Consider the following 72,089-nt stretch of genomic DNA (forward strand, 5'->3'; position numbering starts at 1 on the left):
ATTTGATATTTGGGAGTTCCTGTCATGGCGCAGTGGTTAACGAATCTGACTAGGAACCATGAGGTTGCAGGTTCGATCCCTGCCCTTGCTCAGTGGGTTAAGGACCTGGCGTTGCCGTGAGCTGTGGTGTAGGTCGCAGACGCGGCTCGGATCCCATGTTGCTGTGGCTGTGGTGTAGGCTGGCAGCTACAGCTCCGATTCAACCCCTAGCCTGGGAGCCTCCATATGCCGAGGAAGTGGCCCTAGAAAAGGCAAAAAGACCAAAAAAAAAAAAAAATTGATATTTAATGCCAAACATTGTAGCAATTATATCATATATTATCATTTTAGTGCTTCGTTTTATTTGAGACAGGTACTATGATATTCTAGAATAGCACTTCACTTTTCCCAATACGCCATGTCTACATTCTGGCTACTGGGTGCTCATTTTCCCATTTCGCTGACACTCCTTAAGTGTAAGAGACCCCTACAGCAAATTGTCACTAATTGGGAATTCATTGGTGAAGTCAATCTGAGTGAATGAGACATCTAAATTACACAATTAAAAAATATGTAGTTACTTCTCTTGATAAACAGTCTAGATCAGTTGCAGTTCTGACTCGGAGAGTAAAGGAAATCTGGAATGCATGGCAAAAGAATGAGATGATGAAGGTCAATTACAGCCTGGGGTCTAGTGGCCCCATCAAGGACCATAGCTCATTCCGATAACCCAGCTGTCTTAAGTTGTTTATCAGACACTGCAAATGGCGCCATCTTGAATATTTGATGACACCTTGTTTTGGGCAGAAGCACATCTAGGTGGTATAAAGGGAGTACTGTAATACCTGCTGTGTGGTGCCCTGGGTCACATCTCCTTGGCTCATCTGACTCTGGCTGTGGTGTACAGTTCCCATGAATGCTGCCAACTTCCCATCTCAACCGCCCCAGAGACTTTCAGTTGTTCTGCTTTCAGGCTTTCTCTGAAACCGCAGGAGGTTGCTTATTCCATCCAGAGGTTCAATGGAGTTAACCTCCCTGGTAGAGTTAACCATTGCGCATGGGAGTTGGTAGATAAATACTTCAGCCTCTGTCCTTCACAAGGATAATTCTCATATACTATCCTATTTGGTTTCAGAGAGAATCCCCAATAGTATCGAGCTTCAGTTGCCGAAAGAGATAACCAGCTCAATGATATACCCTCTTTTTTTTTTTTTTTTTTTTTTTTTTTTTCTTTTTAGGGCTGCACCCGAAGCATATGGAAGTTCCCAGGCTAGGGGTCGAATCGGAGCTATCGCCTACGGCCTATACCACAGCTACAGTAATGCAGGATCCGAGCCGCATCTGCGACCTACACCACAGCTCACAGCAATGCCAGATCCTTAACCCGCTGAACCAGGCCAGAGATTGAACCTGCATCCTCATGGATACTGCTGAGCCGCAAAGGGAACTCTGGCTTTTCTTCTTTCTTCATCTTATTCTTCCTACTCCCACATTCTTATTTCTAGGAATCACTTCTCAATAAACGCCTTCTAATCCTTGTTTTAGGCTCTACTTATTTAAATTTTTATTTTATTTTATTATTTATTTTATTATAGTTGATTTACAGCGTTGTGTCAATTTCTGCTGTACGGCATAGTGACCAGTCATACATACACATGTACATTCTTTTTCTCACATCATCTTCCATCCTGGTCTATCCCAAGAGATTGGATATAGTTCCCTGTGCTGTACAGTAGGAGCTCATTGCTTATCCATCCTAAATGGAAGAGTTTGCATCTACCAACCCCAAACTCACACTTGCTTAAATTTACCAATAAATAATTCCCATGAAATATCAGGATATTTTCAGTTAAATAGGCTGAAACATTTTTAAAAAGTCTATTGACTGATTAGTTTACTGACTTAACGAATGGCCCATGTCATGAAAAATGCTTAACTTACTTTTCAGAGAATTTCTTAATAATAGTGAAAATACAAAATGTCAGCCAACTTTAAGCGGCATTATTAAAAATCACACATTATTGGGGCCCAAATGAATGAAAATTAAAAAAAAAAAAACCCAGACATTTCATTGCCACAATGGCAAATAAACTGATTTTTCTACATTCGAGTGCTTGAATTTTTTCTGTTATTTAATTTATTATCCCTCTGTAACTTTTGGGGCTTTCAAAGTTCAGTTGATTATCAGGCTCTATTTTCTTCTAGGCTCTTATGAATGGTTTCCCCACTGTTTTCAGGGGCAGATTCTTAGTCCTATATCATCTCTGTGGGAACAGAGCTTCCTGCAGTCTGTCGAGAATTGCTGTTTAGTTGATGGTAGTTTCGAGTCGGCTTGGGTCTTGCTTCATAGTGCCAGGCTGAAAATTACCCCTCAGCTTGAAGTCATTTAAGAATTTGATATTTCCAGCAAAATTATTCCCAATACCCATCTCTCTCTCCTCCTTTCACCCTAGGTTTGCCTTTCCACTTTATACATGAGAGCCTGTCAGTTACAATAAACCTCGGTGTTCAAACTTTGCATCGCACAGCAGTCACGTGATGCCTTGGGATGTAAGGCAGTCACGTGTTCGAGGTCCTTCCTTCCACCTCTCCATGAATCTATGATTTCACACTGAAACCAAGCCGGGCCCTGTGGGCTCCTGGGCACACACGCCCTTCAGTGCCCTATTTCTTATTTTTAGGGAATAAACTGCAGCCTCCCTGACCTTCCCTGAATTCCAAAGGGCAGGTTCAAACAGTTGCTAATCAGGGAGGAGCAGTCAAGAGACCACAGTGCAAGCTTGCGGCAGGGTCCTGGTTCCTCCTCAAGGAATACGGGTAACCATATCTTTGCGTTCTTCAGATCTTTGCGTTCTTCTGCAGACCTAAAACCCCACTAAGTGGAAGATGTTAATGAAGCATCCTTTCTTCCAGAAAAAAAAAGACCCCCAGGCCCCTGAACACCAGCTTTGAAAACAATGCAAGCTTGCCTCTATCCTGATCCTTATCTGCGGCCCTATTTTTCACTTACCCAAACTATAAAACGACCTCCTAATCTCCCCTAAGGGGGAGCACACTTTAGCCTGCTGTGACCCTCCTTTGCTGGGCAAAGCAATAAAGCTCGTTTTTCTCCTTCGCCCAAAACTCTTGTCTCCAAGTTTCTATTTGGTACCAGTGAGCAGAGGCTGAGTTCCTCTCCAGCTCGCCCTCTGACCTAGATTTCAGCCTGTGGTCGGTGAGATTCATCCCAAATTTGGGTGCTTGATAGAGATGTTCTTCAATACATATGAAGGTCAGGTAGACTTCTAAAGGTAAGAAAATGGCTTTGGGAACGAGTTAGAGACTAGTCAGGAAACCAGGAATTATGGTGGATCGTTTAATGAAAGGAATCGAAGAGTAGGGATGAAATTACAAAGGTGTTAAATGAGCCCAAAGAGCAAATTGGGGACACATCTCAGCACTGAAGGGACCATGGAAAAGATGGTGTCAGAAAAGTTCAGGGGCCAGGGTCACCTGACGGGGCTGGCATCATGGGCAGGGGCTGCCCAGCATCAGCTGGGGCCAGGAAGAGACACAGCCACTCAAAGGAGAGAGAGAGTGACAGAGAGAGAGGGCGGGGGAGAGAACATTTGAAAATGAATGAGCAAGGGAGAAATGCATTGCTTTCCTTCTTCTCTATCTTCGCCAGGGCTTCCCAATGGTGGAAGCTAACCAGAAACCTGGAAAATGTAATTTGCACGGTCCAAACCGCCATGATACAGAGCAGAACAAGAGAAAAGTGGGGAGTGAATGGAAAAAAAACCAAAAATACAGTAACGGTAATGACTTTGTTGAAGCTACCCCAGCCTAAGATTTTTTTTTTAGGCTTTATTGAAGTAGCGTTGATTTACAAGGGTGTAATCATTTTTGCTGTATAACAAAGGGACTCAGTTGCATATATACACACATCTATTCTCTTTCAGATTCTTCTGCCAGAGAGACGATCATGGAATATTGAGTAGAGCGCCCTGTGCTAAACAGCAGATCCTCATTGGCCAATCATTCAAATCCCCAGTCCATGCCCCCCTTAACCTGTCTCTTCTGGTCACCGTAGTAAGTTTTGTGCGCAAAGTCTGTGTGTCTGTTTCTGTTCTGTGAACACCTTCACGTGTACCCTTTTTTTTAGATTCCACATAGAAGTGATGCCACAGGAAGAGGAGGAAGCGGGTGTCAGACAGTTGGGCGAGAGGCTGGAGAGGAAAGCGAGCTCCAGTCTCTGTGGAATCGAGTACTTGTCATGTGATGTTCGCTGTGGATGGGACAGGAAATAAAATGAACACCCTCTGCCCTTACAAAGCATGTAGCCTAACAGGAGAGTCAGGCCACTAGTATGTGTAATAGATCGCATTTTTTATAAATATATAATTTATATTATACATGACATATTTAGTATATATGATTTATCCTGTTGTATAAATATAATAATATAAAATATGCATTACTGTATATTTATCATAGATAATATATACAGTGTGAGAAGGTATAGCAGGGATGCCTAATCTGTGGCAATTAGGGAAGGCCCAGGAGCCCCACAGGGCCCTGCTTGGTTACAGTAGGACAAGGGATTTGTTAGTGCGTTTGGGAGCCTGGCGGGGGTGGGGTGGGGGGTGGGGGGTGCAATAGGGCATGATGGGGGAGTGCAGTCATGAAGTCTGCCCACCTATATCTGGGAGGCTGAATCATAGCCTGTATTTCTGGTTCATCTCTTGGAAATAAGATCCTATAAAGGGTCTTAGAGTTTTGGTTTTTTTGTTTGTTTGTTTGTTTTTTTCTCTTCTGGGGCATATGGAAGTTCCCAGGCTAGGGGTTGAATCGGATTACTAAGCCAGAGCCACAGCAACGTGGGATCCGAGCCACTGCAACCTACACCGCAGCTCACGGCAATGCTAGATCCTTAACCCACTAAGCAAAGCCAGGGATCGAACCCTCATCCTCATGGACACTAGTCAGGCTCCTTACGGCTGAGCCACAACTTTGGTCTGAGAGCATTTTGAATGGGGGCTCAGCCCGCAGGACTGTTTGTCGATTTCATCTCTGCTTTCCCGTGGAGTCCAGCTATTCTAATAAGTGTGGCTTCTTACAAACTATTCCCAACAACTGGAGAAAACAGCTTATTGTAAAGACGAATTTTGAACAAGGACCTTCCGCTTGTGATTGGTTAGGACAGCGGAGTCAAGGAGACGGAGGCTGGAGCGGTGTGAGATCGCAAGCAGGGTTATTGACCAACAGCGTGTCCGGCAGCACGGAGCAGAGGTAACTCAACCCACCCCCCACCCCGCCCCTGGCCCAGTAGGACAAGGGCATTTTTTTATAGGCAGGGGTCTGTGTGCTGGGTCACGTAGTCCTAAGGCAAAAAGGGGAAGGGGCTTGGGAACCAGGGAAGGAGGATTTAGGTCATCCTGTAAAATTTTCACAGTTCCTTTGACTCTGTTTATCTTGAGGTTTGACATTTCCTTAAGTTATCTTTGTCTGGGGGCCTCCGTCTGTGCCGGGGTCGGTTTCCTGTTGCTTTGGTCAGTTGAAACTGCATCGGGAGCCTAGGTGGAGTTTTGACGATAGGGCTGATTTCATATTTTCCATTTGGGACTTTCTCTCCATATGACCACCTAACAGTTAAAAGATAAATATATTTATTTGTAGGAGGAGCTCTCATTTGTAAAACGAAGTTCACCATTGTCTGCTCAAAACTGTCATTGTCTTATAGCCTGAAGTTTTGCTGCGAAGACAGAAGAAAACATTCAGCAAACAGAAGTCACCCGGCGATGCAGCAAAATTCCTCATCGTGCTTTGCGTCTCTTCCCCAACCCAGAGGCACTGAGAAAGACAGAACATGCCTCAAGATGGAGCCCTTGAACCACAAAGTTTTGAAGGAAAATCAGTGAATTTGTAACCGTGCCGGTACAAGCCAACTGGGAGGCGCAGGTCAAGGCTGGCGGCAATTCAGGTGCTGAAAACAGAAGGTGGGGGCACAGCTCCGGTTCCCAAAGCTTTCGCGGGGCCAGGCAAGCCTTAGGGGCAGGATTGTGTGGAGATTCTCAGGCGTGGGCTCCAGAGTTGAAGGGTGAAATCAACAGGATAAATCCTTTTATTTGGAGCAATCAACAATAACTTGTGGGAGTTCCCGTCTCGTGGCTCAGTGGTTAACGAATCCGACTAGGAACCATGAGGTTGCAGGTTTGATCCCCGGCCTCGCTCAGTGGGTGAAGGATCCGGTGTTGCTGTGGCTGTGGTGTAGGCCAGCAGCTACAGCTCCGATTAGACCCCTAGCCTGGGAACCTTCATATGCTGTGGGTGCGGCCCTAGAAAAGACACACACACACAAAAATAACTTGTGTATTCTGCTAACAAAGTATATATACATTCCTCTCTTGTTAAGCCCACCTTAAATGGTAGCAACCCAACTTGGAAACGTTCTCATCTTCTTTGAGCCCTAATAAGCTCTCGCTCTGAAACACAAAAATGGGGCCTCTACTGCAGTACTCCAATAAATGGGAAGCCCCTCTCAGTGGGGCGGTCTCCCCTAAAGAGAGACAGGGGAAGGAGGAGGAATAGGACCTCAGCATCTGCCCCATTGAGGCTTGAATCCCGTCTTGGCCCTTTCCTAGCCACGTGCCCTTTGGCCAGCTTCTTAACCTCGTAAAGCTGTTCCAGGCTCTTGCGGGATAGAGATCCGTGTCTTTTTGAAAAAAAAAAAAAAAATGGAAGTAGAGTTGACTTACAAGGTTGGGTTAGTTTCAGGTGCACAGCAAAGTGAATCAGTTATACATATACACATTTCCATTCTTTTTCAGATTCTTTTCCCACATAGCTTATTACAGAATATTGAGTAGAGTTCCCTGTGCTATACAGCAGGTTCTTGTTGGTTATCTATTTTCTTTTCTTTTTTCTTTTTACGGCTGGACCTGCGGCACATGGAAGTTCCCAGGTTAGGGGTCGAATAAGAGCTGCACCTGCCGGCCTACACCACAGCCACAACAACACCGGATCCTACACCGCTGCTTCCAGCCACGCTGTAAGCCTTAACTCACTGAGTGAGGCCAGAGATGGGACGTGTACCCTCAAGGACACTATGTCAGGTTCTTAACCCACTGAGCCACAACGGGAACTCCCATTATCTATATTATATACAGTGGTGTGTATATGTTAATCCTAACCTCCTAATTTATCCCCCCCCCACCACCACGTTTCCCCTTTGGTAACAGCAAGATTGATTTTGAAATCTTTGGGTCGGTTTCTGTCTTGTATGTATGTATTAAAGTGCCTTCTGCTTGCGCCTACGAATAAAGCATCTACTACTTCGTACTATCGGAGCATCTGCATATGGCTCTGCACTGAACAAGGTATCAGGTTTGTATAGAGATGCTGGTGACGCTGTAAACATGCTGCCTATGGAGGCAAGTGAACCTTAGAACAGCAGGATAACGCCCTACATCAACCCACACTGACCCACCCAGCCATGTGGTTACTGGGGCTGACGCGTGGGCAGGAACCATCGACGGCACATCTTTGCAAGGCTGTTCCCTGCCTTGACTGTACTTATGCGCCCCCCCCCCCCCCCGCCTCCACCGCAACCCAGAGGAACCTGAAGGTGCAGGGCACAGACTGCGGTTATCAGGGTCCACATGGCCCAGGTGATCAGCGAAGCGTCGAGGTTCCTGCACAGCAGCTCGGGCTGGGTGGCATCTTCGCCTGATTCCCCAAAGGCCTCTTGTGCTCCAGCCAATGGCTTCAAAAACGTCCATGGAACTGCCGTGGGACAACTTTCAGCTGGATGACAGTGCATGCACCTCCCAGCTTCAAGTCCTTACTCGCTGTCCCTCTCCCTCTCCTAGAAGTGGATCATGGGCCACACTTTCTCTGGCCCAACTGTGTCAGCTTGGTCACCTTGGTTATTACCGAGAGACATGGCGTCCATCATATTACCTATAACTTGGACTCTTGTCTGGTGATATCCATACATGTTAATTACACTTAGTAGTGCTTTATACAAGTTGGGGTTTTGTTTGTTTGTTTGTTTGTTTTTGGCAGTGCATGCGGCATGCAGAAGGTCCCGGGCCAGGGATCGAACACACACCACAGCAGTGACCTGAGTCACAACAGTAATAAGGCCAGATCCTTAACCACTAGACCACTAGGAAACTCCCATGCTTTGTACAAGTTTGGAAATCTTGCCATCCTTCTATTTTTTTCTACTTCTCTCATATCCTTCATTTTTTTCCCTCCTCTCTCCCAAATAGCCCTCTTCAACTTTTCTTTTCTTGTTGAGAATTCTCATTCTCTTTCTTGCAATCTTTTGTCTCCTTTCCTTCTATCTTCTTTCCATATCTCATGTCAGTTTCTACCCCCCCCCCCGGCTCATATCACTTTTCTTTTCCACATCTCCTTTCTCCTTTCTTTTCTTGTCCATTTTCTCCCTGCCTTCCTTCCCTCCCAGTTTTTTTTTCTCTTTTCCGCTATATTCCCTCCTCCAAACCCTCCCTTTTCCCTTCATTCAGTCATCCCATTTTTCCTAGTGACACTGGAGTCAGAGTGTTCTGGGAAATGGAAAGTCACAGTGGTGGCACTGCTGGGAGTGCGTTTGATATAAGCCAGGCCCTGTGAATGTCCATTTCACTTTGTATCATTAGAATAAAGAATAACAGAGTTCAGAGAAGTCACCGTCATGGATCTAGATGCATAAGTGCACCGTAAATTCCCCTGGAGTTGAAGGTGAATTTAGATCACCTTCAACCTAGGTTTAAATTCAAGTTGATGGTTTATTTCTCTTTGAAATTATAACAGTCGAGTCGTGGAGTCTCTTTAGGACTGGTCTAACGATCTTGACTTTTTTGAGGCTCAGGGGTCGCCTTTGAGAATCTGCTGGAACGTCTGAACCCTCTTCTCAGGACAACGCACATGAACTCGAAGCCTCACAATGTTAAGAAATCCTTTAAAGGGAGTTCCCATCATGGCTCAGTGGAAACGAATCTGACTAGCATCCATGAGGATGCAGGTTCCATCCCTGGCCTCGCTCACTGGGTTAAGGTTCCGGCATGGCTGTGAGCTGTGGTGTAGGTTGCAGACATGGCTCGGATCTGGCGTTGCTGTGGCTAATAGCGTAGGCCAGAAGCTACAGCTTCGATTCGACCCCTAGCCCGGGAACCTCCATATGCCGCGGGTGTAGCCCCCCCCAAAAAAAAGACAAAAAAAAAAAAAAGATAGGAAGTCCCTTAAAGCCCATTCATGGGCTCTCCAGGAACCTTGAGGCTGCAGGTTGTACATATAAATTCAGACTCCCAAGGAAACCTTGCCTGCTTTGCCAGGCAACTGGTGTGGTAAGTTATTCGGTTGCAAACTGAGGCGGAACCTCATGTTTTGATAACAAAGCTAAAGACTATGGTGGGAATTTTCTAGATTGAGGATATATTGACCAGGTTCTGTCCGCCCTAGGAGTCTCCTGCTCTCAATAAAGACAAGGAGCCTTCACCTTTCAGAGCCTGTCCTTTCCTGGCCATTTGGAAGCGTGGATGTTTTAACTGCATAACCTTCCATCTGGGGCTTGAGCCGAGAGCACAATGGACTACTCATCACGACAGCTGTTCCTTTCCACGCCTTCCTGCTTTAGTCAGCTACAGATTAATATCCATTTTAGGGAAGGAGTAGAGTAAGGAGGTCACTTTCCCTGTCCAAACTTTCTGACTCAAGGTGATTTTTTTCCACATGAAAAATAAATGTGGGAGGGAAGAGTCCCATTTATCTACTTGGGCAAATAATTTCTTCCAGGAGTGTGAACTCTGGGGTACATTTCATCTAATCCGTATGGCCCTATGGGTGATGATCTTGTGGTTTTATTTTAGTGCTGGTACTTATGTTTTGCTTGTATCCTTATTGTAAATTTCGTGTTTTCCAATGAATTTTTTTTTTCTCTCAGCCCATTAGGTCTATCAAGTTTGTAAGCAGAATTAGATTTGCTACAGCAACTTACTGCTTTCTCTGTTCCACTAGGGTTTTGGTTTTTGTTTCTTGTTTTGTTTTGTTTTGAATGGCTTTTCTTCAATGAATTTCTTTTAATTGAAAAAATATTTAAATAAGTTTTGTAATATATTGCTTGTGGTTCAAACATTAAAATATATATAAATGAAAAGTCCCTTTCTACCTCTGTTGTCTCATCTATGTAGTTTTCATCCACCCCCAGAAGTAACTACTGCTATTAGTTTCTTCTTTTTTTTCCAGATTTTTTTGGGGGGGTGGCTGCACCTGAGGCAGATGGAAGTTCCTGGGCCAGGGATAGAACCCGTGCTACCGCAGCGACCCAAGCCACTGTGGTGACAATGCCGGATCCTTAACGTGCTATACCAGAAGGGAATTCCTCAGATTTTTTTTTTTAATTAAATTTTATTGGGGTATAGTTGAAACATGGTGGGGGAAGAGATAAATTAGGAGGCTGGGATTAACATATACACACTATTACATATAAAATAGATAAGTAACAAGGACCTACTGTATAGCAATTTTCTTCAGTGAACTTAATTAACAGGCATTAAGAGCAATTTTTTTTTTTTTTTGTCTTTTTGCCTTTTCTGGGGCCGCTCCCTCGGCATGTGGAGGTTCCCAGGCTAGGGGTTAAATCGGAACTGTAGTCGCTGGTCTACGCCAGAGCCACAGCAACGCGGAATCCGAGCCACGTCTGCGACCCACACCACAGCTCACGGCAATGCCAGATCCTTAACCCACTGAGCAAGGCCAGGGTTCGAACCCGCAACCTCATGGTTCCTAGTCGGATTCGTGAACCACTGCGCCACGAGGGGAACTCCAAGAGCAATTTTTTTGTATGAAATGCTGGTTCAAGAGAGGAGTTAAAGAGAACAGCACAAGGGCCTTGCTATACTCTGTGTGTGTGTGTGTGTGTGTGTGTGTGTGTGTGTGTGTGTGATGTGTGCATGTTGGGGGGGCTTCCTGGGAAGAGGAGAAAGACACCAAGTCTAGAGACTGGCCTTCATGCTGGTGGATCCATCTGATGTGCCCAGTCCAAAGGGATTGGATGAAACCAAAAGTTCTGGGAAAGCTCAGTTTGACAGCTGGAAACATCCAGAATATTAGACTGATGGTTGCACAGTTAACCCCCAACTCACCTGCTGGTGGCAGAGATTTCCATGGCTCTCCAACTGGGAATGTAACAGGACTGGGTGAAGGTCTCCCAGACTCCCACTGAGCAGTGCTGAGATAGGCGGAAGCTGAAAGTGGCTAATGCCATTAGGGACCTGGGGGATAGTGGAGGAGGAGGAGCAGGGGTGAGGGAAGATTGTAGGTTGCACAGAGCACTTTTTCTTAAAATTGGCCAGCGATGGGTTCTTCATGCTTCACCAAGAGCAATGCGATATTCTAGAGCTTTTCACAATTGTCATCAAAAGAATTATAGTTTTCTCCTTGTAACTGTCTATTAGCATGGCATGTTGTCTGAGTGGATCAGGTGCTCAAATCCTAATTGCAAATGCCAGTGTCATGCGAATCTTTCTTTTTTATTATTATTTTTTTTTTTTGTCTTTTTAGGGTCGTACCCACGGCATATGGAGGTTCTCAGGCTAGGGGCCGAATTGGAGCTGCAGCCGCTGGCCTACACCACAGCCACGGCAATGCGGGATCCAGACCACTTACCACAGCTCATGACAACACCGGATCTTTAACCCACTGTGCGAGGCCAGGAATCGAACCTGGGTCCTCATGGATACTAGTCAGATTCGTTTCCGCTGAGCCATGACGGCAACTCCGAATCTTTCTGAATATAGACAGCAGCATAGAAAGACCTTCTCAGTTAACAATAGAACTTTGGGGTCTAAGACTTTTGAGAAAGTGATTTTTCAAAAGATTTAAGGCTAACAAATATGCTCTCGTGTCTTTGGGAGGTTGTTGGTTCTGATGGAACATTTCTATTGAGAAATCATCCCAGGAATGGGTTCCTGCATTTGGGGCAGGAGAAAGGAATAAGGATAGACCTTCTCATCATAATAATAATTTTAAAAAGTTACAACATAAACTTGGTCCCAAGTTTATAGCATTTGAAGAAGAGATGGTCTTGTTTGAACTGAAGAAATGGGAATGAAAGTGTATGGACAAGGAAGGAGAAAAGCATGATTCAAAATCATTTGGGTCTTGGAGTCCCGTGGTGGCTCAGTGGTTCACGAATCCAACTAGGAACCATGAGGTTGCGGGTTCGATCCCTGGCCTTGCTCAGTGGATGAAGGATCCGGCGTTGCCGTGAGCTGTGGTGTAGGTCGCAGACGCGGCTCGGATCCTGCGTTGCTGTGGCTCTGGTGCAGGCCCGTGGCTGCAGCTCCGATTGGACCCCTAGCCTGGGAACCTTCATATGCCGTGGGTGCAACCCTAAAAAAACAAAAGACAAAAAAAAAAAAATTGGTATTTACTTTCAGAATCCTGCCCCCCACTAGCCCCCCCCACTTCTTCCTGTCAGCAATAATGTATGGACCTAACACCAGCAGTTTCCACAACTTTTTTGTATTAGAGGTGATAACTAGAGTGATTCAACATTTTTATCCAAACTGGAACATGTGTGTTTTGTTTAACCTCGACATTAGGAGAATTAAAAAGTTTTTTTTTGAGATAACTATATATTCACATGCAGTTGCAAGAAATAATACAAAGAGATCCTTAATACCCTTCGCCCAGTTTCTCCCGGAGGTAACATCTTGGATAGGTGACACAACCAGGAAATTGCCATCAATACCATCTGCCTGTCTTATTCAGATTTCACCAGTTTTACGTGCATTTCTGTGTTTGTGTGTGTGTGTGTGTGTGTTGTTCTACACAGTTTTATCGCCTGTGTGGAGTTCTGTGACCACAGTCAAGATACAGAAAAGTTCCATCACAAGGATCCCTCATTTTGCCCTTTTATAATCACATGCACTTTCTTCTTATACCCGCCTCCCCACAAGCCCTGGCAGCTACTAATCTGTTCTCCATCTTTGTAATTGTGTCATTGAAAAACTGTCATATCCAGAGAAAGATGAATATCATATGAGATCCCTAATATGCGGAATCAAATACAGAATGATACAAAAGAACTTCCAACACAGAAACAGACTCAAAGATTTTGAAGCCAAACTTATTTTTACCAAAGGGGAAACATGGGGGGTAAATTAGGGGGTTGGGACAGATATATACACACTACCATATATAAAATAGATAGGTTACAAGGACCTACTGCACTGCAGGGAAACGACTCAATACTCTGTCATAACCTACATGGGAAAAGAATCTGAAAAGGAATCAGGGGCTTGTTAATCCACTCTGCCAGTCTCCGGGTTTTTGTTTTGTTGTCTTTTGATGGCTGCACTCCCAGCATGTGTAAGTTCCCAGGCTAGAGGTTGAACTGGAGTGGTAGCCGCCAACCTATGCCACAGCCACAGCAATGGGGGATCTGAGCCACTTCTGTGACCTACACCATAGCTCACGGCAATGCCGGATCCTTAACCCACTGAGCAAGGCCAGGGATCGAACCTGCATCCTCATGGATACTAGTCAGTTTCATCGCCCCTGCACCACCACGGGAACTCCAGCCAGTCTCTGTTTTTTAATATCCAATCTGTATGCTTCGTATTCCGTTTTCTTGCCTTATTGTGTTAGCTAAAACTTCCAGCAGCATATTGCTTAAGAGTGGTTAAGTATGGACATCCTTGCCTTGTTCCTAAACTATACAAAGTGAAATATTCAAACAGACGATAAACAAGTCAAGCCAAAAACCTTAAAAATATTCAAGTAACTGTCTTGAAAGCTGGAAATGAGAAACAGAGGAACGAGAAACACAGAAAGTAAACAAAACCAAAGAATAAAACGTTAGTATAAGCCCTAACATATATAAAATTAACTTAAATGTAAATAGTCTAAATACATCAATTAAAAACCAGAACCTGGGAGTTCCCGTTATGGCTCAGTCATTAATAAACCCGAATAGAATTCATGAGGATGCAAGTTCTATCCCAGGCCTCACTCAGTGGGTTAAGGATCCGGCATTGCCGTGAGCTATGGTGTAGGTCACAGATGCAGCTTGGATCTGGTATTGCTATGGCTGTGGTGTAGGCCAGCAACTGTAGCTCCAATTGGACCCTTAGCCTGGGAACTTCCATATGCCGTGGGTGTGGCCCTGAAAAAGCAAAAAACAAACAGAACAACCCAGAAACTGGCAGAGTGGACTAACAAGCTATACTGTCTACAAGAAACTCACTTCAAATACAGTGATACAGGTGGGTTGAAAGTAAAAGGACCAAAGAAGTGTGCCATGCAAATACTAACAACAGCAAAAAGGCAGGAGTAGAAAAATTCAGTGCCAGGTAAAATAGATTCCAAAGCAAGGAACTGTCTCATGCAGTAACATGTGAGATGCAGGGACAGCCTACGGAGTTCTCACCTTACTGTGTGGTTAAAAGTGAAAGATGACAACTCTTTCCAGATAGAGTGTAACAGACACCTGCAGCTTGCTTGTAAAACAAAGTTCTCTTAAAGTCCATCAGGACCAAAAGGTCCTGAGATCATTGCTAACCCTTGGTCTCAGGTGGTGTATTTGATCCCGTTACAGCTGCAGGTGAGCAGTGTATCAGCCACTTGTGCCGTTAAAGTGGCCAGGTCGCCTGCTTAAAGGGTCAGTAGGAGGTGTGAGAAACTATGCCTTCACTCGAAGGGGGAAATGGAGACTGAACAGTTTTTCTGTAGAGCATAGAGAAAACAGCCAGAAAGCTCCTGCTACAGTAGTTTTGTTATTTATGCTAAGGGGGAAATCTACAACTATTTGCTCATTCTTTTGTCAATGCCTTTTTATTTTGCAAAGAGACCCTCTCGACAGCAATGACTTTTCAATGGCAATGAGAAAAATAAGATGTTTTGTGAATAATTTCTTATAAACTCTATTTCTCAAAAACAAAACAAAACAAAACAAAAACCTCTCAAAAAGCTGGTGAAGGTGTAACCTGCACAAAAATGTTTGTCGGCATTTACCTTCCAACCAGAAGTCATACTGCTATTACCATCATGTGAAAACCAGAAGACCCAAATCTGTTTAAAGAACATCAGCATCTATTTCAAAAGTTAGCTGCAGAAGGTGAATTATATAGCTTTCTGTGAAGCATGGCTTTTCAATTAGATCCAAGGATGATTTCTCTAAATTAATTTCATTCATTTTCAATTCCGTGTTTTCCCGTCCATGGACAAAGAGCAAAGTGATAGCTGTTAATGGGTTGGCTTCATTAGCAGAAAAAGATCTTTGCAAACAGTTAAATGACGCCAGTTTTATATCAGGGACATTAGATGTGTCAGATAGAAAATTGGTTAATTTCCGTAAGGACTTAATTTTTTTCATCAAATTTATGCACTCAAAGTATAACTTGTGGAAGGTCATTTGTTAAAGGTAACACATCTGCTTTTATCATGCTCATTTATAAATTCAGCTTAAAACTCCAATATTGAAGAAAAAATTATTTTGTTATGATGATGATACAAATACAGATTTAGATGGAATATAATTATCTTGGCAAAAACAATGTTCTTGTTAAATTAAGAAGCCTATGGAGAAGAAATGCACTTGGAATTGGTCGCGAAGCATGTATAATTCATCATTACATCTACACTGTGATGCTCTACCAACTGAAATAGAAAATATAGTTGTCAACATTTATAAATGTACTTATCTATACATATACACATTGGGAATAATTCGTTTGTAACCTTTTGTGACCAATCCATTGCAGAATACGAAAAAAAAGTGTAGGAGTTCCCGTCGTGGCGCAGGGGTTAACAAATTCGACTAGGAACCGTGAGGTTGAGGGTTCGGTCCCTGCCCTTGCTCAGTGGATTAAGGATCCGGCGTTGCCGTCAGCTGTGGTGTAGGTTGCAGACGCGGCTCGGATCCTGCGTTGCTGTGGCTCTGGTGTAGACCAGTGGCTACAGCTCCGATTCGACCCCTAGCCTGGGAACCTCCATATGCCGCGGGAGCGGCCCAAAGAAATAGCAAAAAGACAAAAAAAAAAAGAAAAGAAAAGAAAAAAAAGTGTAGAGTCATGACTCAGATTTTTTTAAAATGTTTGAGCCTGCATAGGAGTACTTTGTTAATTAACTCAAGTGTCCTACAGAGCATTGACTCTTCTTGTAAACAAGTCCTTTAAATTTAGCTTGCATTTTGTTCAAAATCATTTGGAAATCTTTAATCAAAGTACTCAAGAAACGGAGTACCAAAAATTCAGCTTTTGAAGCTCTTAGCAAATTGCAATTATGAAAACAAAGCTTGTGTATAGAAAGAAATTGAAATTTGTCATTTAACAGATTATAGGATGAGAGGCCAAACTGCTGTGTACAAGGTTTAATTTTGACATTCTACAACAACACTCTGTAACACCTTGATCTGACGCTTCTCTTATTTATTTATTTATTTACTTACTTACTTACTTATTTAGTTATTTTGTCTTTTTGCCTTTTCTGGGGCGCACCCTCGGCATATGGAGGCTCCCAGGCTAGGGGTGGAATCGGAGCTGAAGCCACCCGCCTACGCCAGAGCCACAGCCACGTGGGATCCGAGCCGCGTCTGAAACCTACACCACAGCTCAGTGCAACGCCAGATCCTTCACCCACTGAGCGAGGCCAGGGATCGAACCCGCAACCCCATGGTTCCTAGTCAGATTCGTTAACCACTGAGCCACGATGGGAACTCCCGACGCGTCTCTTATTTTCAACTAGAGCTTATAATCTGTACAGCAATAGAATAAACTTGAGAAGGCCCTGACTTTGCAGTGTTTAAATTTGGTGAACCTTTCAAAAGAATCATAAATACAGAGACCTTATTTAATGAGTTTTATCTCGCGAAAATATTTGGCGAAGGATCCTAAATGGAAGCAAAAAGACGTTGCCCTTCAAAATGTTTATACATTTTCTAATAAAAGAATTAGAACTGAAAATCCTCTCTAATTAACAGAATTGGTTCTGCACTTGCAGATACCTTAACACTGTATGGAGAATATTTTCTCAAATAAAAATACAGTCTTCAGAAAAGAATAAATTGAAGTTATTCCAAGATTTCAAATATATTGGCTCTAAACTACGACTTTGAAGAATATCATAGGCAATTTTAGTAAGTTCTGCTGACAAAATGCATTTTCAGAAAAACATTTCAGTAACATAGAGACATCACTAATAATAAACTGACTAAAGTGCACGAGTATGTTCCAAGAATAATTATATATTTTTTAATTGTGGAAAATTATTTTGAAAAGTCTTTTTTTTTTAGGGCTGTACCCATGGCATATGGAGGTTCCCAGGCTAGGAGTCAAATTGGAGCTATAGCCGCTGGGGTATACTAAGGGGTTGTACTAAGTAATATAATTCTCAGATATTTTCTCTAAGAAATTCAAAGCCCTTGACAACTGATGCTGGTACCATCTTTGCAATTGGCATTACGACCATTTTGACATCGTTTCTGAAAATGAGGAAGAAAGCTCTACTCTGGCTTTCCGCCGTAGAAAATGTTCAGAATCCAGAATTACCGAGACAAGATTTACTGACTAAAAGCTAAAATAGAATCATTCCCCAGGTACTTCATCTTTCATAATCTGTTACTGAAGAGATTTTAAGAGATTCAGAGTCTGTTCAGTATAGAAATAGGGCCAAATGGCTTCTATAAAAGAGTCATTAAAAGTACAAAGAAGAAATCTATCATTCATATCATAAAGAGAAATCGCACTCAACTCAGTCCAGAGCGATGCTAATTTTCCTGGGTCTTACTACTGGCAGAAGCTGGCTCTCTTAGGAGGCAAGTGACGTAATTACTCTCACTATATCGCCCAGGTGCCCAGAATCCACCCTGAACGACTGGCTGATTCCACCAGTTCCTGGAAGGCTATCTTGACATGCCCCCCATTTCCATTTAGGTTTTTTTTTTTTTTCTTTTTCTTTTTTTGTCTTTTCTAGGGCCATTTCCCGTGGCATATGGAAGTTCCCAGGATAGGGGTCCAATCGGAGCCATAGCCACCGGCCTACACCAGAGCCACAGCAATGCCAGATCCGAGCCACATCTGTGACCTACACCACAGTTCATGGCAACCTCGGATCCTTAACCCACTGAGCAAGGCCAGGGATCGAACCTGCAACCTCATGGTTCCTAGTCGGATTCGTTAACCACTGTGCTGCGACAGGAACTCCCATTTCCATTTAGTTTTGTTTCCCACTTCTTCCCAGTCATGTCTACCAGAATTAAATCTCATAAAACCCAGGATAGCAAGACATAGATAAAATCTCCTTGCATTAAAACAAAGGATTTGTATTTTTCTTTCCATATTGGACATTTTCTCTATCCTCAGAGACTACAAGCTGAGGAAGTGCTGTTTCAAGATCTAGAATCAGGAGTTCCCGTCATGGCGCAGCGGAAAAGAATCTGACTAGGAACCACGAGGTTGCAGTTTCCATCCCCGGCTTTGCTCAGTGGGTTAAGGATCCAGCGTTGCTGTGGCTGTGGTGTAGGCCGGCAGCTGTAGTTCCAATTAGCCCCCTAGCCTGGGAACCTCCATATGCTGTGGGAACAGCCTTAGAAATGCAAAAAGACAAAAAAAAAAAATTTAGAATCACATCTACTTATAATGGCTTGATAATTGTGCCCAAGCCAGAATATTGGGGAGAAAACTGAATTTGTAATCCTTTAATTAAAATGAAGAGTTCAGGTATTTTAGGTTTTGATACATGTAGCGGGATACTCTTTAAAAATAAACACATGTGGTGTTTTATTGTTGTTGTTGTTCTGTTTTGTTATTTATTTATTTTTTTGGCAGCACCCACAGCATGCAGAAGTTCCCGGGCCAGGGATGGAACCCTTGCCACAGCTGTAACCAGAGCCACAGCAGTGACAATGCAGGTCCTTAACTTACTGAGCCACCAGGGAACTCCAGGATACTCTTAATACGTGTTAGTAATTCCAGTTCTGACTTGCAAAGACTTGCCCTCTATTTTCCTTAGTAGATGTTTTAATGTGGAAACATGATCTGAAATGGTCTGGGGTTTTCAGTTAGAGTGGTTAAAATGTCCTTCCCTTCATTTGGATCTGCCTAGCCTCTTGCTCATTCTGTAGAAATGATTTAAATTACTCAAATTCAGAATTTATTTCTTCTCTCCTACACTCCACATCCTTTCTCAGTTCCCCTGATTTGCTGGTTTGCAGAGTTACCACTTCGTAAATTCATTCTACATTACTCTTCAAGGGCTCGATGGTACAAGGGAATGAAGTTCTGTACACAGTACAACAAAGATGAAGCTGGAAACATTATGCTAAGAGAAGCAAGCCAGATCCAAAACGATAAATATTGCATGGTTCCCTTATATGAAATACTTAGAAGAGGCAAATTCATGGAGACAGAAAGTAGATTAAAAGTTACCTGGGGTGGGAGTTCCCGCCATGGCTCAGTGGTTAACAAGGAACCATGAGGTTGTGGGTTTGATCCCTGGCCTCACTCATTGGGTTAAGGATCCAGCATTGCCATGAGCTGTGGTATAGGTTGCAGATGTGGCTTCGATCTGGTGTTGCTGTGGCTGTGGCGTGGGCCAGCGGCTACAGCTCCGATTGGACCCCTAGCCTGGGAGCCTCCATAGGCCACGGGTATGACCCTAAAAAGACAAAAAAATTAAAAAATAAAAGTTACCAGGAGGTGGTTCCCATCATGGCACATCGGAAGTGAATCTGACTAGGAATCATGAGATTTCGGGTTTGATCCCCGGCCTTGCTCCGTGGGTCAAGGATCCGGTGTTGCTGTGGCTGTGGTGTAAGCAGGCAGCTGTAGCTCCGATTCCACCCCTAGCCTGGGAACCTCCATATGCTGCAGGTGCAGCCCTAAAACGACAAAAAACCAAATAAAATAAAATAAAGTTACCGGGAGTAAAAGAAACAGACTCACAGACATAGAGAAGAGACTTGTTGCCACGTGGGAGGTGGGGAGGGAGTGGGATGGACTGGGAGTTTAGGGCTAATAGATGCAAACTATTCCATGTAGAATGGATAAACAGTGGGGTCCTACTGTACAGCACAGGGAACTCATCCAGTCTCTTGGGATAGACCAGGGCGGAAGATAATATAAGAAAGAGTATGTATATATATGTATGCCTGGGTCACTTTACTGGCACAGCAGAAATTGGCACAACATTGTAAATCAACTATTCTTTAATTAAAAAAAAAAAAAGGAACAAGGTTACCGGGGGCTGAGGGGAAGAGGGAGTGAGGAGCTATTGTTAAATGGCTGTAAAGTTTCTGTTTGGGATAATGAAAAAGTCATGGAAACAGGTAGTGTTGATGGTTGCATGACACTGTGTGAGGCGAATGTGATAACACTACACTACGGAAACTTGATGATGGCATGACATTGTGAATGTAATTAATGCCACTAAATTGTATATTTAAAGATGGTTATGAGTTCCCGTCGTGGTGCAGTGGAAACGATTCCGACTAGGAACCATGGGGTTGCGGGTTCAAATCCCTGGCCTCACTCAGTGGGTTAAGGATCTGGCATTGCCGTGAGTTGTGGTATAGGTTGCCAGTGGCTACAGCTCCGATTGGATCCCTAGCCTGGAAATCTCCATATGCCGAGGGAGCGGCCCTAGAAAAGGCAAAAAGACAAAAAGCCAAAAAAAAAAAAAAAAAAAAAAAAACAAAGAATGCCCTTCAAAGCAAGGAACAAGTAGCAACATGAACTGTACTTATATTTAAGGTTTTCTTCCCAGGCGTTTTATTTTTCTAGAGTCATTCGCCTTTGGCTTCCCTTAATGATATCTTGGGTGGATTCCAAGGCTTTCTTCTTCCTTCGGGTTACAGTTCAATCTAGTTCATGCTATGCAGGCTGAAGTGCTCAGGAATAATGCATACTGATGTGTGCTGCTTACTTTGAAATATATCCAAAAAATAAGATGAATTGATAAATGGCAGAGAGATAAATAGAAGGATAGATAAGATAAAGCAAACATAGCAACAAGGTGGTGAGTACATAGCTGTTTAATGGATTATTCTTTCAATTTTTCTATTTAAAAATATTCATAATAAAAAGTCGGAGGAGTTCCTGCTGTGGCTCAGTGGCTTAAGAACCCAACAAGTATCCATGAGGATATGGGTTCGATCTCTGGCCTCATTCAGTGGGTTAAGGATCAGGCATTGCCACTAAAAAAAAGATAGCCTTAAATTTCCAGGGACAAAGAAAATGTGGCACATATATACAATGGAATATTACTCAGCCATAAAAAGAATGGAATAATGCCATTTGAAGCAACATGGGTGGACCTAGAGATTATTTTACTAAGTGAAGTTTGTGATAGACAACCCTCATATGATATCACGTATATGTGGAACCTAAGAAAAGGATACAAATGAACTTATTTGCAGAGCAGAAACAGACTTACAGACTTTGAAAACAAACTTATGGTTACCAAAGGGGACAGGTGGTCCGGAGGGATGGATTGGGGGTTTGGGACTGGCATCTGCACACTGAGGCATATGGAATGATTGGCCAGTGGGGACCTGCTGTAGAGCACAGGGAAATCTACGCAATATTCTGTGATCCTCTATATGGGAAAAGAATCTGAAAGAGAATGAATGTGTGTATATGTGTAACCGAATCATTTTGTTGTACAGCAGAAATTATCGCAAACCGGTAAATCAGCTATACTTCAGTAAAACTTTAAAAAATGAAAAAAAATTTTCCAGGAACATAACCCTTGGGCTAGTTTCTCTTCTGACAAACATGATTTTCTTCTTTTTTATTAGATATGAAAAACAGGGAGTTCCTGTCGTGGCGCAGTGGTTAACGAACCCGACTAGGGACCATGAGGTTGTGGGTTTGATCCCTGGCCTCGCTCAGTGGGTGAAGGATCCAGCATTGCCGTGAGCTATGGTGTAGGTCACAGCCGTGGCTTGGATTCCACATTCCTGTGACTGTGGTGTAGGCCGGCGGCTACAGCTCCGATTAGACCCCCAGCTTGGGGACCTCCATATGCCACAGGAAGTGGCCCTAGAAAAGCCAAAAAAAAAAAAAAAAAAAAAAGAAAGAAAAACAGAGTTCTACAAATCAAAATGTGTACTGATTGACTAACCTATTTCAGTTTACTTTCTAAGACTGGGCTTTTCAATGTGAAGGACCAGCTCACAGCAACACCGGATCCCCAACCCACTGAGGGAGGCCAAGGATCAAACCTGCATCCTCATGGATACTAGTTGGGCAATTCTTCCCTGTCTGGAGTTTCTTGACTTTTGCCTAGAGTCAATCCGCCCCTCTGCCCCTTTCTACAAACCTACCTCACAGCCTCTGCCTATAAACTGGGGTGTACTGTGCCCCCTCTCCTCGGTTGACCTTCCCCAAACTCTGGCGCTCTGTGGCCCCTCCTCCTCCCATACCCAGCATCCTCAACCTTGCCTTTCCTTTCTGGCACTGTCCCTTAGAGGACCAACCAGCTGGTCAAAGTCTTCATGGTGTGGCGCTAGTGACGGGGCTTTTGCTCTGCTGCTTTGTCACTTCACAGGGGCCTTCTGTGCAGGGCGGTGCTGACAGCGACGGCCACGGTTCTTCCCGCAGACCCTAGCCGTCTGTAAAACAGTCGATAAAATGTAGCGAATATGTCCCTATGAAGGTTCACTTTGTGTCAAGTGGGCTAGACTATGGTGCCTCGTTGTTTGGTCAAATGCTGGTCTGGATGCTGCTGCAAAGATGTTTTGTAGATGAGATTCACATTTCCAATCAGTTTGACCTTAAGTAAAAAGAAGTTCCAGGACTTCCTGTCATGGCTCAATGGTTAACGAATCTGACTAGGAATCATGAGGTTGCGGGTTCGGTCCCTGGCCTTGCTCAGTGGGTTAAGGATCCGGCATTGCCGTGAGCTGTGGTGTAGGTCACAGACATGGCTCGGATCCTGCGTGGCTGTGGCTGTGGTGTAGGCCGGCGGCTACAACTCTGATTCGACCCCTAGCCTGGGACCCTCCATATGCCGTGGGAGTGGCCCAAGAAATGGCAAAAAAAAAAAAAAAATTAAATTAAAAAAAATTTTAAAAAAAGAAGTTCCACTTGAGAAAGTAGGTGGGCCTCATATAATCAGTTGACGGTCCTAAAAGGCACACCGAGGTTTCTTAGAGAAGAAGGGACTCTGCCTCGGGACTGTAGCAAGGACATCCTGCCAATGTTTCCAGCTGGCTAGCCTGCCCTACAAATTTCCGACCTGCCGGCTTCCACGAATACGCGAGCCAATTCCTTAAAATTAATATTTCCTTCTCTTTCTATCCTTTTCCCTGTCTCTCCCGGCTCTTGTCTATCATTGCCTCATATATTTGGCTGGTTGGCATCTGTATCCTTTCCTACATCTGAGGGAGCCCAGCTTTGAGAGGCTCCTGAGAGAGGCAGACGTCAACTCCAGCACAGACACACAGACATAGAAAACAGCAAGTTTTTGAACTCCATGCTGGCAGCCACCCAAGACTCAGGTGCTGGAACATCACCTCTGAAGTCAGTAGCCAATGACAGCCGTGACCGTTTATTATTTATTTATTTTGTCTTTTCTTGCCTTTTCTAGGGCCGCTCCCGCAGCATGTGGAGGTTCCCATGCTTGGGGTCTAATTGGAGCTACAGCTGCTGGCCTACACAAAAAGAAAAAAAAAAAAAAAAAAGAATCAGCTGAGTAGGGTTTGTTATACTAGCAGGTTTTCCAAAACACCATCCAGTATGTCCACAGCGGAGGCCAGAGCTATGCACTTCTAACTTCAGGATTTTGTTTTTTTTTTTTTGTCTTTTTGCCATTTCTCGGGCCGCTCCCACCGCATATGGAGGTTCCCAGGCTAGGGGTTGAATTGGAGCTGTAGCTGCCAGCCTACACCAGAGTCACATCAACGCAGGATCCGAGCCGCGTCTGCGACCTACACCACAGATCACGGCAACGCCGGATCCTTAACCCATGGAGCGAGGCCAGGGATCGAACCCGCAACCTCATGGTTCCTAGTCGGACTCGTTAACCACTGCGCCATGACGGGAACTCCCAGGATATTTTTAATATCAGTGGTTCATGGAAACAATTTGAGAAACATTGGCTTGGAGCAGTGGTTCGCACCCTAGGCTGCACATTATAATGCCCCAAAGAACATTAAAATGTACTGATACCTTGGTTCCATTCTCTAAGATTCTGATTTGTTGGGTGAGCCACATCCACCAGAACTCCCAAGATAGAAAGTTACTCGCCTAGAAGAATCTGTTGACTAAGATGGGTTACCTGAAGTTGGCAGATTAGACTTGGTTCTTGGTTCTCCAACTAGTCATGTTGGAGGTAAATTGAGAGGCTTAGACAGTCTGAAGTAATTTGCCTGCATGGATGTCACTGCACAAAGAAGCATCAGGGGGAGTTCCCATTGTGGCGCAGCGGAAACGAATCCAACTAGGAACCATGGGGTTTCGGGTTCGAGTCCTGGCCTCAATCGGTGGGTTAAGGATCTGGCGTTGCTGTGGCTGTGGTGTAGGCTGGCAGCTGTAGCTCTGATTAGACCCCTAGCCTGGGAATCTCCATATGCCACGGGTGAGGCCCTAAAAAGACAAAAGACAAAAAAAAAAAAAAAAGAAAGAAACATTGGGGAGAGAGAGAGGCATTCTTTGCCTTGACAAATTTTTAGTAATGGAAATATTTTTGGTTTCTTGGAAAATCATTTGAATCAGAGTCTTTAGACGTCTGTTGGTTTCATTTAATCATTTAAAATCTTTCAATGTGTGTTTGCTAAGCACAGAAAACTTCCTTCAAGGAGCCTATAACTTGAAATAAATCAGCATGTAATTAAAAGAACTTGTGAGTCTATATTATAAATCATGAATGAAAAGATAAAAGGCAAATCGAGGGAGGGGGCAAGGATAGATCTATCTCCATGTAAATCTTGAATTCGTTTTCAACTCACAATTAGAGCTGTATCCGTGGTCTTCTAGAAAGACTGCATGAAAAATTGGCCCTCCCTTAAATTGATCTTTTCTTGCTTGTATTCCAACCATAAATGCTTCTAGAGTAGGGGCTGAATTTACCTTTTCCGTTGTATCTCTCTATTACTCAATAGGAAGCTGAATGTCTTAATGGAAGAAAAGGAGGGGCCAACCTTTATCTCCTTATGAAAAGATGAAAGAGATGCTGGTATTGAATTGGGCCAGGTATGCTATTGCCATTCAGGGGTATAAAGGGTGAGAATTTTCTACTTCAATTATAGCTTCTTGATTCACTCTCTCTCTCTCTCTTTTTTTTTTTGCTTTTTAGGGCTGCACCCACGGCATATGGAGGTTCCCAGGCTAGGGGTTGAATCAGAGCTGTAGCCACTGGCCTACGCCACAGCCACAGCAACTCAGGATCCAAGCTGCGTCTGCAACCTACACCACAGCTCATGGCAACGCCCGATCCTTAACCCACTGAGCAAGGCCAGGGTTCGAACCCGCAACCTCATGGTTCCCAGCTGGATTCATTTTTGCTGCGCCACAATGGGAACTTCTTGATTCTCATTTTCTGTCTGGTTTCTTTAACACCAGCTCTTCTCCAAACAAACTAATACATGAATAATCACCTAGCTGCATGACTAAATTATACTGCAAATTTTGGCCACCCCCTCGGGGAAAGGAAGTTGAGAGAAAGGCAGAATGTGAGACAGACAGATGATTCATTCATCATTTTGGGTGGAGAAGGCAGATAATTAAAGGTTTAACTTTTTTTTTTTTTTTTTTTTTTGGCCAGGCCCAAAACATGTGGAAGTTCCTGGTCCAGGGATCAAACCCACACCATAGCAGCGACCTGAGCCACTGCTAGACCATGCTAGATTTTAACCCACTGCACCACAAGGGAACGCCAAAGTTTAACTTTTTAATGCATGGACTTGGGTATTTGAATCATTTGAGAAATGGAAATCTTTCTAGAATGTGCCATGACTGTCTCTGCTTTCTTGGGCCAATGATCTTTGTTTTGTAACTTCTTACCTGTGAAACACCATTCATGCATTCATTTTTTTTCACTCATCCAACAAATATTAATTCGACATCTACTCTGTGCTCGGCCCTGGGGCTGTACATGTGCAGAAAGCGGTGACCCTGATTCCTAGGAGCCTGCACGTACAGAGCAGTAGATGCAGCTGTAGATGAACACGCTGTCGGTTGAGGCGAAGGGGGAACTGGCTCCAGCACAGCTCACAATGGCCCTTGTGTGAGTAAGTCAATGAAGTCAGTTTTCATTTTGGCCGTTTGCCTCGTCGCATAAAGACTGAGTGAACTACATAGAACTAACATTTGATCCAGCAATCCCACTCCTGGGCATCTATCCAGAGAAAACCACGACTCACAAAGACACATGTACTCCAATGTTCATTGCAGCACTATTTACAATAGCCAAGACATGGAAACAACCTCAATGTCCATATACAGAGGAGTGGATCCAGAAGACGTGGTACATATACACAATGGAATATTACTCAGCCATTAAAAAGAACGAAATACCAGCATTTTTTGCAACATGGATGGACTTAGAAACTATCATGCTAAGTGAAGTCAGCCATACAATGAGACACCAACATCAAATGCTTTCACTGACATGTCGAATCTGAAAAAAGGACAGACGGAACTTCTTTGCAGAACAGATGCTGACTCACAGACATTGAAAAACTTATGGTCTCCAGAGGAGACAGTTTGGGGGGTGGGGGGATGTGCCTGGGCTGTGGGGTGGAAATCCTGTGAAATCAGATTGTGACGATCATTATACAACTACAGAGGTGATAAATTCATTTGAGTAATAAAAAAATGAAAAAAAAAATAAAGACTGAGTGAACTATGTCCGGTTGTAACACCACCTAGGCAGTATGATGTCATAGTTTGCCTGCAAATGAACTACTCTGCAAATGGAAGCCAGTTTCCCTAAGGCGTTCTTTACTTTTCTTATTGTGGTAAAGTGTAGAAGGGACCGGATGGGAGCAGAGTCTCAGCCGAGTCAACTTTCTCAGAGTCTGCAAATCCTTGTGTCTGTAAATCCAGGGATGTACAAATTAGCTCCTATTTCCAAATGTCACTATTTAACATGCCTCTAACCTGTACCATAACATCCAGAAAGCAGAGGAGTGATGGCTGGATATAGACTTGAACAAACCCTGCAAGACTGACTGCCCTTAACGCAATTCACAGGAGACTGAGACACACAATAGAATGCCAATATGTACATTTTTTTTTTTTTTGGCTTTTTAGGGCTGCACCTGCAGCATATGGAAATTCCCAGGCTAGGGATCGAATTGGAGCTGCAGCTGCTGGCCTATGCCACAGCCACAGTAATGCCAGACACCAGTGAAATCTGCGACTTATACCACAGCTCGTGGCAACACCAGAACCTTTAACCCACTGAGCAAGGCCAGGGATCGAACCTGCATCTTCATGGTTCCTAGTCGGATTCTTAACCTACTGAGCCCCAACATGAACTCCCCCAATATATGATTTTTTTTCGGTCTTTTTAGGGCTATACCCACGGCATATGGAGGTTCCCAGGCTAGGGGTGGGGGTCAAATCAGAGCTGTAGCCACCAGCCTACACCACAGCTGCAGCAACGTCAGATCCCAGCCATGTCTGTGACCCACACCACAGCTCCCGGCAACGCCAGTTCCTTAACCCACTGAGCAAGGCTAGGGTTCGAACCTGTGTCTTCATGGATGAAGTTTCGTTTCCACTGAGCCATGACGGGAACATCCAATATATAATTTATAACAAGAATCTTGGGGATTGTTTTTTTCACTGGTAAAGCAGTTCTGTCTGGGTGGGAAGCTCCAGCTGAAGACCTTGCGTGCAAAGAAGGCTGCTCATGCGCAAAGAAACAGAGAGGCAGAGAGATGAGATGGCTAGATGATCTTAGTAACGGCTAGCATTGGATGTGATAGCTAGCAAACTAGACCTGCTGCAGGGTCTAGTTGGCTGTGTTCATGGGCCAGGGCACCCTTTTCCCTTCCACAGTGCTGAATGGACATGGCTAGCTTTGACCCTGGCTCTCCTTTTTGGTTCTGTCTCCATGATGCCTACTTCTTTCTGTGGCTAGCACGTTTCCTTTAGCTATTGTGTTGGTGGAACCCATTACAACCAAGATTCTTTTTCTGCTTTTCCGTTCTATTTTTTTTTTTTAAGTATGATGTGTTAATTTCGTTAGTCAAAAATCTCAGTGTTCTGGTAGCATCTTCCTGTAGAGTTGCCCTGAGTGTCCCATGTTTTGTCAGCTCAGCCAGACGGCTTGTCATCTGATAACAAGGCAGCTTGGCTACTTCACTTAAGCCTACTATTCTGAAAGGATCCACTCCTGGCAAATATTGTTCCAGAGCTTCTCAGAGCAACAGGGCTGAAACTAGTTTCCTGCTGAGACCACCTCCTACTCCCCCACTTCCCACTCTTATTCTGCTTCTCTTAACAGCATTCTGCCAACAGATCACTTACAAGAGAACTCCGGTTTCAAGCTCTGCTTCTCTAAATGGGAACTTTAAGATATTTAAGTAAATTCATTTACATACAGAAGGGGACTAGTTAACATATCTTCAAATTGCATTGCTTATTCCTTTAGAATTCTTTGAGTTATGACCGGTTGTTAATAGTTCTCTTCACCATGACTTCAGAGTGGAGGGCTCCAGTGTCTCTGATTTTTTTCTGTAGTGATTTTTGTTTTGTCTTTTTGTCTTTTTAGGGCCACACCTGTGGCATATGGAGGTTCCCAGGCGGAGCTGTAGCCGCCGGCCTACACCACAGCCACAGCAACTCAGGATCCGAGCCCCGTCTGCGACCTACACCACAGCTCACGGCAGTGCGGGATCCTCAACCCAGTGAGCAAGGCCAGGGATCGAACCCACATCCTCATGGATCCTAGTCGGTTCGTTAACCGCTGAGCCACGATGGGAACTCCTACATTGATTTTTTTTTTTTAATTATAGTTGATTTACAGTGTTCTGTCAAATTTTGCTGTACAGCCCAATAGCTCTAATTTTAAGGCCGGAAGTTTGAGGCGGCCGATTTTTCCCAGACCCGGGAAGTCATAGTGTTGCGGAAACTGCAAAAACCGTGGCAGTGGAAGGAGACAAACAGCACTCGGAGATATGGAAAAGCAAGGTTTATTCAGCACCGGTGCGGGCTCAGAGGAGTCACCTCCAGAGTCGGAGCACCAGGTCTTTGTTCTCAGTAACTTTTATACACTACAAGGTCTGGATTTTCCCATGTAAGCATCCCGGACCTCCCCCATCCCCAAGCAGACAGTGTTCCTCCCTAAGAAACTGAGCAAGCAAGGTTACAGAAGCGGAACTGATATGCAATGTTGGGTACAGGATTAGCAGGGCTGCTGGCTTGGACAGAGGGCACACCGTTGTTACATTATTACAAGAAGGGTGGTGTAGTAACGAGCATAGCTGGAAAGGCTTGCAGCTGCCTTCTTGGGGGGGGAGGGTTGTTCTTTAGTTAAAACTCCATTTCAGTAGACCTTCTTTTTTTCCTCTTTGGGTTGTCTGCCTCTATCTACCCCCTGCTATGTCTCCTCTTTGTGGCTATTGTCACATGCTTTCTCGGAGCTTCTCCCACCTTAATGTAACATCATTTTCTCCTTTTCCCGTTGCTCAGCCTCTAAAGCCAGTCATTGCTGAGGACATTGTGGAGGGACATGGTCGGAATTATTGCGGGGAAAGATTTCAGTTCCAGCGCACCAGAATTCTTACTCAGATGTAATGTGACCTATTAGCCCTGTGTCCAAGTGGTTGCAAAGGAATAGTGGCTCATCTATGCCAGAACCTTGTAAAACACTCTGCGTATCTCTTAGGGCATGAGCAGATGGAGCGGTTACGCTGACATAGCGGCAACCCTAGCTTGTGTTATGAAGAGTTTCCAATTCTTATCATTTTTTGCTGTGGGACCTCGAGGCCACATCCTCAGGAGACTATGTCAGGTCCTTAACCCACTGAGCCACAATAGCAACTCCCGGCACAAGAAATCTTTTAAATGGTCGGCCCTTGGCCTACGGAGATGTGTTTGGTGAATTAGTCACTGCTCTATGAGACTGGCTTAGGCTCTAGGTGTCGTCTATCCACAGCTGGAGTAGAAATAGGAGGCCAGATTTTCCAGGTTCAGCCCCGCTCCCATCCCAGCTCTGGGACTCTTGGTTTGTCCCAGTCCCATTGTCATAAGCTTCAAGTCCCCTTCAAGGAGATTAAACCCCAAAGCCTCTGGCCATGTCTCATTGTAATGTCCCTTCCCCCACCTTGACCAGCCTGGGCTGCTCACTTCCTGCTAGAGAAGGAATGTCACCCTTTCCTCACCAGACCACCATATAACCTGTTCCCCATGCAAATAAGGTATCCAGCCCAAGATCGACCAGAGCATCAAACTGGGTCTACACTCAGGTCGCATCGTGGGCTATAAAGACTATTGCAGAGTGCGTCAGGCCCTCCTTTTTTTTTTTCTTCTTTTGTCTTTTTAGGGCTGCACCCTCAGCATATGGAGGCTCCTAGGTTAGGGGTTGAATAGGAGCTGTAACCACCAGCCTGTGCCACAGCCACGGCAATGCCAGATCTGAGCCGTGTCTGCGACCTACACCACAGCTCGTGGCAACACCAGATCCTTAACCCACTGAGCGAGGCCAAGGATGGAACCCGCGTCCTCATGGATACCAGTCAGCTTCACTAACCCTGAGCCATGATGGAAACACCGCCCCTCTTTAGTTTAGGTGTCAAAGACCTCAGGTGCATTTCTGAAAAGCACTGCCTGGTCAGATGCCCTTGGGATAATTGGTACTGGCTGGTAAGAAAACACACAAGGGTGCCCCCTAGGTAGGCAGTGTGTTTTGGGGGGACCCTGTATGAAAGGCCTGGCTCTGAGTGTCCTAGTGTTTCAATGGTGTTTAGATAAACAGAAATGGTGCGTTTTCCCTCGCTGTCAGAATTCATTTAAGAAAACTTCTGGGTGGAAAGGGTTGGTTGAGGACAGAGTTTTCTACCTCCCCCGCCCCTCGTTTTTTAAAAGATTTTGAAAATATACTTTGCTTTTTTTAAAATTTTATTTTATTTTTTGTCCACTCCATAGCATATGGAGTTCCGGGGGCCAGGGATCAGATCCAAGCTGGGAATCGAACGTGCGTCCTGGCACCGCAGAGCTGCCGCCGATCCTGTTGCACCACAGCCGGAACTCCTTTAAACCCCTTCCTTGTGTTTGCTGAGCAAAATCTCAGGGACCGCAACAGTTCTTGTCAGCTGCACTCAGGCTTGCAAGGGGTACTTGTCAGTAACCACTGGATTTCCATCCTCCCCCCCACACACCCCCAAATCCCCAAATCTTGATGATAGCCCTTCTTTCTAACAGGCGTGAGAGGCTATCTCAGTGTGTTTTAACTTGCATTTCCCTGATGTTGAGTAATGCCTATGAGAAATAAAATATTGCCTGCCATATCAGCAAACAAAGGATGCCAGTGCCATACTGAGAATGGCTGCCACCTCAATGCAGGGGAGCCCCAAGGGAACTCAGGAAGGAAACAAAGAATTCCTGTGGTCTAGTAGCCATCAGACTGCAGCCACTCCCTACAGGGAGCCCTCAGGACTCGGAAAAACACTGGATACTGGCCCCAGGTAACCAAGGTGCATATCAAAGGCATGATTTCAGTGAGCCTAGACCCTTGCCTCTTCGCATACACAGAAAAGCGCTATATTCCTTAACTGGAAATGCCTAGTTTTCTGTTATGAATGAACAGTCATCTTTTGTTGCTACGACCTGCCTTTTGTAGCAGAACTCCTCTATATCCTAGTTCCCATCTCCCACCCCTGCCTCCCAAGAGTGGATTCTCAGAGCCTCCCATACCCCCAAAGAAAACTTCACTCCCAACCCTCGCGTTGTGCATTTTTTTTTTTAAGTCAAACTTGAGCTTTTTTTTTTTTTTTTTTTTTTTTGTCTTTTTGCTATTTCTTTGGGCTGCTCCCAAGGCATATGGAGGTTCCCAGGCTAGGGGTCTAATTGGAGCTGTAGCCACTGGCCTACGCCAGAGCCACAGCCACGCGGGATCCGAGCCGCATCTGCAACCTACACCACAGCTCACGGCAACACCGGATCGTTAACCCACGGAGCAAGGGCAGGGACCGAACCCGCAACCTCATGGTTCCTAGTCGGATTCGTTAACCACTGCGCCACGACGGGAACTCCCAAACTTGAGCTTCTTTTCATGAACCCGTTGGCCATTTGGATGCCTTCTTTGGGAAGATGTCTGTTTAGTCCCTCTGCCCATTTTAAAAATGGATTGTTTCGGGTTTTTGTTGTTGTTACTGAGTTGTAGGAATTCTTTTTTTTTTTTTTTTGTCTTTTTAGGGCCGCACCCATGGCATATGGAGGCTCCCAGGCTAGGGGTCGAATTGCAGCTGTAGCCACCAGTCTACACCACAGCTACAATGACGCCAGATCCAAGCCGCGTCTTCAAACTACACCACAGCTCAGGGCAACGCCAGATCCTTAACCCACTGAGCAAGGCCAGGGATCGAACCTGCATCCTCAGGGATACTAGTCAGGTTCGTTTCCACTGAGCCACGACGGGAGCTCCAAGAATTCTTTATATACTTGGACTATTAACCCATTATCCCGTATAGCGTTTTGCAAATATTTTCTCTCATTCTCTAGTTTTCCTTTTCATTTTGTTGATTATTTCTTTGCCTGTACAGAAGTCTTTTATGTTGATTTTTTGCTTTTTTCGCTGTTTTTGGTGACATACGCCCCCCCCAAAAAAATTTTTGCTAAGACCAATGTCAGGGAGCTTCTTTCCTAAGTTTCCTTCTAGGAGTTTTATGGTATCAGGTGTTTAGGTCTTTAATCTGTTTCAAGATAATTTTGGTGAGTGGTGTGAAAAGAGGGCCCAATTTCATTTTTCGCCTGTGGTTATAGTTTTCTGACACCATTTACTGGGGAGAATATTCTTTCCCCATTCTTGGCTCTCTTGTCAAATATTAGTTGACCTGATATATGTGGGGGGTTATTTCTGGGCTCTCTATTTTGTTCCATTGATAGCTATGTCTGTTTTCATACCTATAACATATTGTTTTGATTATTACAGCAATGTAATGTACTTTGAAATCAGAAGTATGATACCTCCAGCTTTGCTCCTCTTTCTTTTTTTTTTTTTTTTTTTTTTTTTGTCTTTTTGCTATTTCTTTGGGCCGCTTCCTCGGCATATGGAGGTTCCCAGGCTAGGGGTCAAATCGGAGCCGTAGCCACCGGCCTACGCCAGAGCCACAGCAACGCAGGATCCGAGCCACGTCTGCAACCTACGCCACAGCTCACGGCAACGCCGGATCGTTAACCCACTGAGCAAGGGCAGGGACTGAACCTGCAACCTCATGGTTCCTAGTCGGATTCGCTAACCACTGCGTCACGACGGGAACTCCCTGCTCCTCTTTCTTTTGGCTATTTAGGGTCTTTTGTGGTTCCATACACATTTTTGTGCTGTTTTTCTGTTTTTGTGGAAAATGGCATTGGATTTTTTTTTTTTTTTTTTGTCTTTTTAGGGCCACACCTGTGGCATATGGAGGTTCCCAGGCTAGGGGTTGAATCGGAGCTGGAGCTGCCAGCCTACACCACAGCCACAGCAATGCTGGATCTGAGCTGCATCTGTCATCTACACCACAACTCACGGCAACACCGGATCTTTAACCCACTGAGTGAGGCCAGGGATGGAACTCATGTCCTCATGGATACTAGTCAGGTTCGTTAACCACTAACGATGGGAACTCCAGAATTTTTTTTTAAAAAATGATTTTTTTTGGCCACTCCCACACCATGTGGAAGTTCTGGAGCCAGGAATCAAACCCGTGCCACAGCAGCAAACTAAGCAGAGACAATGCTAAGTCCTTAGCCAGCTGAACCACCAGGGAACTCAGCCATTGGAATTTTTATAGAGATTGCATTAATTCTACAGATGGCTTCGAGCAATATGGGCATTTTTAACAGTATTGATTCTTCTGATCTATGAACATGGAATAACTTTCATCAATGTCTTATTGTTTTCATGGTACCAATCTTTTACTTGCTTGGTTAAATTTATTCCTAAGTATTTCATTGTTTCTGAGGTTGTTGTGACTGGGATAGTTCTCTATTTCTTTTGCAAATGTTTCATTGTTGGTGTATAGAAAAGCAACACATTTCTGTATGTTGACTTTAAGTCCTGCAAATTTATTGAATCTGTTGATTAGTTCCAACAGTTTTTTTGGTTGAGTTTTTAGGATCTTTCTATACATAAGATCATATCATCTGCATGTTATGATAAATTTACTTCTATTCTAATTCGGGTGCCTTTTCATCTTGCCTAATTACTTTAGCGAGGACTTCCAGTATTATTTGAATAAGAGCGGTGAGAATGGGCACCTACCATTGTCTGTTTCCTTCCTGACCTCAGAGGAGAAGCTTTTACTCATTCATCATTGAGTGTAATGTTAGCTGTGGGTTTGTCATAGACGACTTTTGTTATGTTGAGGTATGTTCCTTCTCTACCCAATGTGTTGAGGTTATTTTTCCTATTGTTGAAACTTTCCATTCTGGGTTTGTTTTTCCATTAAGCAAACTAAAGTTGCATCTATCTGACAGAGGCAGAATTGGAGGCATTTGAAAGTTGTTGGAACTCCATTCGCCAAAGCTATTAGAGGCTCCCTGGGTGGGAAGGGGTCATCTTTTGAGGTCTTGGGCTGGGTGAGACATTTCAATCTTCAGGTTGCCTGCAGTTGCTTCACATTCACATAGGAAAGCTTAAGTCAGGGTAATTTCCCTGATTGCCTTTTTTTCTATGGAGTCATACACATTTGATAGGGATGGAGTAGGCACAGGTAGTTGTCCATGTGCCAATAAGGGACCTTAGATAGAGAGGGAGACCTCGGGGCCTTTGGGAGCGCACTGTAAGTTAGTAACTGCTCGAGAGGGCTGTCAGAACGAGGCGGGCTTCCTTGACTGGTGGAGGTTCGAGAACTGCCTCAGGTCATTGGGTGGGGAATGGGGTGAGGTCTGCCCTGAGATTCAGACCGAGGGCAAGAGTTTGAAGACCACCCTTCTGCTGATTTGAATAAGCACCTTGGCAGTCCTAGTTTGACCTTATAGGGTCAAATACTCTCTTACCAGTTACCAAAGAAGAGCTACTTACTACTTGAAGAAAGAAGACGAGGTGGTCTTTCCCACCCCCACTCCCCTTGGGTGATCAAACTGTAGCCCACTGGATCCTGGGGGCAGAGCCTCCTTGCTGCCCGCTTGCATCTCTGACAAGGGCCCTATCTTAATAAATCTATTTCTCACACATCACTTGGTTTCTCCCTGAATGCGTGGAGGCATAAAGAACCTGAACCTCAGTAAGTTCAGACACCAGGTGAGGGATTCTAAGTGAAAACTGAGGGTTTAAATCCCAGTCTGGGTTTTGGCTGGGTTCGAGTCCAGGCCCGTGGGTTTGGGTCCCAATCTGGGTTCTGGCTGGGTTCAGGCCATTACTGCTGTCAGTTTCACATTCATCCATGGGTAGGACTACCGACCCACCCTGCCAACTGAGCACCCACATCAGGGTGCTGGGTGTGGAGCTGAGCTCCAGTCCGAATGCCAAAAGCAGCAGCCAGCACCCTTTGCATTAAATTCAAAGCTGGAGCCTCATTTCCAGAAACAGAGTAGCCGTCTGGCCTTCCCATCTACCAACCGTAGCACACAATTTGTAGTTAACATTTTAATTTCTCAGCAACGCTGCCTGAGGGCTTCTGGGACTCTCCTAAAATCTCTGAGAGCAGCTTGCTCAGGTCCGGCAACTTTATTTAATGTTAGCACATAGCTGAACTGCAAGAAGTTAGAGTATTGGAGCAAGAGAATGTTTCTTTGGAGGGTCTATTCATATGTTTTCATTTCAGACAGGGGGGCTCCTTAGGTGCCACTATGCACGCACGCACGCGCGCGCACACACACACACACACACACACACAAAGAGAAAGAGAGAGAGATTTTTAAGGAATTCACTTCTTGATTATGGAGATTTGGTGAGTTCGAAATTAGTTGAGTAGGCCAGCAGGCTGGAGAACTGGGAAGAGTCAACGTTCAAGGTCAAAAGGTGTCATTCCTTCTTGCTCAGAGAGGGTCAGTGTTTGCTCTCTTCAGGCCTTCCGCCGTTTGAATAAGGTCCACCCACATTACTGAAGGCAGTCTGCCTTCCTCAAAGTTCACCAATTTAAATATTCACGTCATCCCCAAATCAGCTTCGCAGCAGCATCCAGTCCAATGTTTGACCAAATATCTGGGCACTATGGTCCAGTCACAGTGACATGAAACTAGCCATCACATGGGGATAACTCCACTTCGTGTTGGGACTGCATGAAGACTGAATTAGATAAGGTATGTAACGTCAAAAGAAGTTGACTTTTCCACACATGGGAGGCTGCAATGACTGCTCTTACTGTGTTCCTGATTGAGCTGCTAGTAGCCAAAACAACAGGATAAAAATTGGTGTACTTTCTGGAGGGACAGTTGGCCATATGTACTAAAACCTTTCAAAGATTTGTTCTTCAAAGCCTGCTCCCATAATTAGAGCTCTATCCAAAGGATATAATTGCAAAAGATCTAAATTTCCAATAATGTGAGATGTAATAAATAAATCAGGATGTAGGTCACATGACGGAGTGTTAAGCGACCCTTTACCCTGATGTTGGAGAAGACTTTTTAATGGAAAATTGTGATATAATGAGAAGTTTAAAAAAAGGACTAAAACAAATATATAGACTTTGATTGATTGTATTACAAACATATGCATAAAGACTAAAAGGTCGCCTTCTTCAAAATGGAAGGCATATTTATTTCTGGATGGTGAGGCTAAGGATGATATTTTATGTTATTAGTCTTTGTAGCTCTCAATTTTCTAATTTTTCAAAAAAAATGTATATGTCTCAAAGGTTATTTTTAAGCAGTTTGTAATGGGTTTGCTATGGTAGACATGAGACTCTGAATACTAACGTATTAGCAAAACTGTCAAAGAATATTTGGGATGGAGGAGCTCCCATGGTGGCTCAGCGGAAAGGAAACTGACTAGTATCCATGAGGACGCAGGTTCGATCCCTGGCCTCACTCAGTGGGTTAAGGATCCCGCGTTGCTTTGAGAGGCTGGCAACTGCAGGTCCAACTTGGCTTCTAGCCTGGGAATGTCCATCTGCCACAGGTGCGTGCCTAAAAAGAAAAAATAATAATGAAAGAGGAGGCAGGCAATACCTTCATGTGTGGTCTCACCTGGAAAGAAAGCCAGCTTCAGCAGGAGCCCTCACTGGAAGATAGACTCATCTTTTCTTGATCTTTTGAAAAGCCTTTGTAAGCAGGGTCACCCTGGAGGGCTGTTGAGGTGACCAATAGAGCCAGGACTAGGGTGAGGCAAGCAAGCTGCCCAGGGTGCAAGACAGAAGGTGGTACACACCCTTAGGTGCTGCCCCTGTGCTTGCCCTCTGAAGATGCTCCAGCACATGCCTGAGTAAGTCTTGCCTTACATTCTGTCCCCCGGCTGCCTCGTTTGGTTCACTTTAGTCTCTGTCCTGGTATCGACAAGTCATTCCTAACTGATGGCTCCCACAGAAATGTTCTTAGCCGAGTTGCAGCTGGGAGTGAAGCAAATGTGTCAAACTTAACAGGTGCATAAGCCTATGGGAGGTGGGTTTTTCTTTCCCTATTGTCTGCCCATCTAAGCTGTGCTCCTACTACTATAAAATTAACCATCCTTTGTTTTTATAATTGGCACGGATATTTGTTGGGAACTTGTGGTGTTGGAAGGAACTGATAGAATAAAATACTTTGCAGTAATACCAGTTGGCTTTTTGTTATGGCTTTATTAAATTATCTCTAGAGTAACTCATTTATCTTACAGGGCCAGGAAATAGATCCAGACACTAACATAAAGACACCTTTAAAGACAGAGCCTCTAATCAAGGCTGGGGAAGTTAGCTACAACCTCAGTGATGACTACAAATTTCTCTGAGCAGGTAGAAGAAATCAGAAACAGTACCCCTTGAACTCGTAAAAGCTCAACCATACCAAAAGCACAACCATGGAATCCTGGCATAGTAACTGTGAAAAAGCTCAATCTAATATTCTTTTAAATTTGAAGAATCTAGAATGTTTCAACTGAGCGCAACTGCCTAAATCCATTGTGCAACTGTAATTTGTATTTGGTCATACCCACGGCATGCAGAAGTTCCCTGGCTAGAGATAGAACCCATGCCATAGCAGCGACCTGAGCCACAGCAGTGACAATGTTGGATCCTTAACAGCTACGCCACCAGGGAACTCCCAATTATAATTTTAGATGGGGATTATAAGGCTAACTTGTTAGACAATTTCTTCAAACACTTCAAGCACATAACTGCCAAATAAATGCAGATTCCTTCATGCCTCCCCCCCACCCCCCATCAAAACACATCACTCTTCTAGAATTGTGTATTAATTCTAAATCTTCCTGGGCTTAAAAGAAGCCTGTCCCTGGGGTAGGCAGAATTCTAAGATGGTCTCTCAATGATCCAAACCCTATTCTCTCCTCTCCTTGAGTGTGGGTGGAAACTTGGGAATATAATAAGACATCATCCTGTAATTAGCTTACTAATCAGGTGACTTTGAGCTAATCAAAACAGATTTCTTGGCAGGGGGGGGGGGCTGCCTTAACCAATGAGCCTCTGAAAGAAACAGAAGCTTCAGAGGAATGTGCTCCTGCTGACTTTGAAGATGTAGATGAGCTCTGGCCAGCAGACAGCAAAAAAGCCAAACCAAACCCTGGAACCTCAGTCCTGAAACCACAGACAATTCAATTATGCCACAACCAGTGAACTTGGAAGAGGACCTTGAGCTTTAGATGAGAACCAGCACTCTAGATTTCAGCCTGGTGAGATGCTGAGCCGGATCTCCTGATCTACGAAAACTGTTGAATGAAAGACTAATATTCCCTCCGTAGTGGATTGAATTGCGCTGCCCCCAGCAATATGCTAAAGATACTGAAGCCTTAACTCCGGGGTACCTATGCATGTAACCTTATTTGGAAATAAGTTCTTTGCAGATGCAATCAAGTTAAGAGGAGGCCATATGGAATTAAGGTGGTGCCTGAATCAGATGACTGGTTTCTTTACATGGAGAGGGAGATTTGGAGAATAGACATACACGCACAGGGAAGGTGGCCAAATGAAGATTAGACAGAAAAGTGGAGTAATGTAGCTAAAAGCCTTAGGATGGCAAGGACTGCTGGCTACCATCACAAGCTGGAAGAAGCAGCAAAGCATTCTTCCTTAGAGCTTTCAGAGGGAGCACAACCCTGCCGTCTTGATTTTAGACGTCTAGGCTTCAGAATTGCGAAGATATAAATTGCTGTTGTTATAAGCCACCGGTTTATGGTAGCTTGTTATGAGAGCCCTAGAAAACTAATAGACCCCCTACAGAAACACTTATGCCAGCTTTGGCAGAGAGTGGTCAGATGCTCGTCAGACTCATTTCTTCTAGCCCGTGGCTAGACCACATTTCCCAGCTGTCCATCCTCTGGAAGGGCCATGTGCTCAGTTCTTGCTGATGAAGTGTGAGCATAGGTGTTGGGACACTTTAGGTCATTGAATTAAAAGCTGGTTTTCTGGAGTTCCCATCATCGCTCAGCCGTAACGAACCCGACTAAGATATATGAGGATGTGGGTTCGATCCCTGGCCTTGCTCAGTGGGTTAAGGATCCCGCATTGCCCTGAGCTGTGGTGTAGGTCGCAGACACGTCTTGGATCCTGCATTGCTGTGGCTGTGGTGTAGACTGGTGGCTACAGCTCCGATTAGACCCCTAGCCTGGGAACCTCCATATGCCACGCATGTGGCCTTAGAAAAGACAGAAAGACAAAAACAACAACAACAACAACAACAACAACAACAACAACAACAAATATTTCAGTTTTCAGCTTGCATATGGGCAAAAAAAGAAGTTCACGCACTGAGCAGAGTTATCACAGAGTTACCAGAGTTATATTGAGTTATTACAGCATAGCCTATTGGCTGAAGCAGTCTTTGATTTTTCAACGATTCCTTGGGAATTGATGCAAGTGCACTGTTGTGACATGCAGTGTTTCTTCTGAGGTCTTTTAAAATGTCTTCTTGGGGGTGACACGGGTCATCGAACTGGCCACGTAGAGGCGTGTATCTCTTGCACATGCTTGCAAAATGTGACAGCAGCGAGTACAGAGAGATGTTTGAGATAGGTCTTGGAAACGCCACCTGTTGCCTGATCATTTATAATCGTGCAAATGATGAGGAAGTCGCAAGTGATGTTTTCCTGGAATAAACATCAATTTTTGCCGCATCGCCATTGTCTCCTTACACGAGCTCAGTGAATGGGAAAACTGGGCTGGCAAGGAGCGCATTTCTTAACACTTTCAGGGCTTGAGGCTAGAGCATCAGTGATGACGTGAGCAGTGCAATGCCTTCCCCTTTTCTTTCCACCTCTCGCTTGCTCCTGAACCGCGCTTATAGCTCAAGTGACTAAGTTTCATCGACACCTGCACCCCCATCCCCAACCATCCATTCTCACAGTCTGCTCTCAGGAGGATAGACTCAGGGATGGACTTGCATGTGCCCTGGAAATGGCTTGGGTCCCTCTGAGCAGAGAATCTCAGGGTCCTGAGACCCAGAGCTTGTCCCAGAAGATGGGTTGTGGGCTTTGAGTGGATACATCTTCTTAGCTCTAGGGATTATTTGCCTCGTATGAAGGGCACAGCTAGATGAAATCTACAGCAAGATCTTCTAAACTTTAAAGTATAAACTGTGAGCCTCCCTATAGGTGAGGGGCCCAGGTAAGGCACCCTGGTTACCCAGGTCTCAGGTTTGGTACTGGTTATGCAGCTCAAAGATGGAGCAGACCTAATTGTCAGCAGGGATGTATCATGATTGAGGGAAGTACCTGGGGACTTTTATAGCACTTTGTCTTATGTAATGACATCTAATTTTTACCAGTGGCCACAATCAGTTAATGTGGGACCCTAAGACACTACGATCCCATCTCTCTGCTCTCATCTCGGCCACACCCTTGCCCTAAAATCCCCTTACGATTTTCAATTATTAAGCAGCCTTTAAGAGTTAGCATGTCTTGTTCCCGCTGTGGTGCAGTGGGATCTGTGGTGTCTCTGGAGCACTGGGATGCAGGTTCGACCTCCAGCCCAGCACAGCGGGTTAAGGATCCACAGTGTTGCTACCCCTGTGGCATAGGTCGCAACTGCAGCTTGGACCTCATCCCTGGCCTGGGAGCGGGGCAGCCAAAAAAGAAAAAAAAAAAAGTTGGAGTGTCTCAAAATTCTTTGGGATTTTGAAATGCTTTACAGGAAAAAAAAAAAAAAGAGTTTAGTGTAAGTTAATTAAGTTCAGAGATTGCCCCTCATGCCACCTCCCTAGCCCGTTGACTTAAAAATGCAGCTTGGCATATTCAAGGCTCTGAGAATTCCCGCAGTCGACAACTCTGTATATTTAACTCTTTGGTTCCCATATGTACTTGAAGTTAGACACTGTACTCCTTTGATTCCAAAGAGGTGCTTAGGGGTCGTCTCTGACTTAGAGGAAAAGTAAGGCACTTATCTATTTAATTGATGCTTATTTATTAGTCCCCAAATTGGATCAGAGATACAAAGGGAAACAAATCAGACTCTGCCTTGGGGGAGCTGTTAATCCTTTCACCAGTGACTTCAAATGTTGATTCAGTTTATTTTTATTTATTTATTTTGGACGCCGACCGCTGGGGGGGGGGGGTGTAACCAGTTAGCATGCCAGAGTCTCGTTTGTTATCGGAATTAACCAGACAAATCGCTCCACCAACCAAGAATAGCCATGCACCACCACCCACGGACTCGAGAAAGAGCTATCCATCTGTCAATCCGGTCTGTGTCCGGGCCGGGTCAGGTTTCCCGTGTTGAGTCAAATTGATTCAATTTAAATTGGGAAAAAGCTCCGTTTGGTGAAGGAATCGTAGTTCAGTTATAACTTGAGGTCAGTTGCTTTCCATTTCGAAAGGATGGGCAACAAACAGGCCTCTGCTGTTCAGCGCAGGGAACTACGTGTGACTGGGTCACTTTGCTGTACAATGGAAATTGAAGAACCATTGTAAATCAACTCTGATTTTTAAAAAGGCTGAAAAAAATGCATGACGGTGACAGTGTACCTGCTGCTGATTCCATTCTTCAGTGGGCTCTGTGTGAGAAAAGGGTCTTGGCATTAGAAAATCAGATGTCCTTTTATCTTGGATCTTATGTGGGCTTTGGGGCTGGCGGGGACCAGCACTACTTCCTAGGATTTGTTGGGGGCTCTAGTGGCCCATTAGGGCCTCCTAGGTTACTCCAACTGATGTGATATGTCCCAACCTCCCACAGTGCCTTGGGGCTGCTGGGGCCTATCTCTACTTCCAAGAATACTTTGTAGGCTGTCAAATGATCAATGATCTTCCGGAAGCCTGCACAATCCAAGAATCAATCAATAATGCATTCAAATTGTTGCTACTTAGAAGCATTGTTTTTGTTTAGTGGGGTGCAGGCTCTTTGGGGAGCTGCTTCCTCTGCATTTCAGAACTTAGCTTTATCTCACTACTTGCCTGCCGTGATCAGGAATGTGTGATGCAACCTGACATGAAATGAGAACTGCTTGTTTCCTTAGGGGTGTTTTTAGATACAGCCTTTGATGAAAGCAGGGAAAGGCCTGGGTGGTTTCTCAGCATCTCTGATTGCTATTGGTCCCCCATCTGTATTTCTTCTACACTCATCGTTACATGCTGAAGGCTGCTTCCTGTGGACACCTGTGATTCTGCCAGAGGGAATTTTTATCCCCTTTGGTTGGGGGAGCACGCTCAGATCTCACACACATTAAGCATAAACTGCCTGAGAGTTAATGCTTCTGGAAGCAGTCTTCAACCAATGGCAATAGAGAGTTAGTGAATAAATACCCCAGATTTCCCATCCTTAGTTGGGATAACTCTGAGGTATATTCTTCACTGTCTCCCATGGTTCCCCACTGGAGCTGACCTCCTGTTGCCACAATGGTAACTAGCTTAAAAACGCATTCTTTTTTTTTTTGTCTTTTTAGGGCCACACCCGCGGCATATGGAGGTTCCCAGGCTAGGGGTCCAATCGGAGCTGTAGCTGCTGGCCTACACCACAGCCACAGCAATGCCAGATCTGAGCTTCGTCTGTGACCTACACCACAGCTCACGACAATGCCAGATCCTTAAACCGCTGAGCGAGGCCAGGGATCGAACCCTTGACCTCATGGTTCCTAGTCGGATTTGTTTCCACTGCACCATGACAGGAACTCCCCAAAATGCATTCTTTATTGGTTGCATTCACTTCCATTTTCATTTCCCCACTTCCCCACTGGTGTTTCCTGACGTTGCCTCCCTGATAAAAATGCCTGTACTGGAGTTCCCGTTGTGGCTCAGTGGAAACAAATCTGACGAGCATCCATGAGGACGAGGGTTCGATCCCTGGCCTCGCTCAGTGGGTTAAGGATCTGTGCTGTAAGTTGAAGATGTGGCTCGGATCTGGCATTGCTGTGGCTGTGGTGTAGGCCGGCAGCTACAGCTCCGATTCAACCCCTAGCCTGGGAACCTCTATATGCCGAGGGTGCCACCCTCAAAAGACAAAAAAAAAAAAAAAGCCTATACTTAAATAACTGTGTAAAGTCTCCTTATTGGAGAAACCCCAAACAAGCTGGTGATTCTAATATATTTAGTTTTGAAATTTGCTAATGGATACTAGAGGACTTTCTTGACTTGGGACTATCATGTGGCACCCATTGTTTGAAAATTGTTATAGTTCATCTTTAATTTGTCACTTTAAAATTGGAGAAAAATATATGTGGACTCTACTAGTGGTAGACATTATAAATCACGAAAGAGAAACATGTATTGATATCAGGAGTTGAAAAATAAAAAGCCTTTTCTGTCAATCTCCTTTTGACCCAAATCTGGCTGAATTCACTGGTACATTATTTTCCTTGTAAGCAGAAAAAATTTTTAATTATGTGCATGTCCCGTATATGTTATTTAGAAATGAAAAAGCTGGCATTCCCATTGTGGCTCAGTGAGTTAAGGAGTCGACATTCTCTTGAGGATGTGGGTTCGATCCCTGGCCTTGCTCAGTGGGTTAAGGATCTGGTGTTGCCGCAAGCTGCAGCTTAGGTTGAAGATGCCATTTGGATCCAGTGTTGCTGTGGCTGTGGTCTAAGTCGAAGCTATAGCTCTGATTTGACCTTTAGCCCGGGAACTTCCTTATGCCACAGGTGCAGCCCTAAAAAGAAAAAAAAAAAAAAAAAAAAAGAAGAAATGACACAGCTGAAAGTGGCCCTAAGGAAAGGGAGAGGGATCACGTGGCTCAGTGCAGTAAGTAGTTTCTAAGATAGTCCCCAAATGCTCCCATCTTTTTGTATTCACGCCTTTATGTTATCCCCGTCCCTTGGGTAACTGGCTTCAGTGGACTCCCTCGACTTAGAGGAGATGTCACTTCTATGATTAGGTTATAAGAGATTACAGATGCCATCTTGCTATTCAGATTCTTCCCCTTGCTTGCTTTGATGAAGCAAGCTGCCTTGTTGAGGAGACCCACTTGGCAAGGATCTGAGGATGACCTCTGGCAAATAGGCAACAAAGAACTGGTACCCACAGTTCAACAACCCAGAAGGAGCTGAACTCTCTCTACAGTCATGTAGCGACCTTGGAAGTGGATCCTTCCCTAGTTGAGTTTTGAGATGAGACTCTAGTCATGGCTGGCATTTTTTTTTTCTTTTTCTTTTTTGCCCCAGCATGTATCAGCTTGATGGGGGAATCTCAGTTCCCAGGCCAGGGACTGAACCCAGGCTGTAGCAGTGAGAGCACCAAATCCTAACCACTAGACCACCAGGGAACTCCCCTGGCTGACATCTTGATTGCAGCCTCTTGGGGCACTCAGATTCCTAATCCACAGAAACTATGAGATAATAAATGTTTGTTGTTTTCAGTTACAAATATATGCAATAATTTGGTACACAGCAATAGATAACTGATACACTCAGCCTGTATAAATGTGTGCAATAGTTACGCATTTGCACTCATTCACACTATATTAGGGTAAATATTTGGGATGTAGAAGGAAAATTCAGCCTCTAACAGGGTCTATGTCACCCTGAATACTGAAGCAAATGGACCATGGTAGCTTGAGCTCCTCCTGTTCTCAATAGAAAAGGAAGATGTCTTTGAAAGTCTCTCTGGATCAAGATTCTTTGTATAAAAATGGCCATTCATAGATTAGCTTCTGAGGATATTTTCTGCCAACGATCTGAAGTCATCCCTAAGTCTCTTAGCAAGATGCAAGTCTCTTAGCAACGGAAGATGATCCCGAATGAGAAAGTGCCAGGAGCCAACTCCCCTGCAAGCATCTGAGGCAACAACGATGGGGTGTTCAACTTTATTTAAAAAAATATTTCATATGAATTCATCTGGAGAAGATGGAGCAACATGTCTAAATCTATTAACTGTTTGAACAAGTTCAGTTGTCTCAAGGCTATCTCGTCTATGTCTAGGATAAATATATTTTAAAAACCCACATGGTAAAATGTGAAAAAGAGGTCTCCTGGAATCGACATGTCTGCTGCCAGAGAAGTCACATTTCTTGTACAACGATGCAGCATAATGGATGGCGGTGGAGTGAGGCCAGCTGGTTTTAAATATCAAGCTGACAGCAGAATGTGGCATTTGGAAGACAGTCACAGCACAACGTACAAGGAGACATACACATCTCTTGGTTGACAACTTAACAAAAAGCAGCATGGTCTCCCAAGGATTAGCTCAGCCTCAGAAATAGCTGCCTCTTACATAGCTCCGTGTTACACTCAGCATATTCCCTCTGCTGTGGACGGATTCCATGGGATCATCTCAGAGATAAAATTAACCAGATCTAGGTCGTAACTAGATCTTTTTGCCCTTTTATTCTCTAGCCTAGACATTTCTGAAGAGGGGTACGGAAGATGATCCACAGGGGTATGGGTGGAAGATATTAGCATCTTTCCTTCAAAAAATAAGAAATTATGGAGTTCCCCTTGTGGCGCAGTGGTTCTCGAATCCGACTAGGAACCATGAGGTCACGGGTTCGATCCCTGGCCTCGCTCAGTGGGTTAAGGCTCTGGTGTTGCCGTGAGCTGTGATGTAGGTCGCCGATGCAGCTCGGATCTGGTGTGGCTGTGGCTGTGGCGTAGGCTGGTGGCTACAGCTCTGATTAGACCCTTAGCCTGGGAACCTCCATATGCTGTGGGAGCGGCCCTAGAAAAGGCAGAAAAAAAAAATAAAGAAAAAGAAAGAAAAAATAAGAAATTATGGAGTTCCCGTTGTGGGGCAGTGGAAATGAATCTGACTGGGAATCATGAGGATGCAGGTTCGATCCCTGGCCTCGCTCAGTGGGTTAAGGATCTGTGCTGTAAGTTGAAAACGTGGCTCGGATCTGGCGTGGCTGTGGCTGTGGTGTAGGCCGGCAGCTGCAGCTCTGATTGGGCCCCTAGCCTGGGAATCTCCATAGGCTACAAGTGCAGCCTTAAAAAAAAAAACAAATCCACAATTCATGAAAAGAGGTCAAAATATCAATCTTAGCAGGAGTTTGGGAGAAGATGATTCCAACCCTCATGGATGACTCTGAGAGGTTCAAGACTTCAGTGGAGGAAGGAACTGCAGAGGTGGTGAAAATAGCAAGAGAACTAAAATTAGAAGTGAAGCCTGAAGGAGTGACTGAAGTGCTGTAATGTCAGGATAAAAATGTAACGAATGAGGAGTTACTTCTCCTGGATGAGCAAAGAAAGTTGTTTCTTGAAGTGGAATCTACTTCTGGTGAAGATGCTGCGAAGATGGTTTATATGACAGCAAAGGATTTAGATGATGACATTAACTTATTTGGCAAAGCATCAACAGGTTTTGAAAGGACTGACTCTAATTTTGGAAGAAATTCTACTGCGGGCAAAGTGCTATCAAACATCATGGGGTGCTACAGAGAAATCCTTCGTAAATGGGAGTTAATTGATGCAGCCCTCTTCATTGTCATCTTATTTAAAGAAATTGTCACAGCCACCACAACCCTCAGCAGTCACTGCCCTGATCAGTTAGCAGCCGTAGACATCCAGGCAAGACCTTCTTCCATCAACAAAACGATTACAACTTGCGTAAGGCTCAGGTGACATTGCTCAGAGTAGCATTTTTTTAGCTGAAGCATTTTTAAGAAAACGAAGGTATATACATTTGTTTGTTTGTTTGTTTGTCTTTTTAGGCTATGAAGTTCCCAGGCTAGGGGTCGAATCGGAGCTATAGCTGCCGGCGGACACCACAGCCACAGCAATGCGGGATCCAAGCTGTGTCTGCGACCTACACCACAGCTCACGGCAACGCTGGATCCTTAACCCACGGAGCAAGGCCAGGGATCGAACTCACGTCCTCATGGATACTTGTTGGGTTCGTTACCACTGTGCCATGATGGAATCTCCTTTTATTTCTTTTTTGATTTTTATTTTTTGTATATCCATTTTTAAAGATATAATGCTACTGAACTATAGTATAGTGTAAACTATACTATAGACTATAGTATAGTGTAAACATCACTTTTACATGCACTGGGAAAGCAAAAATCTTCTGTGACTTGCTTTATTGTGATATTTACTTTCTTGCCGTGGCCTGGGGCCAAGCCTGCAGCAGCTCTGAAGTACGCCTGTATATTCCTGGGATCGACAATATCAATATCACTTGGGAACTTGTTAGAAATGTAAATTCTCAGGATTTACACCAGATCTGAATGAGAAGTGAGGGGTGGAGCCCAGCAAGCTGTCCTTTAAATAAGGCCTCCAGGGGGAGTTCCTGCTGTGGTGCAGTGGGTTAAGAATTTGATTGCAGAGGCTCGGATTGCCACGGAGGTGTGGGTTCAATCCTTGGCCTGGTGCAGTGGTTAAGGATCCAGAGGAGTTCCTGCTGTGGCATAGTGGAAACGAATCAGACTGGTATACATGAGGATGCAGGTTCGATCCCTGGCCTTGTTCAGTGGGTTAAGGATCCAGCGTTGCCGTGAGTTGTGGTGAAGGCTGGCAACTCTAGCTCCGATTGGATCCATGGCCTGGGAACTTCCATAGGCCATGGGTGCAGCCATAAAGAAAATAATAATAGGAGTTTCCATCATGGCTCAGTGGTTAATGAATCTGACTAGCATCCACAAGGACGCAGGTTTGATCCCTGGCCTTGCTCAGTGGGTTAAGGATCCAGCTTTGCTGTGGCTATGGCGTAGGCCAGTGGCTACAACTCCGATTGGATCCCTAGCCTGGGAACCTCCATATGCCGTGAGAGTGCCCCCCCCCCCCGCCAAAAAAAATCTCACACACACACGCACAAAAGACAAATGCATAGTGGAGAGAGATGAAATGCAGAAATAGAAAATAAAACCAGATACGGCCAGCTCCAAAAACAAGAAAATGGAACAGAAATGCAAAGTGATGGTATTAGACTTGCTGAGTTCCAGGTAGAGACGCAGAAAAAGGCATCCAGGGTTTTGGTGACAGGATTTTGGTGAAGAGATATAAAGATCTTCATGGATGATATGTTGGTAGTAGTTCAGTTTTGTCTACAAATCGCCTTCTTTTGACTTTGACCTTAAAAAATAGGTTAGCTCCAGTCAGTTATTTTCTCTCAGCTTCCCATTGTCCTCCTTATCTTTTGGATAAGAAATAAGAAGTCAGTCTATCTTTTTTTTTTTTGGCTGCACTTGTGGCATGCAGAAGTTCCCCGGCCAGGGCGGAAGTCATACCACAGCAGTGACCTAAGTCACTTCAAGGACAATGCCAGATCCTTAACCCACTGTGCCGCAAGGGAACTCCAATGTCGATCTATCTATAATCTGCTAATTTTGTGCCAGGTAGTGTTTAAGATAACCTCTTGGTCTTTGGTAAACTGCAGTTCACTATGATTTGTCTGGGTGGGTTTGGGGGATTTATTTTATTATCTTTCTTTCATGCTGTGTGTTCTCTTTTGGAACTTCTATTAGAGATATGGGGAACATTCTTATTCTATTCTCTAGGTCTCTTAATTGTGCTTTTACGTTTTTTATTTCCTTTTCAGTTATACTCCGTTTCAGTAATTTTTCATATCATTTTTCTAGCTCAGCATTACTGTATTCAGCTGCATACAGTGTGTCATTCAACATGTCCATCGAGTTGGTAATTTCAAAAGCTATATTTTTTTATTTCTTAAATTGTTATTCCACGATCTTTGAATCTTCCTGTTTATTTTATCGATAACAGTATTTCCCTCCATGATTTTTAATTTCTTATCTGATTTTTTAGCCAATTTCATATGCTTAAGCAGTGCCTATATAATTCAATTACAAGAAGTTCAAAGGAATAGTATTCTTTATATTTTTTTAATGCTGATTCTTATTCGTGGTTTCTTGAATTGGTTGTACTTTTTTTTTTATTGTGAGCTCATGCTTGGTGGAAGAGGTAAAAATATTTTTGTGTGCAGAAATCCTGTGTGGCCCCTTTTGAGAATGGGTACCTTCAGAGAGATCTCTCATTTTCTCTTCTAGGTTTCTTTCTTTCTTTTTTGTCTTCTTAGGGCCGTGCCCGCCACATATGGAGGTTCCCAGGCTAGGGGTCCAATCAGAGCTGCAGCTGCTGGCCTACCCCACAGCAACGCCAGATCCCAGCCGCATCTGCGACCTACACCACAGCTCACGGTAACGTCGGATCCTTAACCCACTGATCGAGGCCGGGGATTGAACCCCCGTCCTCATGAATAGTAGTAGGGTTCGTTACTGCTGAGCCACAACGGGAACTCCTTTTTTTCAGTTTCTTGAAGTGTAATCAAACTGAGGCTATTTTTCCACTTTTCTACTGGTTTCTCAGGAGTTTCTTGGATCACTCAGTGTCTTAATCAGGATAAGAAAGACTATCTTCTTTATTTTTTGAGTCGCTGTTTGCCATTCTCTTTTAAAAATTAACTTCGGAGTTCCTGTCGTGGCGCAGTGGTTAACGAATCTAACTAGGAACCATGAGGTCACGGGTTCGATCCCTGGCCTTCCTCGGTGGGTGAAGGATCTGGTGTTGCCGTGAGCTGTGGTGTGGGTCGCAGACGTGGCTCAGATCCTGCGTTGCTGTGGCTCTGGCGTAGGCCGGTGGCTACAGCTCTGATTCGACCCCTAGCCTGGGAACCTCCATATGCCACGGGTGCAGCCCTAAAAAGACAAAAGATTAAAAAAAAAAGAAAAGAAAAAAAAGAAAATCTATTAAAATGATATACCACACTAATAAAGAACACAGTCATATAATCAAATTTGAGTATTTGATAATATTCAAATATATCGATCTGAAACCTCGGGCAAGCGTGTATTTAAATTGACATTTTTGACATACTCCCATAAAGTCAGGATCTCAATAAACATTAATAAGTGCTTCAGTGCCGTATTACACTGAGGGTGCTAACCACTGCAAGAAGTCCAGAAAAATAAAATGTATCCAAAAATTGGATTAGGAAGAGACAAGCTGTCTTTACTTGCAGATTGTGTGAGTCCACATAGAAAATTCGAGAAAATTCAAGCGAACCTATAGATAACTTATTAAAACACATAAGAAGTTTGCTGGATAAAGTATCAACACATAAACCCAACTGAAGTCCTCAGGGTGCCTTCAAAATGTATTTTATACCACATAATACTGAGTGACAAAAGCAAATTTCAGAAAGATTCATGTGGTTTTGTCTCACATAAAGTTTAAAACCCGAAAAATAGTACTATGTTCTAGGGATACAAATATAATAAACTAAAGCTTGTGTGATAATGACAATTCTAAATTCATGATACTGATCATCTCTGGGGAGAAAATGAGATTAGGGGTAGAAACACATGGAACTTCACCTAGGTCTATTTAATAATCTGTTACAAATACTATAACCAATTAAGATTTCTAAAGGGGGGTGATGAATGCATGGATGTATCTTATATTTATTGTTACAGTTTTCTATTTTAAAAATTTTTAAATTTAAAATTATTTTTTATTTATTTTTTGCTTTTTAGGACCACACCGGAGGCAGATGGACGTTCCCAGGCTAGGGGTCCAATCGGAGCTACAGCTGCCGGCCTACGCCACAGCCACAGCCACGACAGATCTGAGCTGCGTCTGCGACCTACACCCCAGCTCACGGCAATGCCGGATCGCTAACCCACTGAGCGAGGCCAGGGATCGAACCCTCAACCTCATGGTTCCTAGTCGGATTTGTCTCTGCTGCGTCATGACGGGAACTCCTCCACAAGCTTTTTTTTGGTAATTCCTTTTCCCTTCCCTCTGCTTCTCTCTTTTCCCTTATTAACAAATCAGGCACGTTCACACACATCCATGACATTAGTTTAGATCCGTGCATAAGATAAGGACCTTGAGGGATTGACCTTGTAATGGAAAGACAGGCATACAAACATGTAACTTTAATACATACCCTCTGTGGTAGTCACTCATCTTATTCACCAGCTATTTCCTGCTTTCTTCCTTTTGGGAACACAGTAGGATGCTACTAGCTTGCTCTCTGTACCTGGTTGGGGCCATGTGTTTAAGACTACTGGATGAGTTGTGAGTAAATTTAACTACTGGATGAGTTGTGAGTGAAATTTAAATTTTTAAATTTTAAATTACTTATTTATTTTTTGCTTTTTACGTTAAAGGGATATATGCCACTTGTAACTTGGGCATTTAATTACTGGTATGAAACCCTCTGGAGCCAAACTACATTAGAGTGGCTAACTGCAGCCTGTAGGGCAAAGCCCACAGGTAGCCTGTCTTATAAATAAAGTTTTATTGGAACACGCAAGCCCCATTTATTTACATATTGTCTACGGATCCTTTTAGGCTCTGATGACAGAGTAGTTGTGACAAAGACTCTGTGGTCCTCGAAATCTGAAATTATATGACGATACAGGAGTTCCCTTTGTGGCTCATCGGTTAAGGAACCCGACTAGGATCCACGAGGATGCGGATTCAATCCCTGGCCTCGCTCAGTGGGTGAAGGATCCAGTGTTGCCGTGAGCTGTGGGGTAGGTCGCAGGTGCAGCTCGGATCCTGCATGGCTCTGGCTGAGCCGTAGGCTGGCAGCTGTAGATTCAATTCAACCCTTAGCCTGGGAACTTCCATATGCTGCATGTCCAGCCCTAAAAAGCAAATAAATAAATAAATGAATTAATTAATTAGAAAAATAAAGTCAAGGAAGAGAGCTTTTGTGTCATTTGGCGCTGAGGAGGCCTCCACCACCAGATTCAGGGGTGGAGAAAGGTTTTATGCCCTTTTTATCTCCTAATATGAAGCAGGACTCCAAAATTCCCCTCAGAGTTCCTGTGAGATGACAGAGAAATGTTCAATGCATTTTTTTTTTTTCTTGCTGGAGCCAAATCTCCCATTGCCAAAAATCTTTCTTTCCAGACCAGCAAAATGTTTGCAAATTTCTCCTTTTTCAGTGATGTCTAGGAGAACTATGCCACAGAGCTGGGGAACTCTCGCTAGTGGTTTGAGATCAGGAATTAAGGGTTCTGTTTCTGCAGCCCCACATCAGTAGAGGCCTGGACTGAATCCAAACCATGTTCCAACTCTGGTTGCTCATTCTGGAAAGCTCTGTTGTCATTTGGGGGTCTTTGTCCCCCCCACCCCCACCCCAGAAAGCCTCTGGCTTTCTGTCTCCACAGTCAGTGGACTCCCTTGGGTGGTAAACTAAAGTTGGAGAATTTGAGGATGGTCAAGATTGACAGTTTGTGGTTTGTTTCAATTTAGAAGCAAACTGGATAGGGGATTGAGTCTCTAAATCAATGAAGTAGAGAAGCTGTTCTCGTTAAGAGTGAGCACGGACTTGGAAGCCCCTTCTTATGGTCAACTGTGTGTTGGTCTAAAGTGAGTAACCCATATAGGTTTATGTTTGGAGTTCCTGGAAGCATTTTCACCAACTGGACTGTGACAGGGTCCTTCCAAACTCTCCATTTGGTCACCCCCCACCCCACCTTTTTAACCTGCTGAAATGTATTCTCCCAGGCAGCTCTCCCCCACATTCCATTGATGTGGGACACCCATTGAGGTTGGCTGCCTCATTCTTGGTGGGTGCCCCAAGAAATGTACGGCGATCCTTAGCATACCTATGTCCACACTGACACTACCCCCGCCGGTCCCTTTGATATTGTGCAGATTGGAATAGGCCCTGATTCTATGGAACCACCTAAGGCTGGAAGTAAATGTTCCCTCCCGTGAGCTTCCAAGTTCCCCAATGGAACCCCACCTTTAACTACCACCAAGGCCATCATGTGCCCACAGTGATGCAAGTCAACTCTCTGTGAGCAAACCTTCCTCTATTTGGCCCATTTTATTTCTTCCTTTCTTGTAGTTTACTGTGGACTGCACGAGCAAAGCCCTTTCGTAGTATGTCACAGGATTTGCTCTTTGCCTTCGAGAAATGTTCCCACGGTTCATTCTACGTGCACGTGCAATGGTCACCATCTTGCATCTCCTTTCACTTAAGCTTTTTAATTTTGAGGTAGTTGGAGATGTACATGCAGGTGTAAGAATTAATACCGAGAGAACTTACATGCCCTTTACCCAGTTGCTCCCAATGGTAGTAGCATCTTGCAGCGCTGTAGTACAATAGTGAGGCCAGAAGAGTGACATAGAAGCCGTCCAGGCATGGAACATCTTCATCACCGCAGGGGCCCATCCTGTTGTCCTTTGATGGCTACATCCACCACCTTATGCCCATTCACTTGACCCCTGGCCACCACAAATTTGTTCTCTCTCTTTAAAATTTTGTCTTTTCAAAATGTTATGTAACTAGGATCATACAGTATATACCCATTGGGGATTGGCTTTGTTTTCACCTAGCATAATTCTCTAAATATTCCTCAGAGTTGTGACACTTATCAATAGTCTGTTTCTTCTTATTCCTGAGTAGTCTTCAATGATATGAAGTATCCCCACTTGTTTAGTGATTTACCTGTTGAAAAACATTTGGGTTATTCTCCAGTTTGGGGTTATTATATTTGTAGAAGGTTTTTATGTGAATTTATGCTTTGGAGTTATGAATGCAATTACTGGTTCATATGATAATTTCATGTTTAGTTTATTTTAGAAGCTGCCAAACCATTTTCTAGAACAGCTGTACCATGCTGTGTTCTTACCAACAATGCATGAGTGATCCAATTTTTCTACATCCTTGTCAGCATTTTGGTTTTATCAATATTTTTTAGTTTAGCTCTTTGGATAGGTGTGTAGTGATATCTCATTGTGGTTTTAATTTATATTTCTCTAATAGCTAATGATATCGAATATCTTTTTATGTGTTTATTTTCCATCTAGACATCCTCTTTGGGGAAATGCCTGTTTATGTCTTTTGCTCATTTTCTAATTGGGATTGATTGTTTCTTTACTGCTGCTTTTTGGCAATTCTTTATTCTAGATATAAGTTCTTTTGTCAGATGTTGTTTGAAAATATTTGAATAAATTCTATGGATCTGTCCTCAAGTTCACAGATTCCATCTTCTGTCATCTCCACTGTACTATTGAGTCCACCTACTAGGTTTTTATTTCTCATATTACAATTTTTACCTCTTAATTTACATTTAGTTTTTATAGCTTCTGTTTCTTTGCTGAGATATGTAAAATTTATTTTTCGCCTATTTCAATATAATTTGTAATTGTTTGTTGAATCTTTCTCAGATAATTCCAACGTCTGATTTACCTCAGTGTTGATGGCAATTAAATGTCTTCTTTCCTTCAGGTTGTGATTTTTCTGGTTCCTGATGTGGAGTGATTTTCAATTGCATATCAGTTATTTTGGCTATTGCTCTAGGATACTGTGGGTTCCATCAATTTTTAATTCTAGCATGCTTTGTTTAGATTTAGCATGTAGATCCGTTTTGGGGATTGTGGTTCCAATAGTAATATAATACGCAGAGCCATCCTTTGTGGTCCTATTTTTATCCACCAGGTTTATCCCATGCCCCTGGGATTCCCATTGATCCTTGCTAGTGTTGTTTGTTGGAGCTGAAAAAGTTTGCTCAGGCTTGACTGTCTAAATCTTATGGGTGGGAAAAGGGAGTCTCCCTTCTTCAGGACTGAATGAGGTTTTCCGGTGACTTTTTGCAGGCTCCTCTTGTCTGTGGGGGATGAAGAGTGCCTCCCTAGCTGGGTGCTTGCAGTGAGGGTTCCTCTGAGTGTCTGAAAGTGGGGGCACAGGGGCCTTAGGCCTGCAGGGACACATGAGCTTCCTGAGCTGGGCGTATTTTGCAGCAGTCTTCCCCCCTGCCTATGGAAGATGGAGAGCACATCCCAGGTTACACATTTACTGTGGCATGGCCCATTTGTGAATGGCCCACTCCTCCCACCAATCTGCACACAGACAGACAGACAGACACACACACACACACACACACACACCCACAGATGACCTCTGAATGGAGGAGGGGAGCCTCAGGTCCAATGGGGAAGGAAAATGCTTCCCCAGTTGGCACTTGTGCCATGGCCTCCTTTGCCAGTGCCCCACGGAGCAAGGTCGTGTTTCTAGGTGGGGGAGGTGAGTCTCAAACAGGGCAAGGCGAGAGAGTGCTTACTCTAGTAATTTATTATCACTAGGGCTTCCCATTGATCCCCCTTGCTGGTTCTGCCAGCTCCACATCAAGTTGTCCATGGGACTCCTGTTCCATCTGGGGAAGGAGTGGGCTTACCTGGGCAGCCCTGTCTCTTAACAGGTTGATGGTTGGGAAAGGCCAGATCCAAGTGGCCTTCTCAACCTTCTTCTGTTGGGTGGTGGTTCGAAAGATGCCCTGCCCCTGTTGTGTTCCTCCAGCCACGTGTTCCACCTCCTACCTTTCAAAGTTTTTCTTTGATTGCCTCTCGAGTTATTTTTAGGGTTCTTAGTTGTTTTCAGCAGGGACCAGAGAGAGTTGAATCCACCCCATCTTGTCTGGACATCGCATCTTTCTTTTTTATATATAATCTCTATTTTAGCATTCCTAGTAGTCTTACACGTCTTTTTACTATCACTTTTTCCTTTATCACTGCTTTGCCACTTAGCAGAGATTGGAGAGTTCATCACATTTGTAGAGCATCTTCGAACCAAGTAGGAGATCAGCAAAAACGCATTCATCTAACAAACACTGTGAGAACGGACACTAACATCTTGGCAGGTAAGCACTAAAAACATAATATTCATGCCTTTGCTGTAGAGCAGGACTTTCTTTGTCCTTATGGAAGCGGGTAAGTAAAGAGGACTTAAGTGTTGGAAATTACAGGGATCATTTACTGAGTTCTTACTGTCCCTAGGCCGTATGCTAAGGTCTTTAGTATATTACCGCACTAAATCTTGACAGTAACCATAGATGACAGTGCAGTGGGTTGAAGAGCGTCCCTCCAAATTGATAGCCCACGTCCTAACCCCCTCTACTGCCGAACATGACCTTATTTGGAAAAAGGATCTTTGGAGAGGCCATTCAATTAAGGATCACAAGATGAAATCATCCTGGATTAGGGCGGGCCCTGAATTCAATGACAGGTCTCCTTATAGGAGGAAGGAGAGGGAGGTTTTTGAGACACAGGAAAGATGGTCACGAGCAAACGGAAGCAGAGGTTGGAACCTTATAGTGTCAAACCAAGGACTGTCAAGGGTTGCTCGCAGCTAACCTGAAGCTGGGAGAGAAAAATGGAATGGATTCTCCCCCCAGACCCTCCAGAAGGAACCAACGCTGCTGACATTTTGATTTTGGACTTCTGGCTTCCAGAACAGGAAGAGAGTACCTTTGGGTCATTTTAAGCCACTGAGTGTGCGGTCATCTGTTATGACAGCCTCAAGAAACTAACCCTGGCAGTGTTATTATATATCTCCATTTTATAGATGAAGAAACAGGGTTGAAAATGTTAAATGACTCACATATGTTCACTCAGCTAGTAAGTGGTGGGGCTGGGAATTAAGCCCAAGACTATCCCGTACAAAACTTGCATTTTCAAGCTGAACCTTCGAACATGGCGTGGCTAACAGGTTACCAACAGTGCCAAGGCCTCCGCACTTCTCACTCCCCTAATCCTTTCTTCAGAGGCCTTTCCCTATGCTAAGAGATTTCCATTGCTGTTCTGGCTTCATGGGGCTAGCAGAGATTATGGATTAGAGCTGGCATCTCATGGTGGGGTATGACCAACTCTCAGTTCTTCCCTCTCAAGGCAAATTTACACTGGTTCCAGAGCAGAGGGTACTGCTTCATCTAAAGAAAAAGCCTCCAATAGGGATTTTTTTCTGGCCGTGAGCAGCCAATCAGAGGTAGAGATGGTTTTAGGCTGAGCGGGATGCCTGTTCGTTTCACCCATGCTGATACCTCTGTTCCCGTGCATGTAAAGCCATTCCAGTTACTGTTTGGAGGATCAGACTGTATAGCAAAAGATCCCTGTCTGCTGAAACTCAGTCTGGGGGCCCTGGAAGTGAGCAAGAGCTGTCATCTAAGTCATCCCTTGCCAAGAAACCGTGTATCAGGTGCTGGGGAGAAAAGCAGCAATTGTTACTTCTCGGTGGTTCTTCGAAAAGTGTTTCTTAGTTAACGGGATGTCATTAAACATTATGCACAGTTGGCTGGATATTAAAATTATAGATGAAAACACTAAGAAAAAAGTGTGCAGGTAAAAATAAACCAATGTGTGAGAACAGAGTGCCTAAGCAGCAGACGGCACTCTGGGGCTGGGCGACCTGATGGCATGTCTGCCACCAAATTTGGTGTCACTGAGTTGTTTCAGTGGCATGTACATATTAAGCACCTACTGTGTGCTTGGCATTGTTCTGGCTGCTTCTCTGCTTAGTGTCAGCAACACGGGATAAATTCTTACCAATCCTCTGAATAGAGCTAAGATGAAACAGAACTTTTTTTTTTTTTTTTTTTTTTTTTGCCAGGGCGAGCGGGGAGGGGGGCTTCTTCTGGCAGGAGTGAAGAAAAATGGGAGCAGATAATTCCACACTAGAGCCAAGTTAAGTCTGAGAGTGAATTCCATTTGAACCTTGACCTCTCCAAATGGAACATTTTCCACATTCATTCAGCTGACAACCTTGAACAAATGGCTCGGTGGTTAGAAGTCAGAGAATTAGCAATCAGTTCTTTTTGGAAAGACCAGCCAGAGAACTGTTTCTAGAATATTACCTCATCACTTAAATGTTGCTGGAAAAAAATGTTCTAGTGCTTATCAGTTAAATTGCTTGGATAAACATGGGCATGTGAAACCTTATCAATGTAATCACATCTCAGAAAATGGGAACTTGTGCTTCAGCGTCCTTCTCCCTGAGAACTTGAAGGAACCAAATGTTTCCTGGACAATGAAACCCTTCGTGTGGACCCCCGCCTCGGGTAAAGCTTAGTGTAGGAGCAGAAACCAGTGCTGTGATTGAAAAGCTCTACAGCTTGTCTTACGATCTAGTTCGTGATGGAGAAGATCCCTGATGCAAAAGTAGACCCAGTAGAGAGGCAATCTCTGAACTCCAAACCGCCACGTGCTGGTTGTAAAATGTGGCATGATGGGCATTGGGCTGGCGATGGGCTCTAGAAAATAGTGTGGAAACAGCATACCTCGTGTCCGAGGTAGGACTATTCTTGATGAGCAAGAGCTATTCTGAAAGGGTCAGCTGTGTGATAAAATGATGGCGATGAAGCAGCCTTAACCATTATGGGGTCACCAGCATCTGACACCTGTAGACAGCAAGGACCTCCCAGGTCTGAAGGAATAGCAGAAACAAAAGAGAGAAAAGGACATTGGAAATTCATACATATATAGCTTTTTAGGGCTGCACCCACGGCATATGGAGGTTCCAGGCTAGGAGGTGAATCAGAGCTGTAGCTGCTGGCCTACACCACAGCTCACGGCAATGCCGGATCCCCAACCTCCTGAGTGAAGCCAGGGATCAAACCCGCACCCTCGTGGATACTAGTTGGATCCATTTCTGCAGCTCCACAACGGGAACTCCAATTCCAATAATTTTGATTGTCCCACTGACTGGTAGAAATTTATGTAACATTGTGACATGAATCTAGGAAACGCCTTTAGTGAGTCAAAGGACCCATCAAACAGGAATGATTTTTTTTTTTTTGCCCTGAGGGCTGGGTGGCAGTGATGTGTCCGTGGGGATGAAATAGTAAATGTACTTCAATTTGAAAAAACAAAAACCAAAAAAAAACCCTATTATTTTTACTAGAGTGTGCCCTATCGGAGATTAGAAATTTTTTCTTCTCCAGTAGAAAACGCAAACTTGTCACGCCTGCAGCGCTAGATCCTCGTGGAGGAGGTATTTGAGGGGTTTCCTTCCAAACAAGCCAGGGGAAGGCAAGCCCAGGAGAAAGATATGGAAAGAAAGAAAGGCTGTCCTTTAACTTGGCCAAGCCAGCTTGTACTCCTGATAACCTAACCTGGAGTTCTGGGAGGTTGTAGGAATTCTTGCATGGGGAGCTAGGGGGCGCTCTATCTCCTTCTCTGCAGTTCTTGGTCAGAGCGCCTCCAGCCTTGTTCATAAGCAGGTCGTTCCCTGGCCAGGTCCGGAAGTCATCAGGAGGATGCTCTGCTGTTCTTCAGTCCTTGACAGGCCAAAGTCGGGGGGCCCCTGCCTTCAATGTCTATCAAAACCCTGGGTCTCTGTGGCTTTCTAATTACCATCACCCTGGCCTGACTCTGACTCTTGTTTTTGTTCGTTTTGTTTTGTTTTGTCTTTTTAGGGCCGCACCTGCAGCAGATGGAGGTTCCCAGGCTTGGGGTCCAGTCGGAGCTGTAGCCACTGGCCTACACCACAGCCACAGCAACGCGGGATCCGAGCCGCATCTGCGACCTACACCACAGCTCACGGCAGTGCTGGATCCTCAACCCACGGAGCGAGGCCAGGAGTCGAACGCTCGTCCTCATGGAGCCACAACAGGAACTCCTTGTATGTCAGTTTCAGTGGCCCCCCAGTCCTATCATTTATCCATCTATCCGTCTGTCTATCTGTCATTAATCTATCATTGATCTGTCACCACCTATCTATCCTCTAGCTGTCCACATCAGGGTTTCTCAGCCTTGGCACTACTGAATTTTGACCCAGATAATTCCTTGTTATGGCAGACTTTCCTGTGGTTTGTAGCCTGTTTAGCAGCAGCATACTTGATCTCCACTGACTAAATGCCAGTAGCCTGTGTCCCCCTTCTCAGTTGTGATGATCAAACATGTCCCCAGACCTTGCCAAAGGTCCTCTGGTGGGGAACAAAATCTACCCTATTGAAGAATGGCTCATCTGTATCTCTCTATATAAAGCAGTTAAGAGTACACACCGCCTCTGGAGTCAGACTGCCTGGATCTGAATCTGGAGTCTACCTGGATCACGAGTTAAGGAGTTCTTGGGTCTCTCTAAGCCTCAGTTTCATTATCTATAAAAAGGGGATAATAGTAGTACCTACCTCACAGGGTTTCTGTGTGGTACTATTTTTTGGGCCACACCCATGGCATGTGGAAGTTCCTGGGCCAGGGATCAAACCCGTGCCACGACAGCCACCAGAGCCGCTACAGTGACAATGCCAGGTCCTTAACCCACTGAGCCACACGGGAACTCCTATGTAGTACTGTTAAATGAGTTAATATGTCTGTAAAGGACTTAGAGCAGTCCCTCACATATATTGAGCATAGAAGTATTAGAGATCAAAGTCATTATCTTAATATCTCACCGTAATGTTAACATTTGAGCAAGATTCTATGATTTCAAATAAATAAGTGTCAGAGTAGGAAGACCCTGAGCTCCCCTCTTAACAGCTATTTACAGAGAAACTATGAGAACCTGAAGATTGGCAGAAAAGGTTTTCCATGCCTTTGTTCTCACGTTATAGAAGAAACAGGCCTATAGTCTGTAGCTCAGAGTTATAGGTCGGAAGTGATAGCAAAACTATGCATAGTAAACAAACAAGAGAAATGAAGTAATAAACTATAGAAGTTACAAAAATGTTTCTCTGCCCTTGTGTTTATGTTCTTCCGGGTCAAGTCAAACAAATATATTTTCTTCCTCTAGGGAACTACACAAATAAAGTTGACTTTCCTTTATAGACAGTGTATAATTTTTTTTTTTTTTTTGGCTTTTTAGGGCCTCACTCAAGGCATAGAGTGGTTCCCAGGCTAGGGGTCCAATCGGAGCTGTAGCCGCTGGCCTGCACCACAGCCACAGCAACACAGGATCCAGCCGCATTTGCAACCTACACCACAGCTCACCACAACGCCGGATCCTGAACCCACGGAGCAAGGCCAGGGATCGAACCTGCGTCCTCATGGATGCTAATCAGGTTCGTTAATGCTGAGCCATGACAGGAACTCCGACAGTGTATACTTTAGAACAAACACATGGATGCTGGTTAGACATGATGTGGTTACTTAAAAAGACAAGAGAAGTTATACTCCCCAAAAGAGCTAAATATTTTTAAAACTGTACTTTTACAAGAGCACTAGAAATCTAAATATAGTTGCAATATAGCCTGCAGACACCAAGCGAATGTATACAAGGCACAGTTTGAAAAATCTAACTCTAGCTTTCCATTGTGAGCCTCAAAGCCAAGGCAGCGTGCATGCCAGAGGACAGAAAGCTCAAAGACCCTGGATTCTGACCTTGGAACACAAAGCAGGGCCCACCCTCCTCCCACACCTGAAGGCAATGGGCAGCAAAGCCACCCGAATCCCCTTCCATGTGGCACATGGTTGCCTAATTGTTAATCTCTCTTAGGACCCAATGACACACGATGGAGGGGAACCCATGTCGTTTCCTTAGGATTCTCAGAAAATGAAAGATTTTATGTCTGAGGACTCGGTGGGCACAGATATAACCGATGCTCATTTTGTTTATTTTCATTTTAAATTGTCTTTCTCTTTTCTTTTCTAACAGCTGCACCGGCGGCATATGGAAGTTCCCAGGGGTCGAATGGGAGCTGCAGCTGCCGGCCACGCCACAGCCACAGCCACAGCCACAGCCACGCAGGATCCGAGCCGCATCTGTGACCTACACTGCAGCTTGCAGCAACCAGATCCTTAACCCACTGAGCTCATTTATTTTTATATTTAAAGGCTTTCTAAGCCAAAAGCCTTTAAGCACGCTGACCTGCCCGGAGAACCCCAACCGATGCCCAGCCTGGCCTGCAAAATCCTGCACCAATGATCCCAAGTATTTCAAGATCATAATTCTGGGGTGGCCACCACTTGAGGTTATAGATATCTTTGCAGCCAATGAAATATGGGAAGGAGGGATTTTCTTTTAAAACTTGAACCTATAAATTCAACTGAACTTCAACCAGAGGGGTGCTCAGAAAGCACTCATCTCCTCTGGAAACAATTCTATAAACGTCAAGCCCTTCGCGGTATCCAACAGATATAAAAACAATCTCAAAAAAGGAAGTGCTGATGTGCATGACTCAGAGAGTAAAAGATTTAGTCAGAGGATATTCGGACAGGCGGTTTTCTCAACGACAGCACATGACAGCACACTGTGAGTGTGCATCGCTTGGAACAGGCACCCATTTAATTAGTATCACTCTTTCGTCACGTTCCCCGCACTCACTCTGTCAAGCACGGAACATAGAGGAATGAGCACAGTGCCATCTCGGCCCTTTGTTTTGTTTTGGCTTTTTAGGGCCGTGCCCACGGCATATGGAGGTTCCCAGGCTAGGGGTCGAATCGGAGCTATAGCTGCCGGCCTGCACCACAGCCACAGCCACGCGGGATCTGAGCCACGTCTGCAACCTACACCACAGCTCAGGGCAACGCCGGATCCTTAACCACTGGGCGAGGCCAGGGATCAAACCCACATCCTCATGGGTCCTAGTCGGGTTTGTTGTCACTGAGCCCCAATGGGAACTTCCCGTCTCAGCCTTCTTGGAGGTTATATGTATTGCGGGGGCAGGCAGGTAAACAGGCACCACTAATTCCTACAAGTGGGATGAATGCAGTTGGTATGGGACCGCATAGGTCCCTGACACATCTCGAGTAGTCACCTGAAAGAGTTAGTGAGGGGAAGGAAGTGGTAGGGGGTAGGGAGGTGGGGATGCAGTAGGTGATGGTGAAAAGTGGAAATCATGCCAGGCAGAGACAGCAGCAAAGGGCATTTGAGAAAAATCCCCGGGCTCTGAAGCAGCTTAACTAAGAAATGATACTTGTGGAGTTCCCATCGTGGCGCAGTGGTTAACGAATCCCCCTAGGAACCATGAGGTTGTGGGTTCGATCCCTGGCCTCGCTCCGTGGGTGAAGGATCTGGCATTGCTGTGAGCTGTGGTGTAGGTTGCAGATGTATCTCGGATCCTGCGTTGCTGTGGCTGTGGTTGGACCCCTAGCCTGGGAACCTCCATATGCCACGGGAGTGGCCCTAGAAAAGACAAAAAAAAAAAAAAAACCCCAAAAAACAACAAACAAACAAAAAACCACGAACCAAACAAACCAAAACCAAAACACACCAACCAAACAAACAAAACACAGATTTCTGATTCAGTCTGAGTTTGGGCTCTAGAGTTTATGTTTCACACGAGTTCCCAGTGACTCTGAGGCTGCTGGGCTGAGACTACCCTGAGGACCACTTAGCTAATACCACATGCTTGATCATTTACACCTTCATAGGAAGAGCCAGTGCAGGTTTCGTAGATGTGGAGGGGTGGCAGTGAAGAGTCTGGTAGAGCTTCTTCCTTGGGTGAAGACTGAATGAACTGGAGGATGACCTAGAGGAGCAAAGGCTTTCTTCATTCTCTAATGAACACTGTCTTTTTTTTCCCCACAATTCTGGCCCAGGCCCAAACTCCTGCTTATCCCCAGGGCCAAGTCAGGCTGAAAACTCCCATGAGAGGTAGAGAAACCACTGGTGCTCTGCAGCAATATGCTCCATCTTCCCAGAAGTAAAAAAAAAAAAAATCTTTAAGATCATTATTTGGAAGGTAGGAGTGAGTACATAGAGTTTCACAAGAAAGGAAGAGGGGTCGATTTCTTCTAAGGGATAGTGGATACCCAACAAGTATACTCCTGAGTGAAGCAATTCTTTTTTTTTTTTTTTTTTGTCTTTTGGCCATTTCTTGGGCCGCTCCATGGCATATGGAGGTTCCCAGGCTAGGGGTCGAATCAGAGCTGCAGCTGCCGGCCTACACCACAGCCACAACAACGCAGGATCCGAGCCACGTCTGCAACCTACACCACAGCTCACGGCAACGCTGGAGCCTTAACCCACTGAGCAAGGCCAGGGATCAAATCCCCAACCTCATGGTTCCTAGTCAGATTCATTAACCACTGAGCCATGACGGGAACTCTTGCGATTCTTGGGATCACATATTGGGATGATGGCTCCAGCAGCCACCTTTTGAGGAGCTCTGTGCTTCAACTGGAAACCAGAGGCCAGAACTACACAGAGACCCTAGGGAACAAGAGATGGGGAGGCCATGATGAAGAGGAAGCTTTAACTGATGGTTGGGTTGACCAGAAGCCCCAACTACTACCAGCTGCTGAATCATCATTTCCCTTTATCTCAGCAAGGCAGGCAAGGGCAGTGGTGCTGTTTTTGTGGCTGAAGCTGGTTGATAGTACTTTTAGTCTTCTATTTTCACTTCACCCTCAGACCCAGATAATCTGTAGGTAACATCTTTCCTCTTCTCAATCATCCTTTCTTGACAAGTTTCATCTTTCTATATAGTTATTATCTCTGACAATTAGGTTTTCGGCTACATTTATCATGTTTCCTTCAGAGTGCATTTAATCTACTTATTCCTTGGAGGCTACGAAGCCAGCAGAAGACACGGTCATGACACGCCAATCGATTTTTCTGATGGCCCTTACCTCTTCTCTGAAATCTCTCCCAGCTCCTGCTGTAATGGGTAATTGGCCATGGGAGGCTGCTCCCTAGTTACCAGGGATTGTGCCAAAGGTTGGTACATGATTCAAGCTGGAAAAATCAGGTTTCTTTTCCTGAGGATTTGTGTTTAGAACATGGGGGTTGAATTCAGTCTTTGTTGTGTGCTCAAGGAGGGGAAGCAGTGTAAAGTCATGGCTGGGGCAAAGAAAACTGGCTTCTGTGTAAGTGTAGCAGAGACAGTATGTCCAGACACGGAGGAAGATTTAGCCCGATGCAAAGAAAGCAGCTCTTTCAGCTGCTGTAGTGTTTTCAGCTCTTAGCTCCAGTCCTGTCTAGAGCTTTCTGGCCGAAGACTTGGAGATGATCTTGAATGCCTACAATATTTTCATCCTTTTCCTTTAAGTTAGCTTGAAAAGGATTTATTCCTTGCAATCATGTCATCTCTGCCATGGGATTAGTGCTAGGCTCTGCATACAAGGATCTTGAGCCCCCGGTGTATAACAGGTTATGGGGAAAAGTCTCACTACTGTATCTAGAGTTACTTGAGGCCAATGGTGAGTATCGGTTATGAAATAACTAAATCAAAGCACCAACACACAAATGAGACCAGATCTTTGCCTGATATGCACCATAATGTTTTCAATGGCTTGGAAGTTTGGTACCTTAGAAAATTAGCAACTATGGGGGAAAATAAAGCATCTGCAGCATTTCCACCAGCTTCCATGAAAGGGGCTTATCAGACACAACTTAGAATAGATTTACAAGGAGATCCTGCTGAATAGCATTGAGAACTATGTCTAGATACTCATGTTGCAACAGAAGAAAGGGTGGGGGAAAAACTGTAATTGTAATGTATACATGTAAGGATAACCTGACCCCCTTGCTGTACAGTGGGAAAATAAAAATAAAAAATTAAAAAAAAAAGAAACTTCCAAATCTGAAGTCCCTGGAGGGAATGCACAGAACCTCTAAACTTACTTATTCATTGGATGTCTTTGAAAATCCTGAAGTTCTTTCTACACCAGGGAGAACTCCTCAGGGAATTCTGCAGGGCCCGAGTTTTACATTACCTCCCTGTGATGAAAGCAAAATTCTGGAAAAGTGGAAAATCAGTCAAGCAGATGAGATACACTTCCTGAAAGGTCATCACTACGAGAAATGAGGAGGCCAGAGAGATGGCTTATTGCTGATATCCTCCTAGACACATGGTAGCCAGGTTGGGTTCCCTGAATAATTGCTCTTTCAGGATCAGGAAAAATTGTGATATTTGTAGGTCTACTCAGAGAAGAAAATTCATTTTTTTTTCTTTTGTCTTTTTAGGACCGCACCCGCGGCATATGGAGGTTCCCAGGCTAGGGGTCGAATCGGAGCTACAGCTGCCGGCCTCCACCACAGCCACAGCCATGCCAGATCTGAGCCGTATCTGCAACCTACACCACAGCTCACGGCAACACCAGATCCTTCACCCACGGAGCGAGGCCAGGGATCAAACCTGCAACCTCGTGGTTCCTAGTCAGATTCACTTCTGCTGTGCCAAGATGGGACCTCCAAGAAGACTCATATTATAATATTTTGTGAGGATCTTGGTGGCATGAGATGCTCCTCTCGGCTTTCCCCATCAATCTACAATCAGTAGAATATCCACAACTCAGCAAAGCCTTCTCTAATCCACACCAGGACACTGGAGAGCTCCACGCATCTGCCCATCTGAAAGTGAGTGGCCTGCAACACATGAAGGAGGCAGTACTGGGGGAACAGCAGAGGTGGTACCTGTGATCCTGGTCCCTGGCTTGTGACTGCTGAACATTTGGTAGCAGCACGGGAGGCAGTGCACATGACTCTGGCCTCCCAGCTGCAGGGGTACACACGACCACAGGGTAGCAGCAGCAGCAGCAGCAGATTCTGTGACTCCATCCCTCCAGGCGTGGAGGCTATGACTCCATCCCCCTTGACCCCAAGAGTGACAATCATGAACCCAACAAACCTGGAGGTGGCAGAAGCACCTGTGACCCTCACTCTCTCCCATCTTCTCCCTCCCCCCATGGCAGTGACCATACCCGTGACCTAGGCAACCCTGAATGTGGTGCAGGCACCCATCATCCTGGTGCCTCAAGTGGCAACATCAGCATCAGCAGCAACACTGGAAGTAGCAAAGCACCGATGACCCCAGAAGCACAAATAGCAAGAAGGGAGACACCGGTAGACACTTCTAGCAGACGTGGAGGGTGGAAAGAGCTGATTTTCAAATATAGCCAATGGCTCAGGTAAGAGAAACCAAATCCCATGAGGGTGTCTGGTCCTGAACTTTTGTTTCTTGAGAGGTTTTTGGTTGTTGTTTCAACCTCCTTAGTAATCCATCTATTCAGATTTTCTATTTCTTCATAATTCAGTTCTGGAAGGTTGTATGAATCTAAGAATTTATCAATTTCTTCCAGTTTGCCCATTTTTTTTAACATACAGCTGTTCATAGTATTCTCTTATAATCTTTGTCTCTCTGTAGTCACTGTAATTTCTCCTCTTTTGTTTCTGATTTTATTTATCTAAGCCCTCTCTTTTTTCTTAGTGAATCTAGCTAAAGATTTGTCAATTGTGTTTATCTTTTCAAAGAACCAGCACTTGGTTTTATTGATCTTTTCTATTTGTTTGTCTTTATTTCATTTATTTTCACTCTGAAAAAACACTATAAGACACAGATAAAGTATATTGAAGATGATGTTAAAAAAAATGGAAATACAGGAGTTCCCATCATGGCACAGAAGAAATGAATCCAACTAGGAACCATGAGGTGGGTTCGATCCCTGGCGTCACTCAGTGGGTTATAGATCCGGCATTGCTGTGAGCTGCAGTGTAGGTTGCAGATGCGGCTCAGATCCCGCATTGCTGTGGCTGTGGTGTAGGTCAGCAGCTACAGCTCTGATTGGACCCCTAGCCTGGAACCTCCATATGCCATGGGTGCAGCCCTAAAAAGACAAAAGACAAAAGACAAAAGACAAAAAAAAAGGAAATATATACTGTATTCATGGATTGAAAAAATTAATATTGTTAAAATGACCATCTCACCCAAGGCAATCTACAGATTCAATGCAATCCCTATCAAAATACCAAGGCCATTTTTCACAGAACTAGAACAAATAATTTTCAAGTTTGTATAGAAACACAAAAGATCTCTAACAGCCACAATCTTGAAACAGAAGTTAGTTGAAGAAACCAGGCTCCTTGACTTTAGATCACACTACAAATCTACAGTAATCAAAACAGTATGATACTGACATAAAAATAGGCATGTAGATCCATGGAACAGAATAGAGAGCCCAGAAATAAACGCACACACTTATGGTCAATTAATCTATGACAAAGGAGGCAAGAATATACAATGGAAACAAGATAGTCCCTTCAATAAAGTGGTGCTGGGGAAACTGAAAAGCTACATGTACATGAATGAAATTAGAACTTTTTTCATACTATATGCAAAAATAAACTCAAAATGGATTAAAGACCTAAATGTAAGACTAGAAACCATAAAACTTCTAGAAGAAAACATAGAACACTCTGTCATAAATCATAGCAATATTTTTTGGATCTGTCCCCTAAAGCAAAGGAAATAAAAGCAAAAACAAACAAATGGGACTGAATTAAACTTAAAAGCTTTTGCACAGAAAAGGAAACCATCAACAAAATGAAAAGATGGCCTACTGAATGGGGTAAAATATTTGCTAATGATATGACCGATAAGGAATTGATGTCTAAAATACATAAACAAGTCATACAACTCGATATCAAAACAAAAAACAAACCACCTGATTAAAAAATGGGCAGAAGACCTGAATAGACATTTTCCCAAAGAAGACATACAGATGGGCAACAGGCCCATGAAAAGATGCTCAACATTGTTCATCGGTCACAGAAACGCAAATTAAAACCACAATGAGATTTCACCTCACACCTGTCAGAATGGCTATTATCAAAAAGAACACAAATAGGAAATGTTGGTGAGAAAGCGGAGAAAAGGGAACCCTTGTGTACTGTTGGTGGGAATGTAAATTTGTGCAGCCATTGTGGAAAACAGTATGGCGGTTTCTCAAAAAACTAAAAAGAGAACTACCATCTGACCCAGCAATTTCACTATTGGGTATCTATCCAGAAAAACATGAAAAAACACTAATTCAGAAAGATCATGCACCCCAATGATCATAGCAGCATTATCTGCAATTGTCAAGAGGTAGAAGCAATCTAAAAGTCCATCAACAAATGAATGGGTAAAGAGGTGATACACACACACACACACACACACACATATGCAATGGAATACTACTTGGCTATAAAAAAGAATGAAAATTTGCCATTTGTAACAACATGGAGGGTATTCTGTTAAGCAAAATAAGTCAGAGAGAGAAAGACAAATATTGCATGATATCACTTGTATGTGGAATCTAAAGCAAAACTAATAGTGAATATAGCAAAACAGAAATGGACCCACAGATGTAGAGAACAAACTAGTGGTTACCACTGGGGAGCAGGGAGGGGAGAGAGGCAAGATGGGGTAGGAAATTAAGAGGTACAAACTACTTTGTATAAAATAAATAAGGATATATTGTACAACATCAGGAATATGGTCAGTATTTTATTACTATAAGTAGAGTATAACCTTTAAAAATTGCGAGTCACTAGGTTGTACACCTGTAACATATGATATTGTACATCAACTATATCTCAATATTTTAAAAAGGCTTGGTATGTAGAAAGCATGCCATAAATATTTGCTGATTGACTGAGTAAACTGATGAATGAGAGTGAGTATTCTGGCTGTGGGTTCAACACTGACATATACTTTGGGTAATGGAGAATAAAAGAATCCTAGATTATTAGTGTTAGGAGATAAAAAGATAGGAAGAAGGATGTGCAATAAAGTGTAAGAAGTGACCCAAAAATGAGAAAGAGAAGGAGAAATGAGTGTATTCAGTGGTTAGAGGGGAACCTTGGTTTTAACATGCATTTCCCAGAGTGGACTCATTGGACTGTCTAAGGCATTGGCAGATCCATCTGACTTTGCCTAGTAAAAAATGAAGAATTTAATAAATAGCTATGTATGAGGTACTGAGTTAGTAAGAAGAGTTTCATTCAATGACAATGTCTTGTTAGGCGTCTATTGCTGTACTGGTAACGTCGTATGTCTCCAGGCCAACAGCTGACTGCTATTTAATGCAGGATTAGCCATTATAGCAATTTTATTCATGCTGCTTTTGAGTGCAGAATTAGAAATATTGAATTGATTCTTTTCTGAGGAAAGAATTCCCATTAAAGACATATTCAGAGTTTCAGCACTGCATCCTCAGAATTGCTCAGACAATGCCATCTTGGTTTGATTGGATCAATCAGCCAGTTAATCAGAAAATAGCTCTTGTGTGGCCAGGTGCTTTGTGAAATAAACATGAAATAGCCCTGAAAGTGTGCTACTCCACCCTCTGTTCAAAAATCATAAAATTTATAAAGCCTTTCTACTAACTAATTATTTAAATTTAGTAACCATTATGCAGCATTCTGAATGAAAAATTTAAGATACTAGTGTATGATTTTCAACTAAGAATAAATGTATGTGTAATAAGATATCCATGAAATGGATCCTGATTAACTATAACAACAAATTAAATGTAGGTTCAAGAGGTAAACGAGAAGAAAAAGCCCAGAACCAAGGGATTTGCTTAAGAGGATAAATAAAATTTACAAGAAACTGATTTCCTATAGGAAGCCCAGATTAGACCAGAACGTGCTTTGTGATATTTAGAATTAAGACGATAAAGGGAGTTTTTCTTGTGGCTCATCAGAAATGAATCCGACTGCTATCTCTGAGGATGCAGATCTGATCCCTGGCTTTGCTCAGTGGGTTAAGGATCCGGCATTGCCATGAGCTGTGGTATAGGTCACAGACGCGGCTCGGATCCTGCGTTGCTGTGGCTGTGGTGTCGGCTGGCAACTACAGCTCCGATTGGACCCCTAGCCTGGGAACCTCCATATGCCGCAGGTAAGCCCCCCACCCCGGAAGACAATAAAGATATACCAAGATGTGAGTCCCAGGAAATCAGGGTTCTTACTCATTCACTCTGAAGTAAAGAGAAACCACCATATTTTATCATCACATGCCTCTGTCCTTCCTGCCTTCCTGCCTGCCTTTCTTCCTTTCATCTTTCTTTTTTCTAATGGCTGCACCCACCGCATATGGAAGTTCCAGGGCCAGGGTTGAATCCAAGCTGCAACTATGACCTACACCCCAGCTGTGGCCATGCCAGATCTTTTAACCCACTGTGCCTGTTTGGGGATCAAACCCACACCTCCGCAGCGACCTGAGCTGCCACAGTTGGATTCTTAACCCACTGTACCACAGCGGGAACTCCTTTTCTTTTTTCAAGTATTTTGAATGATCAACGCTTACTTGTAAAAGCTCGGTGATTTGCCTGCTTCCTCGTTTTATGCCTTCCACTCTCATCTCCAGGGTCCCTGAAAGCTTTTCTCCTGTCGCCCCACTCTAACTCCATTTCCCACCTTCTAGAACCAATAGTGCATCTAGAGAAAATTGAAGATGCCTAGTGTGTGAGTTGTGCCTTCCCTGTGTGCCTGGATTTGATACCTGGCCTCTTGCTTAATTGCTGTATCTTTTTGCTCAAGATCCAGAGCTGAGGTCCCTGGTTTGGATCTTGCACTGAGACCTTGCTTGACTCCCCTTGTCCTGGGAAACTAATTCCCTTCCCGGCTTTCTGTGATCCCTTTGAATTCTGGTCCCTCAATCTTATCTTATTGTTGGATCCTGGATATCCAATGCCTCTTGCCTGCCTTGTCCTCCCAGGTAACGACCAAGTCTCATGATGCTCTCCATACTCAGCCAAACTTCTTCCTATGGCCTCCTGCTGTGTATTTCTAGCGACCTTAAATGAAAATATGTGTAGTTATGTGAGGAAGAGGAGTCTGTGCTCAATTTTTGGAGGCAATTATTTGAGATGTTATTCTCAGCTAAAGTGAGGCATTAGGATCTCCTGGGGGAGCTTTTGGAAATGCAAATTACTTGGCTGCAACCCATATTTAAGTTTTGGGGTTTTTTTTTTGTCTTTGTGTCTTTTCTAGGGCCGCACCCGTGGCATATGGAGGTTCCCAGGCTAGGGGTCGAATCAGAGCGACAGCTGCCGGCCTACACCACAGCCACAGCCACGAGGGATCCTAGCCGCATCTGTGAACTGCACCACAGCTCACGGCAA

At 44.2% G+C, this 72,089-nt stretch overlaps 1 pseudogene; it reads right to left on the reverse strand.

The window, feature by feature from the left end:
• LOC106506953 lies at positions 17,569-53,702 on the reverse strand (annotated as a pseudogene).

The sequence above is a fragment of the Sus scrofa genome, chromosome X (assembly GCF_000003025.6).
Source record: "Sus scrofa isolate TJ Tabasco breed Duroc chromosome X, Sscrofa11.1, whole genome shotgun sequence".
NCBI classification, from domain to species: Eukaryota; Metazoa; Chordata; class Mammalia; order Artiodactyla; family Suidae; genus Sus; species Sus scrofa.